Source organism: Trachurus trachurus (assembly GCF_905171665.1).
Source record: "Trachurus trachurus genome assembly, chromosome: 4".
NCBI classification, from domain to species: domain Eukaryota; kingdom Metazoa; phylum Chordata; class Actinopteri; order Carangiformes; family Carangidae; genus Trachurus; species Trachurus trachurus.
Genome location: NC_139898.1, coordinates 33128098 through 33191867, shown reverse-complemented (window position 1 = coordinate 33191867; position 63770 = coordinate 33128098). Strand labels below are relative to the sequence as shown.

The following is a 63770-nucleotide window of genomic DNA, read 5'->3' as shown; positions in this document are numbered from 1 at the left end:
GGTACAGTGGTTGTAGTTGTCGCAGCAGTGGTTGTGGTTGTTGGTGCAGTGGTTGTAGTTGTTGGTCCAGTGGTTGTGGTTGTTGGTACAGTGGTTGTAGTTGTTGGGGCGGTGGTTGTGGTTGTTGGGGCGGTGGTTGTAGTTGTTGCAGCAGTTGTTTTGGTTGTTGGGGCGGTGGTTGTAGTTGCTGCAGCAGTGGTTGTGGTTGTTGGGGCGGTGGTTGTAGTTGTTGCAGCAGTGGTTGTGGTTGTTAGGGCGGTGGTTTTAGTTGTTGCAGCAGTGGTTGTGGTTGTTGGGGCGGTGGTTGTAGTTGTTGCAGCAGTGGTTGTGGTTGTTGGTGCAGTGGTTGTAGTTGTTGCAGCAGTGGTTGTGGTTGTTGGGGCGGTGGTTGTAGGTGTTGCAGCAGTGGTTGTGGTTGTTGGGGCGGTGGTTGTAGTTGTTGCAGCAGTGGTTGTGGTTGTTGGTGCAGTGGTTGTAGTTGTTGCAGCAGTGGTTGTGGTTGTTGGTACAGTGGTTGTAGTTGTTTGGGCGGTGGTTGTAGTTGTTGCAGCAGTGGTTGTAGTTGTTGGGGCGGTGGTTGTGGTTGTTGGTACAGTGGTTGTAGTTGTCGCAGCAGTGGTTGTGGTTGTTGGAGCTGTGGTTGTAGTTGTTGGGGCGGTGGTTGTAGTTGTTGGGGCGGTGGTTGTAGTTGTTGGGGCGGTGGTTGTGGTTGTTGGTGCAGTGGTTGTAGGTGTTGCAGCAGTGGTTGTGGTTGTTGGGGCGGTGGTTGTAGTTGTTGCAGCAGTGGTTGTGGTTGTTGGAGCGGTGGTTGTAGTTGTTGGGGCGGTGGTTGTAGTTGGTGGGGCGGTGGTTGTGGTTGTTGGAGCGGTGGTTGTAGTTGTTGGTCCAGTGGTTGTGGTTGTTGGGGCGGTGGTTGTAGTTGTTGCAGCAGTGGTTGTGGTTGTGGGGGCGGTGGTTGTAGTTGTTGCAGCAGTGGTTGTGGTTGTTGGTGCAGTGGTTGTAGTTGTTGCAGCAGTGGTTGTGGTTGTTGGTACAGTGGTTGTAGTTGTCGCAGCAGTGGTTGTGGTTGTTGGTGCAGTGGTTGTAGTTGTTGGTCCAGTGGTTGTGGTTGTTGGTACAGTGGTTGTAGTTGTTGGGGCGGTAGTTGTTGGGGCGGTGGTTGTAGTTGTTGCAGCAGTGGTTGTAGTTGTTGGAGCGGTGGTTGTAGTTGTTGGGGCGGTGGTTGTAGTTGTTGGTGCAGCGGTTGTAGTTGTTGCAGCAGTGGTTGTGGTTGTTGGTGCAGTTGTTGTAGTTGTTGGTTCAGTGGTTGTAGTAGTTGAAGCAGTGGTTGTGGTTGTTGGTGCGGTGGTTGTAGTTGTTGCAGCGGTGGTTGTAGTTGTTGGGGCGGTGGTTGTAGTTGTTGTAGCAGTGGTTGTAGTTGTGGCGGTGGTTGTAATTGTTGGCGCGGTGGTTGTGGTTGTTGGAGTGGTGGTTGTAGTTGTTGGGGCGGTGGTTGTAGTTGTTGGGGCGGTGGTTGTGGTTGTTGGAGCTGTGGTTGTTGTTGTTGGAGCGGTGGTTGTAGTTGTTGCAGCAGTGTTTGTGGTTGTTGGTGCAGTGGTTGTAGTTGTTGCAGCAGTGGTTGTGGTTGTTGGGGCGGTGGTTGTAGTTGTTGCAGCAGTGGTTATGGTTGTTGGGGCGGTGGTTGTAGTTGTTGCAGCAGTGGTTGTGGTTGTTGGGGCGGTGGTTGTAGTTGTTGCAGCAGTGGTTGTAGTTGTTGGGGCAGTGGTTGTTGTTGTTGGGGCGGTGGTTGTAGTTGTTGCAGCAGTGGTTGTGGTTGTTGGGGCGGTGGTTGTAGTTGTTGCAGCAGTGGTTGTGGTTGTTGGGGCGGTGGTTGTAGTTGTTGCAGCAGTGGATGTGGTTGTTGGTGCAGTGGTTGTAGTTGTTGCAGCAGTGGTTGTGGTTGTTGGTGCAGTGGTTGTAGGTGTTGCAGCAGTGGTTGTGGTTGTTGGGGCGGTGGTTGTAGTTGTTGCAGCAGTGGTTGTGGTTGTTGGTGCAGTGGTTGTAGTTGTTGCAGCAGTGGTTGTGGTTGTTGGTGCAGTGGTTGTAGGTGTTGCAGCAGTGGTTGTGGTTGTTGGGGCGGTGGTTGTAGTTGTTGCAGCAGTGGTTGTGGTTGTTGGGGCGGTGGTTGTGGTTGTTGGGGCGGTGGTTGTAGTTGTTGCAGCAGTGGTTGTGGTTGTTGGGGCGGTAGTAGTAGTTGTTGCAGCAGTGGTTGTAGTTGTTGGGGCAGTGGTTGTTGTTGTTGGGGCGGTGGTTGTAGTTGTTGCAGCAGTGGTTGTGGTTGTTGGGGCGGTGGTTGTAGTTGTTGCAGCAGTGGATGTAGTTGCAGCAGTGGTTGTGGTTGTTGGGGCGGTGGTTGTAGTTGTTGCAGCAGTGGATGTAGTTGCAGCAGTGGTTGTGGTTGTTGGGGCGGTGGTTGTAGTTGTTGCAGCAGTGGTTGTGGTTGTTGGTTCAGTGGTTGTAGTTGTTGCAGCAGTGGTTGTAGTTGATGGGGCGGTGGTTGTCGTTGTTGCAGCAGTGGTTGTAGTTGTTGGGGCGGTGGTTGTGGTTGTTGGTATAGTGGTTGTAGTTGTCGCAACAGTGGTTGTTGTTGTTGGTGCAGTGGTTGTAGTTGTTGGTCCAGTGGTTGTGGTTGTTGGGGCGGTGGTTGTAGTTGTTGCAGCGGTGGTTGTTGGGGCGGTGGTTGTAGTTGTTGCAGCAGTGGTTGTGGTTGTTGGTGCAGTGGTTGTAGTTGTTGCAGCAGTGGTTGTGGTTGTTGGTACAGTGGTTGTAGTTGTTGGGGCGGTGGTTGTTGTTGGGGCGGTAGTTGTAGTTGTTGGGGCGGTGGTTGTAGTTGTTGCAGCAGTGGTTGTAGTTGTTGGAGCGGTGGTTGTAGTTGTTGGGGCGGTGGTTGTAGTTGTTGGGGCGGTGGTTGTGGTTGTTGGAGCGGTGGTTGTAGTTGTTGGTGCAGCGGTTGTAGTTGTTGCAGCGGTTGTAGTTGGTGCAGCAGCGTTTGTTGTTGCAGCAGTGGTTGTGGTTGTTGGTGCAGTTGTTGTAGTTATTGATGCAGTGGTTGTAGTAGTTGAAGCAGTGGTTGTGGTTGTTGGGGTGGTGGTTGTAGTTGTTGCAGCGGTGGTTGTAGTTGTTGGGGCGGTGGTTGTGGTTGTTGGGGCGGTAGTTGTAGTTGTTGGGGCGGTGGTTGTAGTTGTTGCAGCAGTGGTTGTAGTTGTGGCGGTGGTTGTAGTTGTTGGCGCGGTGGTTGTGGCTGTTGGAGCAGTGGTTGTAGTTGTTGGGGCGGTGGTTGTAGTTGTTGGGGAGGTGGTTGTGGTTGTTGGAGCGGTGGTTGTAGTTGTTGGGGCGGTGGTTGTAGTTGTTGCAGCAGTGGTTGTAGTTGTTGGGGCAGTGGTTGTGGTTGTTGGGGCGGTGGTTGTAGTTGTTGCAGCAGTGGTTGTGGTTGTTGGGGCGGTGGTTGTAGTTGTTGCAGCAGTGGTTGTTGGTGCAGTGGTTGTAGTTGTTGCAGCAGTGGTTGTGGTTGTTGGTACAGTGGTTGTAGTTGTTGGGGCGGTGGTTGTAGTTGTTGCAGCAGTGGTTGTAGTTGTTGCAGCAGTGGTTGTAGTTGTTGGGGCGGTTGTTGTGGTTGTTGGGGCGGTGGTTGTAGTTGTTGCAGCAGTGGTTGTAGTTGTTGGGGCGGTGGTTGTAGTTGTTGGGGCGGTGGTTGTAGTTGTTGCAGCAGTGGTTGTGGTTGTTGGGGCGGTGGTTGCAGCAGTGGTTGTAGTTGTTGCAGCAGTGGTTGTGGTTGTTGGGGCGGTGGTTGTAGTTGTTGCAGCAGTGGTTGTAGTTGTTGGGGCGGTGGTTGTAGTTGTTGGTGCAGTGGTTGTAGTTGTTGCAGCAGTGGGTGTGGTTGTTGGAGCGGTGGTTGTAGTTGTTGGGTCGGTGGTTGTAGTTGTTGGGGCGGTGGTTGTGGTTGTTGGAGCGGTGGTTGTAGTTGTTGCAGCAGTGGTTGTAGTTGTTGCAGCAGTGGTTGTGGTTGTTGGGGCGGTGGTTGTAGTTGTTGCAGCAGTGGTTGTGGTTGTTGGGGCGGTGGTTGTAGTTGTCGCAGCAGTGGTTGTGGTTGTTGGTGCAGTGGTTGTAGTTGTTGCAGCAGTGGTTGTGGTTGTTGGTACAGTGGTTGTAGTTGTCGTAGCAGTGGTTGTGGTTGTTGGTGCAGTGGTTGTAGTTGTTGGTCCAGTGGTTGTGGTTGTTGGTACAGTGGTTGTAGTTGTTGGGGCGGTGGTTGTTGTTGGGGCGGTAGTTGTAGTTGTTGGGGTGGTGGTTGTAGTTGTTGCAGCAGTGGTTGTAGTTGTTGGGGCGGTGGTTGTAGTTGTTGGGGCGGTGGTTGTAGTTGTTGGGGCGGTGGTTGTGGTTGTTGGAGCGGTGGTTGTAGTTGTTGGTGCAGCGGTTGTAGTTGTTGCAGCAGTGTTTGTTGTTGCAGCAGTGGTTGTGGTTGTTGGTGCAGTTGTTGTAGTTGTTGGTGCAGTGGTTGTAGTAGTTGAAGCAGTGGTTGTGGTTGTTGGGGCGGTGGTTGTAGTTGTTGCAGCGGTGGTTGTAGTTGTTGGGGCGGTGGTTGTGGTTGTTGGGGCGGTAGTTGTAGTTGTTGCAGCAGTGGTTGTAGTTGTGGCGGTGGTTGTAGTTGTTGGCGCGGTGGTTGTGGTTGTTGGAGCGGTGGTTGTAGTTGTTGGCGCGGTGGTTGTGGTTGTTGGAGCGGTGGTTGTAGTTGTTGGGGCGGTGGTTGTAGTTGTTGCAGCAGTGGTTGTGGTTGTTGGGGCGGTGGTTGAAGTTGTTGCAGCAGTGGTTGTAGTTGTTTGGTCGGTGGTTGTGGTTGTTGGGGCGGTGGTTGTAGTTGTTGCAGCAGTGGTTGTAGTTGTTGGGGCGGTGGTTGCAGCAGTGGTTGTAGTTGTTGCAGCAGTGGTTGTGGTTGTTGGGGCGGTGGTTGTAGTTGTTGAAGCAGTGGTTGTAGTTGTTGGGGCAGTGGTTGTAGTTGTTGGTGCAGTGGTTGTAGTTGTTGCAGCAGTGGTTGTGGTTGTTGGGGCGGTGGTTGTAGTTGTTGGAGCAGTGGTTGTTGTTGTTGGGGCAGTTGTTGTAGCAGTTGTAGTTGTAGTGGCAGTTGTTGTAGTTGTTGGGGCAGTTGTTGTGGTTACTCCAGTATTACACTGACTGGTTCCACAGCAGCTTGGATTGCTCACAGTACCAATACTTTCCAGGAAGGGCAGACTTCCCACCTTTGTAGCAGCATCACACATGTTTGAAGATGCACAGCCCGAGATTGGTGTGGTTGTGGACCCACTTGTCACTGCAGATGAAGGAATTATTGTTGTGTAAATGTACATATTCTCTGTTCATTCCAGCTTTATGTAACTAAACAAAAGTGACAGACATGAAAAATGTTGTGGTAAGCGGAATAGTTGCCACTTCTTAATTGAGAATAGTTCGACTCAATGTCATTTGATTTAGAGCAAAAGAAAATGATTGCTAATCATTTAAGTCTGTTTGTGAGCAAAAGCCTCAAACTAAAATAAAGTGCAGTCAGCACAAATGTCATATAGGAAGAACACTCACCACTTGCTTGAAAGCAGCGATCTTCAGATCCAGTACACTGTAATGAAGTTGTGCATTGAGATGTGAAACATGACAGGCTGTTGGCGGCCTGAGGAGTCGGGTCTGAAACAGAAAACAACATTTAAGTGAAAATATAGTTTCCAGTATTTTTGGTCATCAATAAGATCACAGCCAGCCCTCTGTACTTACAGGATAGAGTTTGTGAGTTGCAGTCATCTGTGTTGCAGCACTCAGCTGATGCCAGCGCACTTTGAACACCCAAGTTCACTGAAAACGTCTGAGCACCTGTGGCTGGACACAGGGAGGGCGCTGCACAGCCTTTGGTGATTTGCTGTGTTGGAGTTGTACCTGAAACAGCTACACAGTCCAAGTGCAGTTTGTTAATGTTGATGGAAAACACACATGTATTTTAGTGAAAAGTAATCAACAACATGAAGAGGAGACTACCTGAAATAGAGGCTGTCACACACATGGTCTCTGTGGTGCATGCCACTGATGATGTTGTTGAACATGCCTGATCTGTGCAAGTCAGACAATTCAGTGCTTGAGCTGCAGTGGAGAGAAAAATAGATGTCAAGTCAATGGTGTGGAATCTTTAGGGTTACAGTGTTTGATGTTATATTAAAGCTCAGAAATCTAATTATCATTGTTGCTGTTATCACAAACACTTCCTTCACACCTGGTGATAACATGTGTTTCAGGTGGTCTGATCACAGGTGAGTTCAGGTGTGAACACACCCAAGACTCGTTCAGGATGCATCTGAGACCTACTGACGTTCTGTAAAGGACCGCCCACTCTATAGGTTGTCCTCTGAAGGACCCCTCACTCTACTGACATCCTCGGAAGGAAGGACCACCAATTTCACCGAAGTCCTCTGAAGGACCGACCACTTCACTGATGTCTTCTTAAAGGAGAAGTGCCGTTTTTTTTTACAATTTGGACCTTATTTCTGGCATAAAATACAGTTGTTTACTCACCTGAATAACTATGGTTGCATTAAGAGTCCTTGGGCGATATTTAGATCCATTTGAGAGCCGCGTATATCCATATGGTGAGAGTGATCAGGGCACCCAAATGCAGCCTCTAAGTACCACATTATCTACCCCGAAACTTGTTCATTTCACCAATATTTTGTTTTGACTGCTCTAATGATGTCCTCTAAAGGACCGACCACTTTACTGACGTCCCGGCCGTTTTCAAATGGGTAAAACTTTCAAATGAAACTTTAGGGTTACACAAACACATTGTCAACAGATCTGTTGGTTTATTGGCTAAAAACAGCATCTGATCACAAGTGATCAATCGAGGCATTTTATATCATGTGAACAGGCACTCACAGCAGATCACTAGGGCCAAGGATTTTAAGATGTAGTGGTTGCTATGGTTACAAATGATTTAAAGGGACAACAAGGAGTTTCAGAAAGTGAAATGTTATATGCAATATACGATATATTTATCGAAAATGGACACATTAACAAGTGGTAACGTAGATTCATCCACATTAATATGAGACTCTTTTAGAACCAAAAGCAAACTTCTCTGGGTCTCTTTAAATAGTCTAATATTTACTGCTTGTTGTTTCTTGTACTGTAGTGAGTGAATTTTCTCCCTGGATTTAGATCGTTTCATATGATCAGCTCTGGTTGATTGAAATAATTAATCATCTTTTATTTAGTTCTAGTTTTTATTTATCTGTTAAATATTGGTCGTCTCGTACCTGCAGAATCTCTACAGTAAGAAGAGGTGGTCTTACCTGAGCTGGCGAGCGCCCAGACCAGAGTCAGAGAGAGGATCAGTTTCTTCATGATGAACAGGTGAGTGGATGGTGACAGTGCAGCTGATCAGCCTGCTGGACTTTATATAGCTACTGTACAGGTGCTGTAGGTTCATGTGTACCAACGTCACGGTTTGGGTGTGTTCCCATTATTTTCATTCAGACTGTCATCCCTTCTTTTGTTCAGTGGGCAATTATGTTAATACCTTTTTCACACCCTTTATAGTGCTATTAGTGTTAGTATGTTTGTTTAAATAAGAACCAAAACCAGAATGATGACGGTTAAATTCCTGAATTCCACAATTCCAGTTGTAAATATAAAGAGCCACAACAATAAAACAGTCTCCTGTGTTAATGTTGGGCCTGATCGGTGTTCAACTTAATTAACAAGTTCTCATTTTGCTAATATGTAAAGCACCTTGAGTTGTCTTGTTGCGGAAATGTGCTGTCAAATAAACTTGCCTTGCCTTGCCTTGCCTTAATAAGATCTATGATTGGAATTAACTGGAAAGAGCATTTCCTGAAGAAAATGCGTGTGAATGCTGAAAGCCATTGCTACAAATATTTCTGAAGCAGGAATCAAACCCATGACCTCATGATTGTTAACCCCTTGGCCACAGACCACCGGAAGTTCAATGAGCTCTATGCTATCATAAATCAAAGACTGTCAGGTGATCGCTGAATAGATGAAAGTCTTGTGAACAAGTTGAATCAACTGTGTAACAAAGTATATGTTAAAGTAGTAAAATTTGACATGTAACAAATATGTGCAAGGCAGGAATCAAACCCACAACTTCCTGAAGTACAGACTGATGCTTTGACCACTGAGTCTTACTGAGATATTGTGTTTATGAGAATATGACTGACATACTGAAAACCTGGACTGTAACTGACAATGACTGATGAGCTGTATATTTTATTTTTATTTATCATAAATGCCACGTCTAAAACCAGAGGATCTGTTTCTATGTGGAACTGACAAGTCTGTGTTATAATCAGTATACAGATTCTGCACTTGATGTTTGTTGCATGTGTGGAATATCAAAATGTAAAATCACTTGGGCGGGACAAAGAACAATAATAACAATGCTTCAGACCTTTGTTGTTGTTTCCACTCGGATATTGTTCCAATAAGCAACAAACGGCTTGACATACCTGCTCCTCCCTCCCTCACACATCACACGCTATACATCACACAGCATTACTCACCCATTCACTGACAGAGGACTGAAGTCTCTGAGCTCCACCCACTGTTTGACAGCCTTAATGTGTGTGTTTTTTTTATTTTATTTTCTACAGTTTGCAGTGCTCTTGAATACCACTTGAGGAGTGTTACTGTAGGTGACACAGCTGAAAAGCATGAAATAAGTAGTGTGGAGCAGGTACGGGAAAGTAAGGAATGAAGCTGCTTTTGGCATCTCTGCTCACCTTTCTTGCCTGAATGTCTTTTTGACCTTAAAATAATGTTTCTAAGCTCAAGTGGCTCTGTCAATAAATTCAAATGTTATGTCATTAAATTTGACTTTAAAACAGTATGAAACTGCCTTAATGTGTGCGTATTAAGAGGTAGATTTTTTTTCTCTACTCCAATACTATAGAAACTTTTGTACAATTAAATCCTATTGCCTGACTCCAACCACTAGCTTATTTATGACAAAAAAGCTATATAACTTTTAACTAAGTACTTAGATTTGGAAAACGTGTTTGTTTGTTTTTTGGCTTTTTTTGCCTGAGGTAGACAGGAAAGGGGGAGGCAGAGAGAGGGGGAATGACATGCAGGAAAGGTCTGCCCGATTCGGGATTCGAACTGGGGACGCCCGCTTTGAGGACTGTAGCCTCTACATGGGGCGGCCGCTTTAACCACTGCACCACGCGCCGCCCCTTTTTTACACACTTTATGTAGGCTATTAATAAATGTTCCTGTTACCATATATGGTAACTTCACTGACAGTGATTTGCAGCAAAGAAAATATTAATACTCTAATACCCTTCAACAATGGTTCAAATCTGAAAGTTTGAATTTCCAAGTATTTCAATGAGCACCCTATAACGGGTTAAACTTATTTAGACCTATACAACTGAATATTATAGCTACATTTTACTGACACGTTCATTTGACAGCACAAACACAAAATGAAGAAGGTAAACAAAGAGCTGTCGAATCATTGGCAGACTAAGAGTTGGATGTTGTTTGTTATGGTTAAATGACAACAGGTTATTTTTACTGTCGTCAAATTATCTATGTTGATTCTGGAATAAAGTCTATCTATCTATCCATCCATCCATCCATCCATCAATATACAACTTAATTCTGCATGCCAAGTAATCAATACGGCCAAAGTAAACACAGCATTGTTCTTAAGGAGGTGCTGCCTTGTTGTTGTTCATTGCCACACCTGTTGCTCAGCTGATGCCCAGCTGCTCTCTATTTATAACTTTTTCCTTTATATTTCCGGTTTTCCTTTACATGTGTTTGGAACACACCTCATTTCGTTTCAAACGTAAACATGAGAGTAACGCAAAATACAGTGGCGTCTAATTTACCTGCTCTTTGAAGAGATACACCACCAAGCAGACGGGGACCTCGCTCCCTCTCTCCACAGATTCATCCTGTGAAGAAGAAATTAATAAGGAGGATGGCTTTTTGACCATTACATCCAAAAAAAAGACAAAGAAGGATACAGTTTATGAGACCTGAACTGTACCAGTTATAGATTAATTTTGATGTGCTAATGCACACTCTTAACATAAGGTAGTTAAAACAACTGGCTTATTAATGTTCCTATGGCGTTTCTACAAATGGTGTTTGCGTCCTCCCCCGCGTTTATATTGCTGACCTCACATTCAGCCAAACTTCTTATATGCTCAGTATATATTACATTACATCTTCTATCATGGCGATAAAACGTCCTGTCATTCTGCCAACTACACATATTAGAGTGCGTGAAAGTGTCCAAATGCACATTTACCTGCCAAAGTCAGTGTTGTTGGGTTTCCTCATACTGCAGCTTCTCCTCAGCCTGGCTCACCTTAAACTCTACATGATATTAGGTATGAGGCTTTAAACTTACCATTAATACAATAACAAAGAACATCAGAGACGTGTCATTTTCTCAGCACTGCATCATTTTCTGGGGGTTGAAGCCTCATTTTTTCCTGTTAAACACAGTTATTTGACCCCTGACACAAAGACATCCGGTGGATGGTAGCAATCAACCAAGCCTAACCTCTGACCCCAACATATCTATCTTGACTATAAACATTCAAAAGTAAAACATCGATGAGATATCTCAGCATTTATCACAAACAGCTGTGTATAGAACTTAAGCCTCGTTTCCACTGTCAGTGCGGATCGGTACGGGTACGGTTCGGGTCGGATATGGTCAGCTTTGCGTTTCCATTGTATAAAGGGGACCTTCAGGGGTAGGTGGAGTGTGTGTCGAAGCATCACTATGTTGACTTACGTAGCGACACCGGCTCGCGGTCCGGTTGAACCCATTCTCTGCCATTTTTACGGCAACCAGCTGGAAAACCTTCTCATTCCGCACAGCGCCATCAAGCTCCCGCCGCACAGCCTCCTCACCAACAATAGAGAGCAGATGGCGTGTTGTTTTTTAACCTTTATTTATCCAGGAAGGATCCATTGAGATTTGACAATCTCTTTTCCAAGGATATCCTGGTCAGGAAGCATTACAAAACAATCAAATACATAGCAAGAGCAAGGTCGCAAAGAGACAATGATAATTGATACAATAAAAGAGACCCCAAAAGTGCAATACAATTTGAAAGCTAAGAGTCACAGGTGCAACTGGTGACTAATAGTTCAGAGAGAGATTGTTTCAAGCCAGAAAGAGGGATGAGAGTTCCCATCCTCATCTTGACTTGCAGGTCAAAAATGGTAACAGGTAACATGGGACCAGTAGCCTACTGTTCCATGGTAGTGGAAACGCTGAAATAAGCGTACCATTACGTACCGACCCGTACCGTACCGCATAGTGGAAACGGGGCTTTATATTTCGCTGGAGTTGATTGTTTAAACTTGCACAAATTTGCATCATGGCATTCGCATCGTGCCAATTCAGCCCGCCATTCGCACCGCCGGCTCAAATACGTGTGCTTTCTTATCTTTGCATTGACTTTATATGTAATCTCATTCCACAAAAAATTTGCTTTGCGTCTGGTGTGAACGCAACGTAAGGGTCAAGTATCTAAAGCCCTAAGTTGCAGTTTAGCTAAATAAAGTTAGCCTAGGGTTCAGGGTTAGTTCAGCAAGTCAACGTAACCAGAGCTCTAGTTTGCCAACATTATAGTAATTCATGCTGGTTTACTACAATTATCTTAATTACCTATAGCCTAGCCTGAACTGAAATCATGTGAGAAACCAACCACATTACAGTTTTTTATTGATGCAATAAAAAAAATTAAAAACTCCTCATTTGGTAACACCCTTGTTTCCTTTTTAATTTTTCCCAAAAAAACTACGTTAAGATCAACATCAACAGAGACTGTCCAGGAGCTTTGTTCAAACAGGGGTATGTGAACATCCCATAGTTCATCAGTACAAACAGACAGGTCAGTGAACGCCTCACAGTAGAGGTCTTCACAGATTGCAGAAAAAAAAGGAATGCTTTAAAGACAAATCGTAAAAATACTGTTAAGTTCTGCAAAAATCAATGAATCGATAGAGAGAAGGTCGAGTTCTAATCAAACCACACTGAAAAATTTAAAAATCAAAATAAAGCTCATCGGTTTAAACCGACGGGTCCATGAACGCCTCACAGCTCATCGGTACAAACGTACGGGTCCATGAACGCCTCCCAGCTCATCGGTTCAAACAGATGGATCCATGAACGCCTCACAGCTCATCGGTACAAACGTACGGGTCCATGAACGCCTCACAGAAACACAGGTCAGGAGGAAGACGTGGATTGAACCTGGTTGATCACACCTGCAGAGACCTTAAAGGAGCAGTTCGTCATTTTCATCCCACACGCACTTTATCTCTCACCTTTTAAATTCATTTATTTATTTAATAACTATTTGCAATGTAACCAAAATACTTAAATGGGATAATTAATGGATTCAAACATATGAAGATAATTTAATATATTCTCAGTGAAAGACCAAAAAGACTTTAAAAACTAAATTTAGGAATTCACTGCATCAGTTTAGTGCATCCATACGTGGCCAGTTTGAAAATGGCTAAACTCGTCATCACTAATTAAACCCTAACCTTAATTAACAGTATAATCCATTAATTAACCCCAATTTTGGTGTAAATTTGCTTTCGTAATAATAGTTTCATCCATTAAAACCCATTGATAATTCTTTATCTCACTCCAATTATCAGCTCGTATTAATGAACCTGCAGAAAATCCCATGAAAAAAAAAGTCCTCCATCTGCTTCTAACTAACAAACTCTGTTATTGCATCAACACATGGCGTGAACAGACCTGTTGTGTTTGTCTGAATGGTCTGAATCTCTTTTGTTTGTTTGGTGCGTTTTACTTTTTGTAGTTTATTTTTTAAAATCCTCCAGTTTATCGACGACGTTGTTGCTGAGTCCAGTTTCTTCACCAGGATCAAAAAAAAGAACCTGAATCGACGTTAAAGCAACAGTTCAAACACTGTGAGGAGGAAAAGTGTCAAAAAATCTGCTTCTATAAAGAGAATTCATCAAAGTAGCAGCAGCAGGATCAACCACCTGCTTAACGAACCTGAAACTCAACTAAGACTTCATAATTACCAAATATAAAAACGTTGGAAAAAAATATCCCTCAGGATTCTCTGAGGGCGTTTTTATTACTTCAGGTAAAACTGCTTTGTTTTATATCTTTATATTTGGCCATAAAAAGACCAACAATATGTCAAAATGAAAAATAAATAAATATTAACATGAACATTTTTTAACAAACATATTAAAAAACAAACAAATAGACCTATTAAATTAAATAAATATTGGTCATAGATGTGTTATTTGGCCCAGTTTCATTAAATCTTATATATAGTGCAATAAAATATCTTCATTTCACCCTGAACATTAATTAATCTGTAAAAGCAAAATGGCTTAAAAATTATTATTATTATTATTATTATTATTAAGTTAAATAAAAAATAAATAATCTGACTTTATTGTTATTATGATGTTATTATTGATGCTGTGAGTTTGTGTCGTTTTGTTCTTTGTTGTCCACGTTTTAAAAGAAACTCTTCATCTATCAAATCTCAGCTGATTAAAATGGCCGCTGTGTGCTGGCCTGGGGGGTCATGTGACCCGCACCGAGAGCATCACCTCCTCTGATTGGTCGCTCTGCTGTGAATGGTCCGCACTTTGGACAAGACTTTATGCGGCGGGTCCGTCATGGTCGTCACGCACTTCGTGTTGGCGGGGAGCGGCTTTACCGACGGTGCTGCGATGGTGGCGGGTAAGATGATGGTGGGCGGGGCCGCGGTCGTCATCGTCATCGTCGCTGTTGTCGTCGTCGTCGTGGTTACCGGGATCAGGTTGTTGTTGGTGTTCACCGGAGCGGCGGCGACGGCGACAGGTTTGGCCAGCGTGGTCTGGATCTCAGCTCTCCTGGCCAGCGCCGTCCTCAGCTTCTCCCTCATCTGTTCGATCTGGTCCTGCAGCTCCTGCAGCTCGCCGGGCTGTGGGGGCGGCGGTGGTGGCGCCACCTCGGTGGGCGGGGCCGTGGTGACGGGTCGCGCCGCCGACGAGACAGCAGCAGTAGTAGAGGATGACGACGACGACTTGGGGAGGGAGAGCACGAGGCTTGCGAGCGAAGCCGCCGGTCCTCCGTTCTCACACGGTCGGCCGCCGAAACCCACCTTCGCCAAAACCAATGATTGGACAAACATTAATATTTACGTGTGCACATTTTTGTAATTAGTCATGGTTATCATAGATTAGCTGGGCTAACGGTTAGCTACCTGTTTAACCCTCTAGGTGCCAAAGTCGCATTATTTTGACAGGCAGCATGCTTGGATAAAACAGCCCATATCTTTAAATCTACTGCCCTATATTGTTACTGCTTGGTACCACTAGGTGGCGAACCTGGCCGGGGGGAAGTCTGTCATACGGCGGCCGAAGCGGGCGAGGAGTCCCGCCGGCACCGCTGCTCGTCCGCGGTACTACCGTGACACGGATCGACGGGGTTGGGAGGGGGGGGGGACTGTAAATGTGCTCCAATCACATCCCTGTTCCTTTACTTTGAGGATGAGATGTCAATATAAGTTTTTTTTCCTGTGTAAATATGTTCCAAATTCAGTTATTACTGGAAGTCACGTAATCCAATGGGGCTGCCACCCGGTGACGTCACAATATGCAAATTAGATGAGTACATTTACTCCTATCACAAACTTTAGGTCATAGTGAATATTTTTCTCATTTACACCATAGATTTATTTCTGACCACTTAAAAGCTACAGCCTTGTGAAATCCTGAAATCCAAACTTAATATTTTCCTGATTAAACTCGGGCGCCTAGAGGGTTAACTTTAATAACTCAGTGACTCAATAAACGGTCCATGAAAAAATATTTTCTCCAGCGGATATCTGAGTTCCAACATGACTGAGCTAACTAGAGTAGTTTCATGTCGTGTCCGACAACGGGAGGGTTTTAACAGCTGACGTCCTGCTGTTAGCTTAGCTACCGCCGTTAGCTTAGCTACCGTTAGCTGTCCCCGTCAGCTGCAGCCACTGATGCTTTCTAGACACTGTGATTCCCCCAAACTGAATAAATACAACACATAGCAACACAAAACACACACACTGAAATAGTGATGTTTCTTCAATCATTTCAGATTTGTCTAAACGGTGATAGGGCGTGAAAAATATGATATATAGCTAAACTCTCGTTCGTTACTATTGATCTCATTCAAGTTACGTGCTGGTTTTCTACCTGCTTCGCCACCGGCTTGGGCGGCTCCTCCCCCTCCCCTTTAGCCCCGCCTCCCTTGGCTTCGGAGGCAGCGATGCGAGCGAGAAGGCGGCGAGTGTTGAGGGTCTCCAGGTTGAAGTGAACTCGTTTGAAGTCTCGGGCGTCCTTGGCGGCAGCGGCGGCGGCGGCGGCGTCATCCATGCTCGTCTCGTTGTTCCATTTGGCCGAGCCGCCGGGAGGGGGCGGGGCGGGGGGGCCGTGGGCGGTCGGAGGCTTCTGCAGGTTACAGCTGAACACAGACAGAGAAACAGGGTCGGTCACCTGACACTCTGACGGTTGACCTTCAGTTGTTACAGAGTCGTTAAAGGGATAGTTCAACATTTTGGCAAATTGGCCCATTGCCATAATCCCTATAGTCATAGCAGTAGGTTTGTTACCTTTAATTGTCGGTGCAAGCTGTTTTTAGGACGGCGGAGCAGAGCTCATAAAATACACAATCCAAAACGCTTTGGTGGACAAGTTGTTACCTGTATATTCACCACACTAGGAAATAATCATGTACAATTATGTAACATTTATTTATTTATTTATTTGTTTATTTCGGGCATGTCAATTAAATCATCATCATCACACTTCATCTTAGTTCCAATAATACAATACACATGGCCGAAAGGGAAAGCGGGAGAAGCTAAAGCTTATCTAGTCCCGCCCCCATTACCCACAGAATAAAATCTCTTAACGTTACATTACGACACATGAAGCAAATACTCGGAACTACGTTCGTTTTTGAAATCCCTCCACCCAGCAGCAGTGTCTGGAATGTAGTTCCGGCTGCATTTCCCTCTAAAACAACTCTGTCTGGTAACGTTGTGTTATTATCTCATAGCGTGGTGAATGTGCATGTCACAACTTGTCCACCAGAGCAAGTGGAGTTGTTGGATTGTGTATTTGATGAGTTTGATGAGGGACAGGTTGATCTGTACCGTTCACCTCCATTGTGTTCGCTGAGCAGCTCACGTCTCTGCCCCTGACTGCAGAAAGAACCGGTTGTCATGGTTACCTCTATGGATCTAGTGTAGTCAAAGCGGTGTTTGCTAGCGATGTTGTCAGCCTACTACAACAGTTTATCACCCACTGATGTAGTGTGTGTTTTATACATAGACGGTTTTATAACGGCAGGAAAAAAAAAAAAAACGTCAGGACGGAGGATCGAGTTTGTACCGCGGCAACGGCAACTCAGCCACGGGACAAGCCACGGACACTCACAGCACGGCGTCGGTCAGCGGTAAAAACAACACTGTCACTGTGCGTCCCTAACGTTACCTACAGCTATTTAACAGACAATAATGTTCAGGAAAATACTCACGATTACAAAACTCAGTGTCTGTGAGGACTGAGCTGCTGCCTGGTCAGAGACGAGGGAAGAGGACGGACATGTCTAAAGTCTGGAACAACTGCATAACGTAACTGTAACATTACGTGCATGGCTGAGTATGTACCGGTAATGTAAAACAATATAGCTTAACGTTAATTAATGTCAGCTTGCTTTCCATTAGTATGTGACCTCGTCTTCAGTCACTGTCGTAGTAAACATTTCACAACTCATTCGCTGCAGTTATAACGTTACAGCTGTGCCTGTGAGCATTTAGCTTTATCACCATTCAAACCAACGTATCCAACACGTTATATTGCTCGAAATGAATCACCAATGTACTATTTTCTCTCTCGTTTGCCTTGAAAGGGGTGAGAGTTGGCGCTATTCTGTAAATTTTGCGCGTTTTGTTATTTTTATCAAAACAATTAGTGCAACTAACAGCACAAAAAGACATGATCACGGCTCTTGCTGCTCTCTTTCTGCAGGCGACATGCGCAGTAGAACGTCAGTGACGTAGGCTGATAATCCCTCTATAGGGATTATGAATTTGCCAAAATGTTGAACTATCCCTTTACATTTCATCACCTTTTCTCCTTGTCCACTCCCTTACGCTTCACGTCCTCGTACGTCATGTTCAGAGCTCGATGGATTTTCTGTCAAACACACAAACAGTTTCTCAGTTTATCTGCTTAGGTTCACAATCGTCATTGTCAAGTTGAAGACAACTGGACCTCTTGTCAGATCTTTTTAAAGACGTTTCATCTGAATAAGTTTCTTCAGTTCTAAAAACCGAAATGCTCCTCTAGGTTAAAATACACAAATGGGTAACAAACAAAAGGAGATCTGATATCTTGGGGGGAAAGCAGGGTGTGGGGACATCTCAAGTGATTAAAACAAAGGAATATTCAAATTTACCACTACAACGTCATCTATATGATCTGATTTTTTTTTTTTCACTTTAACCTACTTTTGAACACATTGGGCCAAAATAAAATACACAGAAATCATCAGATCCAAAGTGGAAAAAATACCTCCCTCTGTCCTGATCCACACCAGATGTCTCTATTCATCAGCAGATTCAATCTCTTTTTCTTGACTATATGGGGGGGGGGGGGGGAAAGCAACGTCTGCCCCTCCCATCCCCCCAGATAAATATTCTTTTGTGCTATCACATCTCTGGTTTTACGTGGTCCGTAAAAATCAAATAACTGGAAGAGAGTTCCAAAACTGAAATCGAAGGCAGCGCTCCAGGTGACCTAGTTTAGTTTTTACGGCGCTTTGAAGACGCCATGTGATCTGATCATGCCGGCGTAATCATAGATCCAGAGGGTTGACAACTCTGAGGACCGGCTCCATGGTGACCACCCCACCAAAGGTTGAAGGGATAGTTCACCCAAAATTGAAATGTCCCTCATTATCTACTCACCATCATGTGGACTAAGGGCTGGGAGAAGTTTCAGAGTCCTCCGTGGCTTCTCTGAGTTACAGGGGGTCTCGGCGTAGCAGTATTTGTCCATATAACGGTTGCAAATGGATACCAACTGTCTTCGTAACAAAAAGACACACCAAAAAACATCCAAATACCTCCATGCTGCTCGTATGTAATGTCCGTCTTGTATTGAAGCCCCGAAATGCGAAATTGTCCCGAAAAATCGTTTTGCAGCGGGAGCTTCGAGAAGCTTCCGCTAAAAAACAAGCTTGAAAAATAGACTTATTTTTCGGGATAATTTCGCATTTCGGGGCATCAATACAAGACGGACATTACATACGAGCAGCATGGAGGTATTTGGATGTTTTTTGGTGTGTCTTTTTGTTACGAAGACAGTTGGTATCCATTTGCAACCGTTATATGGACATGCACTGCTACGCCGAGACCCCCTGTAACTCAGAGAAGCCACGGAGGACTCTGAAACTTCTCCCAGCCCTTAGTCCACATGAGGGGGAGGAGATAATGAGTGAAATTTCTATTTTGGGTGAACTATCCCTTTAATACCTGGGATTCCCTCATTTAGAACTAAAGGAGACTTCCGTATGAAACATCTTCATGAACTGAAAAAACCCCAGTTGCCTTCAACTTTAGCATTACATGAGTTTCTCAGTTTGTTGTTTCCACACATGAACCTCTGTGTTCCCCAACAAGAGAGAACCTCCGCTCAATTTTGCACTTTTGTTATGAAAACGACTCAAGGTTGTGGCGGCTAACAGACCCCGACCATGTCGCTGTGACCTCTGACGTCTCACCTGCGAGGTGTGCAGCCAGTACTTCAGGTTCTGTCGGCGGCGGATGTGCGGCAGGATCAGGCGGTAGAAACCATGTTCACCTGCCAGAGTCAACAAAGCGCCGCCCACTCCAAAACACAACAACACAAAGAGTCCTGAGAAGTGGCTGATGCCCATCTGGAGAGTCTGACAGACGGTAGAAGAAGAAAAGGAAGAAGAAAAGGAAGAAGGATAGGATAGGTTTTATTTGTCATTCTTATGCGTCACATAAAAACGAAATTATGTTTCACACATCCACCGTTCGAGATCAAGATCAGTGCATTAATTTCAACAATAAATAAGTAAAACATGTAGCCTATAATTAAAAACAACATATAAAATGAATGATCATAAATAAAAGAGAATAAAAATTATCATTAGATAAACACTCTAAAAAATCAGTTTATGGAATTCACAGAAGAACCGTGATGAAGAGTCTGATGTTCAGGTCATGAACTCATGTGATGTTTCAGCCTTTGAAACAGTTTTGGTGACAACATCAACACTTCAGATCATCACATTCTCCTTGTTTTGCACAGAAAGGCATGCATGGTTATTTATGAATAGTTAATAGGAAACAGACAGACCTCAGTGACGGCGAACACTCTGTTCCCACAGGGAACCACTTTGTACCACTTGTCATGCAGCAGGTCCATGTACCCTTCTGACTTATATCTGCTGATGAACTCGGAAATGTTGGACGACAGAGGAGAGTTCTGAGGCAGGCCGATACCATAACCTGTAGGCAATCATCAATAATCAATTAATAACAGGCCAATATCATAACATGTAGACATTCATCAATAATCAATGAATAACAGACCAATACTATGACCTACAGGCAGTCATCAATAACCAATTAAATAACAGGCCAATACCATAACCTGTAGAAATTCGTCAATAATCAATGAATAACAGGCTAATTCTATGACCTACAGGCAATCATCCATAACCAATTAAATAACAGGCCAATATAGCCAATCATCAATAATCATTGAATAACAGGCCAATACAATAACCTTTAGACAATCATCAATAAACAATGAATAACAGGCTAATACAATAACCTGTAGCCACTCAATGTAATTTCCAGGAATGTCCAATAATATCGGCCAACCGATAATATCGGCCCCATATTAGCATACAAATGTAATATCTGTCCATATCGTTATCGGTTTTTCTGTCGATAATGAAAACCCGATAGCGTAATGCCTGGATTTTGTTATGAATTAAGTAGCGGCGGACCGTCGCTACGTAATTATTGTCGCCGCTGCTTCAGACGCACAGTAATAGTCCACGTGTTCTCACTACACGGCTGTTCTGTTGTAAACAAACACACATGGCGATGGTGCCGCAATCGGACTACACAGCTGCTAAATGATTGGCTGTTTCACTGAGCCAGGCAGAGAGCACACGTGTTTGTTAGATGATTGGCTGTAGCAGTATCGGTTATTATTAAAAAAAAAGGAAATTATGTGCTGGACGGCGGCATATCGGATATCAGCAAATTTCCAATATCAGATATCCCCAGTAATTTCCCACTAGTTTTAGTCTTTCCGCTAAAATAAGCTCAGCCAGAAGTTTCCCTCCTACTTCCAGACTTTGTGCTAAGCTAGGCTAGCGGTCAGTGTTAACTGAAGCATTGATTAAATTCATCAAATAGCTTAAATGCTTCACTACATTGACAACTGCACCGCTAACAGACGCTGTGCTTCTGCCGCCACTAGGGGGCAGTAAACTACAGGCTGAGTGACACTGTCATTGGACGTCACTTTACCTTCTGTTTGTATCTGTGTTCACACTTGACTCATGATGATGTCATACAGGACTGATGGCGCTCAATAAATAAAACTGTTCTGGTTATTATCAGCATCATTACACCTCGTGTTGTTAAGAAAACATGTCGTACTAACACAAGACAGAACAACAAACAGGAGCCCGCCGAGGAAACAACTCAGTGTCAGTCTCTAAATTGTTTAACTAGGGGGGTGGGGGTGGGGGGAGTGGAGGGCTGTTGCTCTTTTCTGATTGGTCGAGATGATGAAACTTCTTGAAACATGTTTCTGGGAAAAATAAAACATTCAAGACTGAGAAGAAGAAGGGAACTGAAGAAAAACCCACAGACACACACAGGCAGCTGACAGCAACACCAACCCCCCAGCCTGGACCCGAACCTGAACCCAGTGGTGTAGCGGTCGTTGGACATGAGGGTGCGGCGTCCCCCCAGTCTTTTTTTTTTTTTTTTTTTTTTGAGAGGAACTAAGCTGGATTTTTCCCGTGGCTATGCTACATTTTCACCTTAATTAAAAAGCTCTGGAGTAATAGTGATTGTTAAAGGGATAGTTCAAGATTTTGGCAAATTGGCCCATTGCCATAATCGCTATAGTCATAGCAGTAGGTTCGTTACATTTATTTGTCGGTGCAAGCTATTTTTAGAACGGCGGAGCAGAGCCGTGAGCTGCTCAGAGCTACGCTACGGAGGCTAAAGGAATTTCTTGGTTTCCCTCATCAAACTCATCAAATACAAAATCCCAAAACTCCAAAACGCTTTTGTGGACAAGTTGTGACCTGCACATTCACCACGCTATGAGGTAATAATGGAACGTTACGAAACGGAGCCGTTTTCGAGGTAAATGAGTCTGCTTGCTGAAAAACTATCCCTGAACGCAACGCGCATCAGCGGTTTTGCATGAATTTCCCTCTAAAACAACTCTGTCTGGTAACGTTGTGTTATTATCTCATAGCGTGGTGAATGTGCAGCTCACAACTTGTCCACAACAGCTTTTGAGTTGTTGGGTTGTGTATTTGATGAGTTTGATGAGGGAAACCAAGAAATTCCCTTAGCCTCCATAGCATAGCCCTGAGCAGCTCACGGCTCTGCTCCGCCGTTCTAAAAATAGCTTGCACCGACAATTAAAGGTAACGAACCCACTATGACTATAGCGATTATGGCAATGGGCCAATTTGCCAAAATCTTGAACTATCCCTTTAACTACATGACTTGTAACTTGTTATGAGTGAGAACGGAGGCTCTCTGCCTTCCACCTGGTCTGAAAACCTTGCAACATGAGTGTAGTTACCTGGTCGCCGCCCCCCAGTGTCCCAGCTGTCCTCTCTGCAGCACCGCCACACAAACTCGCTCCGTAATCTGCATTCTTTTGTTTATGACTACACAAATATACACGTCTAACATCGTATATATCCACAGTTCCATCTATTGTTTTTTTTTGACCGGCTTTGTTGTAAACAAATGCACATGGCGATGTACTATTGATTTTTTGACGGCTTTGTTGTAAACAAATGCACATGGCGATGTACTATTGATTTTTTGACGGCTTCGGTTGTCAACAAATGCACATGGCCAGGCAGAGGTGTAGCAAAGTAACGGGCAATTTCCACTGGATGCTGATTCGTTTCAATTCTGTGTCAGTTTCATGCATCATGTGTTATGATTAGGTATAGGCCTACTAGGTCTGGACTAAAAGTTGCTTGTCTAGAGATCATAACACTTTGGCTTGGACTTTCAACACTTTGGAGTGAATGATTGTGACAGTGGCATTAGGCTGGATAACAATTAAACATTACAGTCTTTCAGTTCAGTGACACTAAACTTAGTGTGGCAGTGGATGGTATTTCAATGACGTCACATATTTATTTCAAACACCGCGTTTACCTTCGATGGCGAACGGCTTCCCGACCGTGGCCAGTTTGCAGTCGGCGTCGATGGAGACTTCGTAGTCCAGCAGAGCTTTGTCCATGATGAAGGCGTCGAGCTGAGGAGGATCTGTCCTTCAACACAGAGAGACACGTTACCACGGCAACCACGGCGGCAAAAGTGTCACCAGGGGTCTCAGGAACTGTTCGATTACTATGAGAAACTTAATTGGGGGGCAATGGAGACGCTAGGTCAGGGGTGTCCAAACTTCTTGCAAAGAGGGCCAGATTTGCTGAGGTGAAAATGTGTGGGGGGCCAACCGTTCAGCCTGACATCCATTGAACTAGAGCACTGGAAAAGAGAGTAACGACACGCATTGGTTCAATGGAAGCGCCTCCTGGTGGAGGAATATGGGTATTGCAAAAGCGCCCAAGAACTGACATCTCTGCATTGTTGGTGAATGAGCAAGGGTGGTATTGGACATTTATAGATCACTCACGTTAATAGCATCATTGAGGATCCTTTACAGATAAACACAAAAAAAACAGTTGTCTACATTAATGTTTCAATCTACATTTTGTAATAAACAAATTATAAGTATAATTTGATATGACCAAGACACCTAAAAACAAAAACACGGCCGTTTTCATCAATTTACAAGCAGGTGGGCAACACAAATACATTGGAGTGAATGAGTTTTCTGGGCGCTTTTGCAACACCCATATCCTGCCACTAGGGGCGCAAAACCCTTACCACGGGAGTCGATGGTGGTGTCGTTACTCTCTTTTCCAGTGCTCTACTTTGAACCATTCACAAAATTAACTATTTCATACTTTTTTTATTGCAAATGGAATTCTTTTCATTTCTTCACATAGAATACAAATAAATCTAAACAGGTTTTTACCAAAATCACCCTGCTTTTCATATTTGAAGAAAAAGTCTGTCTGAGAAAAAAAACTTTCAGGAAGCTTGATGTTCATTTGAAATATTGCATATGATATTTTATATTACATTATATTTGACAAATGGGCTGTAAAGGGTCATGGGTCGCGCAGCTAGAGTGCGGCTACAGGTCTGCTGCCGTCTTCTGATGAAAGGTGAGTCACATGTGAGCAGCCAATCAGCTTCCTGCTGCTGTCGGTCAGTGGCTCTGGCATTTCTGGAGTGACCTGGAGTCTGTTACCATAGAAACCAAATGTTGAAAGAAAAAAAAAACGACCCCCTGCCTCTGATTGGATGAGGGCTTACTCAATGTTGTGATTGGATGTAATTGAGCAGAAAGTTCAGCTCTCAGGTCAGCTGGTAACATCAATACAAACAAAAGGGAAATCACCGAAGTGAGTGTGTGTGTGTGTGTGTGTGTGTGTGTGTGTGTGTGTGTGTGTGTGTGTGTGTGTGTGTGTGTGTGTGTGTGTGTGTGTGTGTGTGTGTGTGACAGAGAGAGAGAGGATTATGGGTGATGAGTTCAGCCTGACTGAAAGCTGAAGGTCACTAAAGAACAGGTGTGTGTGTGTGTGTGTGTGTGTGTGTGTGTGTGTGTGTGTGTGTGTGTGTGTGTGTGTGTGTGTGTGTGTGTGTGTGTGTGTGTGTGTGTGTGACGTCAGAACCAGCAGGTGGCGTGTTTCCTCTTACTTGAGGGTGGCGACGCCTTCAGGTGTAGTCGGTTCGTTGAAGCGTCTCATGTACTCGTGCATCTCCGGGAAACTTTTCTTCATGTAATCCTCGGCGCTGCTCTCCCTCACCGTCCCAAAACGGAAACCCCGGGATGGGTGGTGCAACTGTCGCACCACCACCGAAGGAAGATAGATAGATAGATAGATAGATAGATAGATAGATAGATAGATAGATAGATAGATAGATAGATAGATAGATAGATAGATAGATAGATAGATAGATAGATAGATAGATAGATAGATAGATAGATAGATAGATAACTTTATTTAATCCCCAAGGGGAAATTTTAAATGTCACAAGCAGCAGCTAAGGGAAAATACATAACAACCACAAGACAAAACACAAATCACAGAAACACAAAAACAAAATAGCTACCTAAAATGCGTAAAAACATAGTGTATAAAAACACGATAAATAAATATATAGCTAAAAAAGTTAAAATGCATGAGTAGGTTCAGAATGTGAGGGTGATTCAAACTTAGGCAGTGGTGAAAAAAATGAAAAGGTCAGGCTAAATAAAGCTGGTTTGGTCACTGGTAAAACTTGTTTTTATGATTAATTTTATAAGTTTCTGCATGGACGTCAGCTCGTAACCAGGGCAACACAAACTCTGTATGAAGAGACAGAGACGTTTGTAAAGGGGAATTGGTTCTTTGAAAAGGAAAAGGTCACGTCAGTCTAAATGAAGCTGGTTTGGTCACATGGTGTCGTCTGTCGGGTAATTACCGTTTTTTACAATCTGGACCTTATTTCTAGCATAACATACGATCATTTACTCGGTAACACTTTAATTGAAGGTATCGTCATAAGAGCGACATGACACAGTCATGAACGAGCCGCTCCCGGAAATGCAATTCATTTCATTTCTGAGGGAGAGTCTGGCCTCATCCCCGTTGTAAGCGTTTGGCCTGAAACCCTCAGAAGGCCGAGCCAATCAGCGTCGCCGCTGTGATTGACACAGCACGTTGGCCAATCAGGGACCAACTGGTGCAAAGCCCCGTCACTACACCAACTTGCTGATTGGCTGAATGGGGTTGTCTGTCAACGCTACTACTCCCACCCAGCTCCCGCCCAACCCAAACGCTTACAGGGGGAATGAGGCCAGACTCTCCCTCAGAAATGAAATGAAATGCATTTCCGCGAGAGGCTGGTTTACAAGGCTAGAATAGCACTAGCATATCATAACTAAATATTGGTGAAATGAAGGAGTTTCTCTGCAGATAATGTGTTATTTAGAGGCTGCATTCTGCTGCCCTGTAGACGACGACTTGTAATGACACCAAAGTTATCTGGGGGAGTAAATGATCGGATTTTATGCTTGAAGATGCAGATTGTAAAAAACGGCAATTCCCCTTTAAGGCGACACAATGTGACCAAACCAGCTTCATTTAGACTGACGTGACCTTTTCCTTTTCAAAGAACCAATTCCCCTTAAAAAACGTCTCTGTCTCTTCATACAGAGTTTGTGTTGCCCTGGTTACGAGCTGACGTCCATGCAGAAACTTAAAAAATTAATCATAAAAACAAGTTTTACCAGTGAAAGGCATCGTTTCATCTTGTTGATGTTTTTTGTCACTATCATTTTTGGTTCATCCTGATGAAGAGCAGCTGATGCTCAGTCAGTCTCAATAAACAGACCATTGATACTGACAGATACATGTATTGATTAGTTGAAAAGGAGTCAGTGCTGGTTGGAGCAGAGAGGAGCTGCTGTAGAAGATGCTAATGACATGTTTAATGAGCAGCTGCAGTAGATCAGAGCTGCTCTCTGAGTCTGTGCACATTAAAAATAAAAAGCTAATCACACACAGATGGACATCTAGTTAACCCCCTCCTATTCCCCCAGCCCCCCACCCCACCCCACCCCCCAGCTCCCAGCAGCCTCGGCTGAATAAACACTCAAAGACCTGTTTCATGCTTCAATCAGCTGCTGAATTAAAAGTGTAATTAGGGCGAGGCAGGTGATTCACAGAGCAAATTTAATCTGCAATTATTTCCCGACAGGAAGCAGAGAGTGAATGAACAAAGAGAGTTGGTGGCCGAGAGGCTCGTCCTCAGCCGGCCTCTCTCTCTGTTCCCGCTGCCTCCTGCAAACTCTAATTAGGACAAAAAACAGCCCGGGAACATTGGAAACGATGACCATGAAGAAGCAGCTCGGACCGAACTCCTCTTCTGTGGAAACACTGCAAGACACACATTTCTACCTGGCTCCTGTAAGGAAGTTTGGTCTCTCTTACATGTAGCCCTTTTCCACCGAGCTGGTTCCGGCCAGTGCCTGCTTAGCACCGGTTCTTTGCTTTTCCACCGCCTAAGCACCGGTTCTTGGTTCTTAAAACTGGTTCCAGACCAGCACCAACTTCTTGCTGGGCCAGAGCTAATGCTGCGTTCATAACAACTCGGAGGTCGTAATTCCCAACTCGGAAATTTCCAACTTCCGACATCATTGCGTTCACGCTGCAGGAACTCTGAAGAGAAAAAACATGGATACCTGAAGGAAGTTTGGCGTATTGTGGCTCATAGCTGAATACCAAAAATCAATGCAGCAGTAAATGATGTTTATTTTGGAGGAGAGGAGACGCTGCAGATGAGTGCACATATAATGTTATGGCCTTGATAACAGTTAAACGTTATTTCCGTCACATACGAGGACCGCAATTTCACACCATACAACAATCAAAGCTTAATATAAACGTATTTCATATAGGCTACTGCACTAATACACAAAAATTAATTAAAGACAATTAAAATGTCTAAATTCTAACCGTTTAAGACGAGGGCCGCCATGTTTTGATGTTGTTGTGACGTCAAGTCGGAAAGTCGGAGCTCTGATACGATACCTGAGTTTCCGACCTGTAATTTCAGAGTTTGACGCCGTTCAATTAATTTTTTACAACTCGGAGCTCGTTTTTTTCCAACTTCCGAGTTGTCTTGAACGCAGCATAAGAACCGGTTCTTCCAGGGGCTGGCAGCAGGGTTACCTTAGCAACAAGACCAGTGCTAAGATATACAGACACGTTATCCCTTACGTATTAAGTTTGTTTATCGATGTACAGTAAACACAGTTGAAGCTAACTAGCTGAGCTACAGGCGGTGGCTAACAGCAGCTAACGCTCGTATCAAAACATATCGCCGTCAAACATAGTTGCCGGTCGCAGCGATTACGGCGAAGACGGCTGCTTTTTCCTTCTTTTTTTCAGCCGGGTTTAGAGTTATCGTTAATTAAAAGTCTGTGCTTCCACGTCACCCGCAGGTCGGACTGGGTTTTAATTTTCTGGTCCGTTTATAACTGTAGCAGGCAGCAAGGACAGGAGCAGCTCCTGGATGGGGAGCCTGGCTCTGACTTGGCTCCTAATCAGTGGAATAGCAAAGTGGTTCTTTGGAGGCACCAGAGTTGAACCAGTTAAAGGGCAACTTCGGTTTTTTTCAACCTGGGCCCTGTTTTCATATGTTTTTCTGTATATGTGAGTGATGGATAATACTTTTATTGAAGTAGCTGCAGTATTGAGCCGGGCAGGCAGCCTGCAGCCCAGCTAACGCTCTTCAACCGGGCAAGTGGCTCCCGTCAAAGTTCGCCCTATAAACGGGCATTTTTTTCACACTGACAGGCTCAGATAGTTACAATGAGTGTCCGACAACATACTAGAAAGGAGAAATTAACGTATGTCTCTACCTTTAGCACGTCTCTTCTTCTTCTGACTGGCAGTAGTCATCCCGGTCAAAGTGGTCACAGCTTTTGAAAGCTGCGCGAAGAGCAGCCCAACATTTTGTTGTTAATTTGTAAATGCTCCGGTCGTCTCTCTTCACCTCAGTCAGGTAACAGTATTCCCCACCGGTGTTTTGCCGCGAGTTATCGTGAGATTTCAGAACGAGATTTCTGGCGTGGTGAGATTTGGACACAGATCACAGCAAACAGCGACCTCCAGCTAAAGGTAGAGACATACGTTCATTTTTCCTTTCTAGTATGTTGTCGGACACTCATTGTAACTATCTGAGCCTGTCAGTTTGAAAAAAATGCCCGTTTACCGAACTTTGACGGGAGCCACTTGCCCCGTGGAAGAGCGTTAGCTGGGCTGCAGGCTGCCTGCCCGGCTCAATACTGCAGCCACCTCAATAAAAGTATTATCCATCACTCACATATACAGAAAAACATATGAAAACAGGGCCCAGGTTGAAAAAAACGAAGTTGCCCTTTAAGCACCAAACCAGCGCTGGAACCAGTTTGGAGGAAAAGAGGTATATGAAGTGTCAAACTTCGGTTCTGCTCTGGACGACTGGAAACACGAACTCACCTTGGCGTCGTGGATCCCAGAGACCTCCTCGAAGGTCTTCTCTCCCACCATGACGGCGGCCAGGTTGGCGGTGTAGCTGGACAGCACCAGCAGACAGAAGATGGCCCACAGGTTCATCAGGAACCGGCCCGTCCAGCACTTGGGCGTCTTGGAGGAGACGGTGCGTCCGAACAGGATGGCGTAGCACAGGTTCAGAGCCGACGAGTACGAGAAGACCCGCACCCTGTTGCGTCCGTGGGGCGTCATACCGAACGGACTGTTCCACTCGTACAGCGTGAGGAAGAGCGCCGTGATGTGCAGCGCCACGAAGATGCCCACCCACATGGACCAGTGCAGCGGCCACATGAAGGCTCCGATGGGCGCCGCCGTGTCCTTGCTCCTCACCAGGATGCCGAGGCTGGTGGAGAAGAAGGGCGAGGTGAAGTCGATCACCTGACTCCGCGCCGAGTTGATGCTGAAGGAGGTGACGGCCATGTCCGCCAGGCCGTTCAGCAGATCCCCCACCAGCCCGGTCCAGCGGCCGCCCTTCCACGCGCCGTACTTCCCGTCCCCGACGATGTAGAGGTCGAACTCGAAGCCCAGGTCCTCGGCCAGCTTCTCCAGCAGGTCGATGCAGTATCCGTAGCAACACTTGCTGTGGTGCGCGGGCAGGACGCTGCCGTTCCCGGCGGCCACCTCCCGGAACGACCGCTCCAGAGTCTCCGAGCTGTTGGTGCCGGCGTCCAAGCAGAACTGGCCGGCCGGGCAGCTGCCTTCGTCGTCCACATCCCGCGTGAACACAAACGGGTGTTCGACCAGAGTCACCACGCGGACTCGACTCCCCGCCACCGGCAGCCCCGCCCGCCAGCGGCCTCGCGTCCTCCCGCCCGACGCCTCCGCCCGGTGCCGGTGTTTGGGTCCCTGCCAGACTCCCTGGTCCTCCACCTCCAGCCGACCCCCCTCCCAGCTGCCCACCGTCACCCAGGTGGGCTGGCCGAGAGCGTCGCGCCGCAGGCTCCAGATGTGGAACCGCTTCGAGGTCAACACCTGAGACTGGTTCTGCTGGACCTGGACCGGACCCGTCAGACCAGAGAACGACGTGTTGAACAGGAACCTGCAGCACAGGAGACAAACAACAGGTCAGACTGGTTCTAAAAGACGGTTCTGCCTGAGGAAGACTCTGAGGTTCAGCCTCTTAACCCAGTGTTTTTTTACTTAAAGCAGAAGTAAGCGGAATATTTGTGTTAATATAAGTCTTAAATAGTTATATCTTCCGACAGCAATCACTTACATAGAGTGTTTGGTCTGAAACACGGGTCCGTCAGTCACTCTGCTCTGCTGTCAGCCGAGGAGAAAACTTTCCTTGTATCCTACAACCTTTATCCAATGAGGAGAGAGAACGGCATAAAGGGGCGGTCCTCTCTGTGTGTGCAGCCAAGGGATGCGCGTGAATGTGGTGACGTAGGGACGAGGGCGGGGACTGCTAACTCCATTGGCTGACAGGAAGTTAGCCAAAACCACCGGATCGCTTACTTCTGCTTTAACCCAGTGTTTTTCAACCACTGTGCCGTGAGAGTTCATCAGGTGTGCCGTGGAAAATGGTCAAATTTAACTTAATTGATCCAAACTAGGGATGCATATTTAGAATTTTTTTTTAGACCGATAACCGACGCTCGTAAACGATTGTAAAGGCTTGACAGCTCGGTGTAGCTGTCACGGTATAACAGATACTCTATAGCTCACCTGGTAGAGCAGCTTGCACCGTGAACAAGGACTATATTCCAGTCTGGGATCGAATCCCAGTGTGCAGTTTTACGCTAAACGCGCTGAATCGGTCAGAGGGGTGGCTGGGCGGGGCAGCGCAGTCTCCGCCCACCCTCCAGAGGCGCATTGCTAATGAGCTGCTGGTGCTGTGCAGAAGAAGAGCCCTGGGAAATGGCACAGGTTTTGTGATTTTGGCTAAAAACTTCATAATCACAATTTAAAGACCACAGAGAATGTTTTATAATAACCAAAAAGGGTCGCGGGAGGGGGACTTTAAGAGGATATTCGACGATGTGTTGTTTTTTTTCTTCTTTTTTGCCGATAATAAAATGAAAATCCACACCAGAACAGCAGAGCGCTCCTCTAGCTCGTCTGTGCAGCTGCAGGTGAGCGACTCTTTTATGTCAATGGGTGTAGAGGGCAGAGGCCTGCACAATGACCTTGCTTAGCAATGTCCATTACTGAGTCAGAACAAACTAACTACACTGTAAAAGACAAAATTTGTATTATATTTACTGTATTAGGCTGCATTGTGTCATTTTGTAACACTGAACAAAATGTGCCGTGGCTCAAAAAAGGTTGAAAAACACTGTCCTAACCAGTTTCCTTTGGATCACGTAGATCAGATCTGTGCTAAACTGTGTAGGACACATTAAGCCTGTGCTGTGTACCTGCTGAGGCTTTACAGTCAACAACCATCAGGTGATCTTTGTTCTTCTAATACACAGATCAGACGTGGATTTTAGAGTCAGAGAAGCGAATAGAAAAAAAAAAAACCTGATCCGTCACAAACAGTGTAAATACTGATTATGGACTGTGATGAGCGTCTGAGACCTTCTTATTAAATCTCCTACATTCCTGTTTCTCTTTCTTTTCTTCTCCTTTCTCTCTTTGGAGCGTTTAATCCGTCCTCAGAGGTTTTTATCTCTTAGCCTGAAATTTCATTTACTGTGAATGTGTTTGATCTTTTTCTGTCAGGAAACGTGATGCAGCAGTTAAACCTGTTCTCGCCTCGGCTGCAGCTCGGCGCTTCAGCTCACTTCACTTCACTTCACTTCCCGTCTCCTGCTTTTTTTTTTTTTTTTGCCTGTTTTGACCTTTCAGTCTGTTTATCACACATTGGATTTCTGCCTGTTCCTGGATCTGTTTGCACTGAACAACCATCCCATAATCCCTGGACCTACGGTATGTGTGAAGTGACTGAACTATGAGCTTTGCCTCTGGTGTCTGTGTTTGAGACCCGTCCCCCGAGCAGCAGCTGTGACCGGACGATCTGGACCGAGATGAACCAACAGACGTTTTATTTGTCCTCCGTCCTCCTGTGGGTTCTCACTGACTGGCTTCGGTCTGACGGTGGCGTCCTTCAGGCCTCAACTCTGGGATTATTTACCTCCCGAACATCCATTTATTCACGTCCCGTCTTGCCCGTCGGCTCGACAACATGTCACTGAAGCACTCGCTGGCTGACTGAAACGGCTGAAACACTGAAACTCATTTGTGCAAAAATTAAACGAGCAAACGTCAACATTTCGCAATTAAATCTGATAATGAACCCTGATTATGAATCTAGCACATTATTATCTATATCAGCAGCAGCAGCAGCAGCAGCAAACATGAATACTAATCCTCTGTGGCCACTTAGTTTATCTTGGTTTGATAACAGAAGTTATTAAAATAAGCAAACTGCATCTCTGACGTCGTGAGCCTGAAAAAACCCAGAAAAAACTCAAAACATATAATATAAAAAGTGACAAAATATCAATGAAACTGATCAGTGAACAGGTTTCTGGTTCATGAATGTGAAGAACAGATTGACCTTACACTTATCAGACCTCGCCTCCACAACTTATTTATCTATCTATTTATTTTACTGATACAACTAACATGACAATGCAATCTAAAAAACTGTATTCTCATTTACATATTCAATTGTTTCTTATATAAGAACATATTGTTTCTTATAGTCTATATTTATCTTGTATATTTATTCACAATACATTTATCTTTATTTTATCCTCTTCACATTCTCTTTTGTTGCAGCAGCTGTGGCAGGAGTATCCCTGGGAATGGATCAATAATAAATAATAACGATACACGTGCAGTATGACACTTTAAATGTTAGTTAGTGCAGTAGACATGACTCATCAGTGTTTGCTTCATCAGGATGTAAATGTGACACATTTACATCCTGATGAAGCACTCATTATCTCCTCCCCCTCATGTGGACTAAGGGCTGGGAGAAGTTTCAGAGTCCTCCGTGGCTTCTCTGAGTTACAGGGGGTCTCGGCGTAGCAGTGCATGTCCATATAACGGTTGCAAATGGATACCAACTGTCTTCGTAGCAAAAAGACACCAAAAAACATCCAAATGCCTCCATGCTGCTCGTATGTGGAAGCTTCTCGAAGCTCTTCTTCCCGGTTCGTCAAATTTGGACGAACTGGGAAGAGGAGCTTCGAGAAGCTTCCGCTACAAAACAAGCTTGAAATATAGACTTATTTAATTTTTCCGGGACAATTTCGCATTTCAGGGCTTCAATACAAGACGGACATTACATACAAGAGCATGGATGGACATGCAGCGCTGCACGGAGCCCCGCTGTAACTCAGAGAAGCCACGGAGGACTCTGAAACTTCTCCCAGCCCTTAGTCCACATGAGGGTGAGTAGATAATGAGTGAAATTTCAATTGTGGGTGAACTATCCCTTTAATAATCATCATCAATCACAATAAAAGGTAATGAACCTACTGCTATGACTATAGAGGTTATGGTGATAGGAGAATTTGCCAAAATGTTGAACTGTCCCTTTAATGTGCTGGTTAGGGCCAGTTCCTCTAATATCATGAGCCCTGAGTTCCACCGTCTAATGACGACATGAGATGACGTAATGAGTTACCTGGACAGGTAGTGTCCCGACGACGGCGCCTCGTGTTTGTCGGGTTTGTCGTAGCAGTTCACCACGTTCTGAATCAGGGCCAGGTCCGGTCTCACGGCGGTTGCCGCGGCGACGGCCCTGCTGATGAGCCGCAGGGCGTCTCGGACGTAGAACTCCAGCGGCTTGCGGTCCACCTGCCCGTAGGCCAGCAGGCCGAGCGGCAGCCCGATGGTGTGCAGCGCGTCGGGGTTGAGCGGCAGGCCCAGCACCCAGTGCACCGTGGGTAACGTGAGGCCGAGGTCCTGGGCGCTGCGCAGCACCGCCGCCGCGCACTGCAGGTCGGTGCCGAACAGCAGCACGGTGGCCGGCGCCGGCAGCGGCTTCTGTCTGAAGTGTCGGGACAGGAAGTCGTGGATCTGCGTGTCGTCGTGGGCCGAACGCGTCAGGTTGAGAAGCGCCCGCGGCTGCCAGGAGAGACCGCCGCCTCCACCGCCGCCACCGCCGCCGTCCCACAATGCACCGCTCCGACCCTCCAGCAGCCGCAAGAGGCCGCGAGCTTCCTCCCAGCCCTGGCACAGAACCACGGTCCCCTCCCGCCAGCCGGACCGCTGCAGAACCGTCAGGAGGAGGTCAGACAGACTCGACTCTGGAACGCCGGCCGTCATCTGGAGATGGAACTGGTTCTACACAGGAACAGGAGGACCAGCAGGAGGAGGAGAACCAGCAGGAGGAGGAGGACCAGCAGGAGGAGGAGAACCAGCAGGAGGAGGAGAACCAGGAGAACAGAGTTCAAACATGTTAGAGAGGATCAAAGGATAAACAGAACAGAATAAATTATCCATAAAAAGCCCAGATAACCTAGCCTAGAAATTGTTGTTACATAATGCACCAAATGATTACATTTTCTTCGTAAAAGAAACCCCGCATTTTGTAATAACTGATGCAATATGTTAGCCTAGAAATCTAGCTGCACCCTAGCGGCAGCAAATCTCTTTGCTCCGTAGGTGGGTCTAGAAACGAGCCATAGGAACTTTTTGAGTCTCGAACACCGTTTGTGTTGACCAATCACAGCGCTCTATCTGTTTAGAGAGTCGTTGGGCGGGCTTAACACGATGACAGCGACAGACTTGCAACGGTGAAAAACATGACAAGATGGAAAGGAATCGTTTGAATCGGCGTTGGCATCAACTTTGAAAGAATTAAACTTTGTCATTTTCTTTAAAAGTTGAGCAAGAAACTGCACTGAAGTCATTCATTTCACCGACAGAGAACCACAGAAGAACAGAGAACCACTGAAGAACCAACAAAAGAACCAACAGATGGATCAACGGGGAACCACTGGAGAACAGAGAACCAGTGAGGAACAAAGAACCAACAGAGAACCAGTGAGGAACCAACAGAGAACCACTGAAGAACAAACATAGCAGTTTCACACTGGCAGGGCTCCGGCACGGTTCTGGTTCCCGAACACAACTTTGAACCGGCCGACGCGTTTTTTCCTTGTGAACCGTGACATCATCAGTGGGCAAGTCACTTAAGACTGTGGTGTATCTGATTGATCACTCTGTGCTCGACTATGACTGTGATTCCAGGTGCTCGGTGATTGATTGGCTGTTTGTTGTGGTTGAGTTAAAGTGAAGCACGAGTAAGGCCGCGTTCAGACTGCAGGCAAATCTGATTCAAATCTGATTCCTTCTCATATCCGATTTTTAGGGCTGACTGTCCACACTGTTTTTAGCAAGTGTCCAAATCGCATTTGGCTCTGTTCAGACTGGGCCACATTATTGACCCATCTGACAGGTTGCTGTAGCAACAACGTCGGAGCGGAGGCTACGCCGTATGTGACAGGCGATGCCTCCCGGACGCAGCGGCTGCAGCACCGGGCAGATCAGCTGCAGTACGGTGATCTGCCCGGTGCTGCAGCCGTACTACCCCGCTAGTTTCAACCTCAGCCCGCCTGGTGTGTGTGTACATGTACGTTTAGCCTACCAGAGAGACTGGTGTGCATGTGTGTGTGTGTGTAGCCACAGAGACGGGAAACTCCAGCACCCCAGAGCTGGGAGCGCGCCGTCGCCGTCATTCCTGTCACCGACAACACGGTAGTTTGCATAAAAGAAAAGTAACAAGGAGGAAATTGATATTTAACTGGAGCTCACGGGACCTGTAACACAGTGACAGCGCCGCGGAGAGTGACGTCACGGACAGTCAAAACCGATTTGAGTGTTTGGAGCTGTTCAGACTGAGACGCATCTGTCCAAATGCGATCTGAAACTACCTCCCGGAGGTGGTTTCGATCCGTTTTGCAAAAATCGGATTTCATGTGATTTGGGACTGTTCAGACTTAAAAAGAGCCATCCAGTTCCAATCTGGATGGGCAAAAAATCGGATTTTGGCTGGCAGTCTGAACGCGGCCTAACAGCCTCGCCTCCGAGAGTGTCATTTACTAGAGCGACCCACAGTTCACACTTTAATAAGAAACATACAATAACAAAACTACAACAAAGACGAGCAGGAAAGCAGCAGGAAACCGTCACCATGTTCTATACAGTAGCTTAGTAAAATAAAACTTAATGTACCACAGCTTTAACAGAACCATCTACCAGAGGAACTGATAGAACTCGTCTCTGCACCTCAGGTGGGTTCAGGTGAGTTCAGTCCTGTCACCATGGCGACCAATTTTTTGTCCCTATTGAGAGCGACACTGTGACGGTTTGATCTCAGGCTGCGTTCGTCAGGTGTCGCAGGTTCGATTCCCTGCAGGTGGACGTCCAGAATGAATCAGCTGGCGACAATAAACTACAGGAGAAGAAAAGAAACGGCAGAGAGCAGGAGAGAGATATTACAGATCAAAGAGATGCCCTCTCTCTCGCTCTATGTTGTTATGGCGATGCGGGACACGTCCTCCGTCACCGTGGCGATGCTCTGACAGGCGGATCTTTAAGGATTTAAAGTGTCAAACCTGCGAAAAGAAAAGAACGTCTGTCTGAGGATAAATTAACCCTGCTGCATGATGGGAAATCTGACGGCGCTCGTTCACCTCGACTCACCTCACCCATTTCTTATTTTTCCTACTTAAAGGGATAGTTCACCCAAAATTCAAATTTCACTCATTATCTCCTCCCCCTCATGTGGACTAAGGGCTGGGAGAAGTTTCAGAGTCCTCCGTGGCTTCTCTGAGTTACAGCGGGTCTCGGCGTAGCAGTGCATGTCCATAATGGATAAATGGATACCACTTTTCGTTGTAACAAAAAGACACACCAAATAACGACCAAATTTGACGAACCGGGAAGAGGAGCTTCTGCTACAAACAAGCTTGAAATATAGACTTATTTAATTTTTTTCTGAACAATTTCGCATTTCGGGGCTTCAATACAAGACGGACATTACATACGAGCAGCATGGAGGTATTTGGATGTTTTTTGGTGTGTCTTTTTGGACGAAGAAAAGTGAGCTCCGTTCTCAACCGTCATATGGACATGCAGTGCTGCACGGAGCCCCGCTGTAACTCAGAGAAGCCACGGAGGACTCTGAAACTTCTCCCAGCCCTTAGTCCACATGAGGGTGAGTAGATGATGAGTGAAATTTCAATTTTGAGTGAACTATCCCTTTAATCAGGTCAGTGATCAGGTTGTTGGTCTGTATTGAACATTGTGTTGCGATGAGTTCACTCAGGAACTTGTTCCAACAGTTTGTGTGTTTTGCCGACTGAGGCAGGAAACGTTTCCTCAGGAGAAATAAAATCGGCTGAGTCCTCGCTACTGTTTCTGCTTTTATACTATTTCTCTAAACAGCTGAATACAACCGGTCCACACCCCTAGGGCTCGTCTGTCCCAGGGCATCCTGGGTAATGTAGGAAATCACTGACTGAAGCAGAACTGGTGTTTAAAACACGCGCTCACCCACTGCTACCAAAGAATAACAATCAAAGAATCAATATCCAGGTCAGTGGAGGAACCAGACCTCGGATCAGTACGTCCTCTCACAACCACCAGAACAGCCTGGTCAGTGACCACTGCAGCTCAAATCCACCAGACACACCGTCTGTCACATGATCCTGTATCAGAAATACTAAAGATTATACAACAGCATCAACTACTGAAGATCAGAGTCTCTACAGAGCAGATCAACAGATCTAGACTGGAACATACAGACAAACCAACAGACCAAAAAACCAACAGACCCAGGATGGGACAGACCAACCAAAAGACCGGGGGCCTCATTTATAAACCTGGTGTACACAAAACGGGGCCTGAAAGTGGCGTACGTCACTTTCCCGATGCAAAGAAAAACAACTTGACGGGAAGATGTGCGCACCCCTAAGCAAACTCTGACTCATGCGTACTCATAGTTTGGAAGAAAAGGGGAACTGGCGACACAGGCGGTGGTGAATTGAAGTCAGATTGAAGAAATGTAGAATGAGAATAACAATCATGTTTTTATTTTCGCCCGTCACACAGTTAATTTCAACCCGTATCGTGCGTTAAAGCCATGATTTAATTCAACAGTGTTATTTTGCATTGGACTGAGTCATTGTTTCAGAAACATCTACTTGGAATCGAACTAGAACTTCAAAATCAAGAAATTACGTCATGGTCTCAAGCATCGAAGTCAAAGAGAGGATCGACGATCACCCCGACGATTTGACCATAGTGCCTAATGTGATACATTATGGAAAATGCATCACTTATATGTAGCCCATCTTTTGAAATAAGATTTTCTGTATAAAATTTGATGAATAAAACCAATGATTGTAGACTTGACTAGTCTGAAAATGGAATATAGGCGTCTGTGCTGTAAGAAAAAGAAAAAGAATCGAGAATCGAATCGAATCGTGACCCTAAAATCGAAAATCAAATAGAATCGAGGATTTGGAGAATCGTGACACCCCTAATCACCACCGTCTCTCCGTCATGTTGTCCACTCCCAGAGCACAGGGGAAGGAGAGAACGGAATAAAGCATCCAGTCCTAACGTGCTGTCAATAACTAGATATTTTCCTCAGATACTGTGAACATATGATTGAGAGTCAATTAAATCTCAAAGCCAGGGGGGGAAAAAAGCCAGTAATTGTTCACACAATCATTACGTTCTGTTTCCTTGTTATCAATTCTACTTCATGCTGTTCATCACAAAAACCAACATAAAGAAAAGTGTCACGTTTGTTCATTCTTCACTGAATGAATGTTGTGTGTGTGCCGAGGGTATTTATCTGTCTATTTATATGTATATTGTGTTTTTGCCTTCTATTGTTATGTGGTGCTGGGACAAACAAATTTCCCTCCTCGGGGGATCAATAAAGTTAATTCAATTCAATTCAGAATGTATTTCAGGATTGAGGATACCACTAACTGATTCAGCTAATTATTCAAAGTTTTATCGATCAGTCTAATTACTGTAAATGTATAAATACAGCGGTGAGCCCCGTGCGTATTTCTGCACCTGCAGCCAATATTCCAAACAACAACAGAACAAGATCACGTCAGGCTCATTTATATGCAGAACACATTCCCGAGGTGGTTTGCATTGACCATCTACAGTTAAAAAAGAGCGTGCAGGGCGACGTGAAGCCGATTCAGCTGCACACACCTGTAGACACTCTGTGATTTATGATTACAAGCATGCGAACGCAGGGTTTTTAAAATCTGAATATATTTTGGCGCACGCACCTTGGCTTTTGGGCGTACGTACACTTCTAGTAATGATCCTATGCACAATTTTATAAATGAAGCCTCTGGACTGGACCAGACCAACAGAACCAGACTGGAACTGGTCTCTGCACCTTGAACCATTTGGCTGTGGGTGTTTTTCCCAACATGGCACTGAGAGTCAAAGCTGAATATCAAACTCCTCTAACCTTTATTATGCTTGATGGTTGAGAGGTTAGAGTACATGTTGGCATATGATTGCTGGTTCAATTCCCGACTGAGACGACCTTTACTGCAAATCATTCCCCCAGTCTCTCTCCTGTCTCTCCTGTCTCTCTTCACTGTTTCTATTTAAAGCAGTACTAAAGAACTTTCAGTTTTGGTTGAGTTTGGCGGCGCCAGTGGACCAAAGCGGTAGTGTTTTGCCTGAAGGAAGACTCCATTGCCCATGAGCACTAGTGCGTAGCGCCGTAAACATCCTGATCTCCCGGTGCATGGAAATTAACAGAAGACGTCCAAATTGCGTTTCTGTTACCAGCGGATCATTTCACAGTAAACACACATACACAATCCGACAGAAAGGTGCAGCATTGCTGCTCCCTCCTCGTCGTGACTCGCTAAAGTGAAAGTGAAACTTAAGTGAGAGCAGGGTTCCTACCATGCTCCTCAAAGTTGCTTAGTGCCAGTGAAAGCGATACAGACCCCCTCAGGCCACGACAGAGGTGTCATTCAACCTGTTGTAAGTCGATGTACCATCACAAAAGTTATGAAAATATTTTATGAAGGTTGAAAAGTTCCTTAGTGTTGGTTTAACAAAGGTATAAAAGAAATATCTTTAAAAAACATCTATAAGCTTGAAGACATGAAAAGAAAAAGTATCTGAACTATTTCACCTGAACAAATAAGTTTCAGGCTTGTGACAAATGACTGCACAGCAAACCAATAAAAACATGAAGCTTCAAATGACCAGAGGTAGAGAAACACTCGCCACCACAGACAGAAACCGTGTCAGGAGAGATTACGCTCACAAAACTGGCTGAACAGCGGTCGGGAGCATTAATACCAAATAAGTTTCCAAAGTGTTGTAGGTCTGTTGAAACTCTATGTGGGTCTGTTGTCGACTCTCAGGAACAAAGTGAATCAATAAAACAGAGAAACAGAAATGAGATCAAAGCTCGGAATCAGAGTGAAAGAAAGAAGGTGATTCAATAAAGTCTGAATAAAATATTAAGAGAAGGAGATGAAACGCCAGAAGAGATGAAAGGATCCTCGGCTGAAACACAAACCTGGTTTCATTCACACAGAAGAAACCGAACAAACAGCTGACGGTGAAGATGAGACCGAACAGGTGACGATGTACCAAGGAGGAGGGAGGAGGAGGCAAGGCAATTTTATTTGTATAGCTCGTTTTTACAAACAGTTTGTCTCAAAGGGCTTTACATGGCATCGTAACAACATCCTCTGTCCTTAGACCCTCACATCCACTGAGGAAAAACTCTAGGAAAACCCTTTTAACAGGGAAATATTGGAGAAACCTCAGGGTGAGCAACAGAGGAGGGATCCCTCACCCAGGACGGACGGGTGCAATAGATGTTGTTACAGACAAGAGGGAGGAGGATACAGCTGAGAAGAAGAAGCTTGAGTGACAGATGGGTCTCTGATTATGTGACGTTTTCAAAGCGGCGCAACAAAAATATAGTTGTTGTTTTTTGTTTGTTTGACATTGATATAAAAAGCAGAGATTTGATCGTTTTAATTTGATAGTACACAAATATTTATCTGAGCGTATAAGTGAGATGAGATGGGCAGGCGACTTTCTTTTGTTGTTCTTCATTGTCATAGTTGCCTTTTTGTGTTGTCTACATTATTATGTGTAATGTGTACTGTTATTGAACTGTTTTTATGTCTATGGGACTCTGGACGGAAATTAGCATCCTGCTATAATCCGGCACATTTACATGTTTTTGTCCATTAATGTGCACTGTCATATCCAAATAAACAAATAAAGTAAAGTATTTGTCGTCATTTTACAAAAACAGAAAAAAAGGGTGGAATCAGCTGATTCTACTGAATTGTTTTGGCCCAATATGTTAATGAAGTAGATTAAAATGAAAAAGATATTGGGAAATCATAAAGGTGAATTTGTGCTGGAGAAAAAAAAGATACCAAACATGGGTGAACATTCTTTTATGTGGTGTAATATAAAGGTAAAAATGAAAAGTATTCAAAGACGGCCCTAAAGGATTAATGTCTGTGGCCCAGATGTTTCCTCGGGCGTGTGTGATACTGGAACAGATGTGAGAGTCGTCTGCATAGAAACAGATGTGAGAACTGGAGAATAAAGTAAAGGAATAAACATCGGGCTTCCTGTCACTCACACATTTATTTCTATCATATAATCAACTGATGTGTTCTGATGCGTCACTAACCATGTTTCCATCCACTTGTCGATCGAATTATCTGAAGATTGATAAAAATATTAATGTGTGTAACGCCGGTTCAAGTACTTAGACCTTTAAATCGAATAAAAAGCTGTGTGTAATGACGTAATGTGCTGTTTTGTGATCATGTTGGTTTATCATCGAATTGTTTTCTTGCAATTTAAGTGTTCATTTTTGTACTAAATTTGTACTAAAGGACGTCCATCCTTCGTCTTTAACCGATTATCGGAGGTGCTAGAATCGTTGCCTGGAAACCACTGAGCCACACGCACGCCAGCCAAGTTAAGTTGGTAAATAGGCTGTTGCTTATAATGCAAAAAAAAAAAAGAACAATAAGTCCTTCTGATATCTTTAATTCCTCACTGGTACAGGCTACTCACACAAACCGGTTTCGACGGTCAGTTTTCCTCAGTGTGTGAAGTGTCAAAATGCTGTGTGGGAAATAAATACCCAGCATTCCCAGCTGCACAGCTGTCCGCCATCAGGCAATTAGGAGCAACAAGCAGGATAGCCATAGAATTACAACACAAAACACAATCTGTAGGCATCACGAGGCCAATATAAAGACATATTTACAATAAATATACTATAACCATCCACAAATATACAAGATACTGATAGAACGTGGGTGGTACAGTAAAGTATATAAAGCACCACTGGTCGTCAGAGCATCTTATTGATTCCTTATCCTATATTTATTCCTTCTTCTTTGTCTTTGTTGCTTATAATGCAACATGCCTGTCATCAGGAGACAGTGGTGTGTAAACAGCGTTTTGATGTAGATGGTGTTAAATCTTCACACACCAGAGGAACCTGTCACCTGTTGGTTTGTGAACGTCAGCGCTTCAAACTGTTTCTGGGAAATGGTGACACTTCACATGACGCCAGTCTGTCGCCTGTTCACCTCCATCTTTCTTTGTTTACTCCAGCGTGTCTTTGAACAGCTGGATACGCAGCAGAACTGACATAAAACATGATCGCAACTCACACTGATCCAGCAAAGAACTGGTTCCATCAGAATTTGTCGCATAAACTTTGTATCTATCAAGAGAAAATCCGATGAGATCGACCGTATTAACTTTTTATCAATTTAATTGAATTTTACTGTTTCAATGAGGCATTTTTAATTAGATTTTGCTTAATGCGAATAAAAACCTGTGGATGGAGATGTCGTTGTCTCAGCAAAACAAAGTTCTCAGGTAACTAATTCCTTTATCTCTGGAAAACAGAGCAAACAAAACTTATGGATGCTTCCATATAGTATATCCATATGTTATATACTATAAGGATGATGACTGTGTTCCTGTGACAGTGAATGACTCGACAGAATATCTAAAAAGAGTAAAAATAAATCAATAAATCAATACTGTAGGATTATACAGACTGAAAATGTTATTTACATCTACATCACATTCCTGCTGAATATGCAAATAAATGTGTTTTATTGAGGTGAGTTGTGGCTCTGGTGTGTCGTTGGTGTGGAGATGTGTGTGTGTGTGTGTGTTGCTGTAGCCTCTCAGTGTGTGTGTGTGTGTGTGTGTGTGTGTGTGTGTGTGTGTGTGTGTGTGTGTGTGTGTGTGTGTGTGTGTGTGTGCAGGTCTGAGGCTGCAGGAGTTTCTCCTCCGTCGTTAATGTGAAGTCGACTCACGACACAAACACAGAGCGATGATGAGAGCTGACAGCTGAGCCGCCGGCTGCTCCGTCTCTTTAAATATTAACAGCTCGTTTGTCCTGCTGTAATAAGCACTCATTACTGTGAACCACACGCACACACACACACACACACACACACACACACACACACACACACACACACACACACACACACACACACACTAACATGACCACAGTAGGTGTGTCTTTGTGTGTGTTATAAAATGTCCAGTCTCCTCAGGTCTGTTGTGTTACAGCTGATAATGAGGTGGAAGAGGAGGAGGAAGAGAAAAAAGAGGAGGAAGAGGACGAGGAAGAGGGGGAGAAGGAGGAAAAAGAGGAGGAGGTGGAAGAAGAGGTGAAAGAGGAGTAGGACAAAGAAAAGGTGGTGGAGGAGGAAGAGTAGGATGAAGAGGAGGGAGAGGAAGAGGAGGACAAAGAAGATGAAGAGGAGGTGAAAGAAGAGGAGGAAGGGGAGAAGGAGGAAAGAGAACAGGAAGAGGAAAGGAGGAAGAAGAGGAGGAGGAGGATAAAGAATAGGAGGGGATGAGAGAGGAGGAAGAGAAGGAGGAGAGAATAGGAGGAGGAGGGAGAGGAGCAGGAAGAAGAGGAGGAGAAGGAGAGATAGGAGAAAGAAGAGAAGGAATAAGAAGAGGAGGGGAGGAGGAAGAGAAGAGGAGGAGGAGGGGGAGGAGGACTACAAAGAAAAGGTGGAGGAGGAGGAAGAGGAGGAAGAAGAAGAGGAGGAGGAAGGAGGAAGAGGAGGAGGAGGAAGAAGAAAATTGAGAAAAAGAGGAGAAGGACTACAAATAAAAGGAGTAGGAAGGAGAGGAGGAAGTGAAGGAGGAGGAAGAGGAGGAAGAAGAAGAACAGGAAGAAGAAGAGGAGGAAGAATAGGAGAAGGAGAGATAGGAGAAATAAGAGAAGGAAGAAGAAGAAGAGGGGAGGAGGAAGAGAAGAAGAGGAGGAAGGAGAGTAGGAAGTGAAGGAGGAGGAGGAGGAAGAGGAAGAAGAAGAAGAGGAGGAGGAGGAGTGAGAGGAAGAAGACAGATGAAGTATCGATCAGGGTTCAGTGGTGGTGCTCTGATCCGACCCCCCAGGGGACCGGGACCGGGACCGGGACCGGTGGGGCCGCGGGCGGCTCGGATTAAAAAAACAGGCCGAGGACAAAGACCTTCCGTCTCCGTGGCGACGTGCCGGGGCTCAGAGGCTCGGCCCCCGACAACACGAGAGCCGTGGTGAGTTTTATCAGCAGCTCTCAGCAGCTCGCCGCTTTGTCCCACGGAGCCTGAACGCATCACGGCCGACAACCAGAAACACTCCCAGACGGAGACGACACACACACACACACACACACACACACACACACACACACACACACACACACACACACACTCCTCCGACTGATGGGGGCCAAGCACCGGCCACCGCCTCCCCCCATCCCCATCCCATCCAACACGAACACAAATACTGGTTCCCATGGTGACAGCTGAGGTCACCTTCAGACGAAACACAATGAGCACAAATGTGAAACATCCAGTACAGTCTGATCACACACACATACACACACACACACACACGTACAGATGTGTGTGTGTGTGTGTGTGTGAGAGGTAATGGAGTCACAGTCACAGATCTCTCTCTCTCTCTCTCTCTGCAGCTCCACCGAGGCTGAGCAGGCGGGCGAGCGAGCGAGCGCGGGGGGAGGAGCGGTGACATCACGGCGGCGCTGTGACAGCTGCATCAACAGTTGCAGCATCAACTCACTTGATGAAGAGGAAACGAGATCAAAGAGGAAAAACATCTGCAGGCTGAAGGTTTAACTCTCAGGCAGGAACATGAAAACCAGCAGCAGCCCCAGGGGAGGGGTGGGGGTGGGGGGGGGGGTGGGGGGCAGTGTGGTTACCAGGGCAACAGGCCAGGGTTGGGGGGTGCGGGTTGGAGGGGTTGGGGAGGTTATCATAGTAACCCTCAGTAAAAAAGCTAATCGGTGATGAAATAAGAACAGAGAAGTTTCTTCGAATGTAAAAACCACGTGACATCATCACGACATGACATCATCACATGGAGAAACAAAAAATGGAGGGTCTTGTTGGAAATATTATGGTCTGTCCAGCCTGAGACATAAAGTCACTGGTGTTGCTGCCATAACTTGACCTGCTGCTCTTCTTCTGGTATCTTCCAATTGATTATTAGGTGAAACGAAAGAGCATGATGATGATGATGATGATGATGATGATGATGATGATGATGATGATGTATAATACTAAGCAGTATAATGCCGGGGTATAATAGGATGGGGTTAGATGACGGGGCAGTCCTGCCTCTGTGCTGTGGAGCTCCGTCTGCCAAACGAGCTCCGAGCTCCTGATTTATTCTGTCAGAGAAAATCTAATAAGTGAGGAAACAGTTTGAGTTTCAGTGTTTCACATCATCATTTAGTAAAGTGCAGCCTCACTGAGTCCAGACTGAGCTGAGGAGGAGGAGGAGCTGCATGCAGCTGCATGGAGATACTGAGACACTGTGGTGTGGAGACCCCATCAGACCCCCATCAGAGACCTCCAACAACACCAGAGACTGAAAACACCAGAGACCCCCAACAACACCAAAGACTCCCAAGTTACACTAGAGACCCCCAACACCAAAGCCCCTTCAACAACACCAGAGATGCCCCAACAACACAAAAAAATCCCAACAACACCAGAGATCCCCAACAACACCAAATACCCCCAACAATGCCAGAGATCCCCAACAAGACCAGAGATCCCCAACAACACCAAATACCCCCCAACAATGCCAGAGACCCCCAACAACACCGAATACCCCCAACAATGCCAGAGATCCCCAACAAGACCAGAGATCCCCAACAACACCAAATACCCCCAACAATGCCAGAGATCCCCAACAAGACCAGAGATCCCCAACAACACCAAATACCCCCAACAATGCCAGAAATCCCCAACAACACCAGACACCCCCAACAACACCAGAGACCCCCAACAACACCAGAAATCCCCAACAATGCCAGAGATCCCCAACAACACCAGAGACCCCCAACAATGCCAGAGACCCCCAACAACACCAGAAATCCCCAACAATGCCAGAGATCCCCAACAACACCAGAGACCCCCAACAATGCCAGAGACCCCCAACAACACCAGAAATCCCCAACAATGCCAGAGATCCCCAACAACACCAGAGACCCCCAACAACACCAGAAATCCCCAACAATGCCAGAGATCCCCAACAACACCAGAGACCCCCAACAACACCAGAAATCCCCAACAATGCCAGAGATCCCCAACAACACCAGAGACCCCCAACAATGCCAGAGACCCCCAACAACACCAGAAATCCCCAACAATGCCAGAGATCCCCAACAACACCAGAGACCCCCAACAACACCAGAAATCCCCAACAATGCCAGAGATCCCCAACAACACCAGAGACCCCCAACAATGCCAGAGATCCCCAACAACACCAGAGATCCCCAACAACACCAGAAATCCCCAACAATGCCAGAGATCCCCAACAACACCAGAGATCCCCAACAACACCAGAGATCCCCAACAACACCAGAAATCCCCAACAACACCAGAAATCCCCAACAACACCAGAAATCCCCAACAATGCCAGAGATCCCCAACAACACCAGAGATCCCCAACAACACCAAATACCCCCCAAAACACCAGACACTCCCAACAACACCAAATACCCCAACAACACCAGAAATCCCTAACAACACCAAATACCCCCAAAAACACCAGACACCCCCAACAACATCAAATACCCCCAAAAACACCAGACACCCCCAACAACACCAGACACCCCCAACAACACCAGAGACCCCCAACAATGCCAGAGACCCCCAACAACACCAGAAATCCCCAACAACACCAGAGATCCCCAACAACACCAGAGATCCCCAACAACACCAAATACCCCCAACAACACCAGAGATCCCCAACAACACCAGAGATCCCCAACAACACCAAATACCCCCAACAATGCCAGAGATCCCCAACAACACCAAAAAAAAACCCAACAACACCAGAAATCCCCAACAACACCAAAAAAAAACCCAACAACACCAGAAACCCCCAACAACACCAAAAACCCCAACAACTCCAGAGATCATCAACAACACCAGAGATCCCCAACAACACCAAAAACCCCAACAATGCCAGAGATCATCAACAACACCAGAGATCCCCAACAACACCAAAAACCCCCAACAACTCCAGAGATCATCAACAACACCAGAGATCCCCAACAACACCAAAAAAAAAACCCAACAACACCAAAAAAAAACCAACAACACCAGAAACCCCTAACAACACCAAAAACCCCCAACAACACCAGAGATCATCAACAACACCAGAGATCATCAACAACACCAAAACCCCAACAACACCAAAAAACCCCAACAACACCAGAGATCATCAACAACACCAGAAACCCCCAACAACACCAGAGATCATCAACAACACCAGAGATCATCAACAACACCAGAAACCCCCAACAACACCAGAGATCATCAACAACACCAAAACCCCAAACAACACCAAAAAAAACAACAACACCAGAGACTCTCCACCCCATCAGAGGAAGGAGGTATAGAGGAGGAAGACCAACAGAAGCCCGAAACTCTTTTGATGACATTTTGAACAGCAAGGCATCATGGGAGTTGTTGTCACCATCACAGTTAATAAAAACTGACTGAAACAACACACCAACAGATCTTTGACAGACTACAGAATCACACACCCCGCCCAACATGTCTCATGCCCCCCCCCCGAACCCAAAGCCCCCAAAGTCAAGCTGAAAAATAATTTTCTGTTGAGTGTCGTACTGTCATTTATTTTCTGCTCCTCATCCAATCAGACGCGCTGAATTAACTCACTGTTTGTGTGTGTGTATGTGTGTGTGGAGATAATGACATTTGTCACACTCTGTAACGTCTGGAGAAACTGACCTGGCAAGCAGCCATACAGTATTTACCCAGCATGCATCAGCACTGTAATGACTGTGACCTTCGTTTTAATTTGATCAACAATTACAAGTGTTGCATCACTCGACCTTTGACCTCTGCTCCATCTCTCCGACCTCTGTTTACGTGACATCATCCAGAGTGGGCGGGGCTTAGACCCTTCACATGGCCCACCTGGTCCACCCTCTCCTCCAATGGGATCAATGCTGCAGGACCTAAGGGAGGAGGAGGAGGAGGAGGAGGGGGAGGAGTCCAGCTGGCCGTGGGCCCGTGTGATTGGACGGAGCAGTGATGACCTCATGTAAACAGCGGTTGTAATGGATTCGGCTCATTGATCCGTCTCTGCTCTTTAATCAGCGTCTGGACTCGACTCAGCTTTTAGTGAGATGAAGCTTCAGACTGAGACCGGGCTCCGTCTACGCTAACTACACTGTCACATGTTGGCCCCGTCGCCACGGTAACAGACGTGACCCCCCCTCCCCGTATGTAACGCCACACGCATCGGAGCACACACACACACACACACACACACAAAAACATGAGCCTGTCACATGAGTCAGGTGTGTTTGTGTCACAGGTTCTGACATCAGGACTGTAGTAACGTTTCCATCAGCGTATTGAGATGTGAATCTAGATGTATCACATCGGAAAATGATGATGGAAACGCCGTAATTCGAATTAAAATCCCCTGATTCGCACAAACTGAAATATGCTCGCTTGGGCCGGGTTTTGGTTGATTCCAATGGGATGGAAACAGCTGTATGCGAATTAAGTGTGACATTATAGTGCACTATCACCCCATCTGCTCCCGTGTTTGCAGTTCACTCACACGACAACGGGCGCATGACGTCCATCTGACTACCCATTTCTCCGACCGTACATTTCTTTATTTTTGCGTCCATTAGTCCGACCTCCCATTTCTCCGACTTAAGTAGCCCTAACCCTTAACCTTACCCTAAACCTAACCTTAACACTGTAGAATGGGTAGTCGGAGAAATGAGCCGTCGGACTTATGTGCAGTCGGACTGATGTATGCTCCCCCAAGACAACATCAGGGTTTCCGCTACATGCCTTTTTAATTAATTGTGGCGCACCACCACGGCAAAATAAAAGCCCCCACACATCTTCATAATGTTACTGCACAGTTCTTCATAGTTCCTCCTCAGTAAAAACGAAACTTATCAACTAGCGCATCCAGCGTTTACCATTAATAAAGTCTGTGGCGGCCGCGACTCTCTCTCAAAGTCCGTAGATGGAAACACACATGATTCGAATTTCTTTTAATGCGCATTTCCCAGTAATTCGAATCACTTTGGATGGAAACATGGCTTGTGACTCCATCGACTCCAACACCGTCAGGTCGCTGCAACACGTAAAGTTTGTTGGTCGCCTGTCACCTGTCACCTGTTACCTGTCGCCTTTTATCTGTCATCTGTTACCTGTCACCTGTCAGCCATCACCTGTTACCAGTCGCTTTTCATCTGTCACCTGCAGCGTTCCCACTCTTTTCTTGAAACCCTTTTCCAGGACATTTTCAGCTGCTCCAGTCTGACAGACATGTCATTAAGCCACACACTAACACATCCCCCGTCCCATTCAGGCGTTGGAGAAGTGTTCTTTTCGACAGGTGTACCCTATTTTGTGCAGTTTGTTTCTATGTTTATTCCTCTCTCATTCACTCTCCCAGAACATCAACATTTTGGCAAATTGGCCCATTGCCATAATCCCTACAGTCATAGCAGTAGGTTTGTTACCTTTAATTGTCGGTGCAAGCTATTTTAAGAACGGCGGAGCAGAGACGTGAGCTGCTCAGAGCTAGGGCTAGGCTCATGGGATTTCTTGGTTTCCCTCATCAAACTCATCAAATACACAATCCAACAACTCCACAACGCTCTGGTGGACAAGTTGTGACCTGCACATTCACCACGCTATGAGATAATAACACAACGTTACCACACAGAGTTGTTTTAGAGGGAAATACATGCAAAACCGCTGATGCACGTTGCCTTCAGGGACAGTTTTTCAGCAAAAGGTCTCTGCATTTCCCTCTAAAACAACTCTGTTGCCAATACTAAATACTCATCTACTCAAAGTCTCTAGTTTTCTTTGAAAAAGAAATCCTTGGGGGGGTCTGAAAAAGTCCAGCTGAGCCTTGGAAGCTGATGTCACAATGCGATAAATAATTTTCCAGGACAACTCAAGCTTTTCCAGGACATTTTACATTTTTTTCTAATTTTCCATGTGTTTTCCATGACTGAAAATTTAGTCAACCATTTTCCAGGTTTTCCAGGACATGTGGGAACCCTGGTGTGTTACCTGTCCAGCACGGTGACTGACAGATACGACCAAAACAACGTTTACATTGCAACTGTGTGACATCATCTTACTTCAGCTGACCAGGCTTCACTTCCTGTTTGAAGCTCGTTACATTGTTAAAACTTCCCGTGTGTTTCCCTCTGAAATAACGAGGATGATCCTGGTTTTCACTCTCTGATCTGATGAAATGCTGCTGCTTCACCTGTAAAGCAGCGGTGATGTCATCGTTTCACCTGTAAAGCGGAGACGTAACGAGCTAAAAGGACGCGTCATGTTAATGTAATGAAACGAGGGTTTTTGTCTTGAGTTGAAAGTTTCTGCAGATTTTTTTTTTTTTTTTTTTGAGGAAAAGTGAGAAAACGACTGAACAGAATCTGGAACATGAGTCTGAGGCTTCAGACATTTTACTGTTAAAGTTACAGACGGAGGAAAATCTGTTCTGCTCCCTGATTGGACGACACTATCAGCCACTACCCCCCCCTTCCCCCCCATCCTCCCCCTTTAATCATACTCACTCTCACACACACTCTCTCACTCACACACACACACACAGACATTTCTTCTTCTATTAAAGTTCAGCAGCAGCTGAAGAGGTCGATAATGAAATCTGGTCTGTTCTCTGCTGAACCTCTGATCACCTCCTCTTCATCTCCCTTCTCCTCCTCTTCCTCCTCCTCCTCCTCCTCCCTCCACGTCTTCCTCCTCTTCACCTCCCTCCTCCTCCTCCTCCTCCTCCTCCTCCTCCTCCTCCTCATCTTCCTCAGCCTCCTTTCCTTCCTCCTCCTCCTCCTCCCTCTGTGTTGAACATTAATCTTTTCATTAACAGAATTTAATTGGCAGCCGACGGAGACGAGCGACACAGAAACTTCAAACACACTGATGGAAAAATTAAACGAGATTTTTCTCTTTTGTTTTTTCTTTTTTTTTTCCCACTGATTCAAAGTTTTTCTGGAGAAAGTGAAAAAAAATCAACATGATGTATATGTGTGTGTGTGTGTGTGTGTGTGTGTGTGTGTGTGTGTGTGTGTGTGTGTGTGTGTGTGTGTGTGTGTGTGTGTGTGTGTGTGTGTGTGTGTGTGTGTGTGTGTGTGTGTGTGTGTGTGTGTGTGAATGAGTGATGATGCTTCACCCCTCCCAACCCCCCCAAGACTGATCTGGTGTCACGACGTGGACGTGAATTAACTAAATGAGCAGCTGTTAGCCTGACGACGCTAGCTGAGAAGGAGGTCTCACTCTTCTGTTTATTTGCGAACCAAAGTTGTCGGCACACAGACAAACTTCCTGCTGCTGCGAGAAGCAAAGCCTGCTGGGAAAACAGCTGCCGCCAGTCTGAGCTTTAAACAGAAAAATTAAACAGGAGAAGAAACGATGGATGTACAGGGCTGCTCGCTTCGCTCTGTGTGTGTGTGTGTGTGTGTGTGTGTGTGTGTGTGTGTGTGTGTGTGTGTGTGTGTGTGTGTGTGTGTGTGTGTGTGTGTGTGTGTGTGTGTGTGACCTCTGGATGCTCAGCTGCAGGTTTTCAGCTTCATGTCGTTTATCTTCGTCCTTCCATCATGTCAAACGACACGCAGCTGGTGTTACCGTGGAGATGGACAGGAAGTGACAGAGGAGACTTCAGGATAATCCTCTGATCAAAGAGTTTCTACAGGAGAGACGTCTCACTTCATCACCCTGGATTTATTTACACAACAACAACAACAACAACAACAGCTTCACAGTGACACACAAACGATGCAGGTCTACAGATCTCAGCCTGCAGGTCTACAAGTCTTAGGGCGTATTCACACCAGGAAAGTCCGATAGTTCACTTGCTTTGGTGCGGACAACATTTTTTTTTACTTGGTGCGGTTGTATTTTTTCACAAGCGGATCAACTTCGTAAACAAAAGCACGTGTGTCCCACAGTCGCTCAATCGTTGGATAAAAATGATCAGCGGGATCTTCCACGAAAAGTAGCTACACAATGGAGGTCATGAATGCGTTTCTTGCTGCCCTTTCAATTTGGTAGTATTTCCTGTTGCACCTGTCCTGTGCTTATTCATCACTTGGAGGCTACAGTATGTAGCCGTTATGCAGCCGGTCAGACAACAAACACACAGACGTCTCTGCATGTGCGTCTGAAGGATGGTGCGCTAAAAAAAAGAAAAAAAGGACGGCACAGCAAAAAACAAAACAAAAAACATCATTCTCTCAGGATGCCGCGTTGCCGATCGGCATAAAGTCACATTTATTTCCGTTAACGGTTATTAATCGGATAACGACTTTCTGTTATCAGTTAAAAAAATATTAAGAATGGCGACGGGTGCGTCCTCTCCAGCATCTGATAAATGTTTTCCACTGACCAGATATCAAGGAGGCAGCGTATCTATCTGTGCTCCATGTTGACTCATGGCTCATTGTTGATAATTTCCACATTTTCTGACAACAACGGAAGCCTGTTGAATCCAAAAAGGCGCTTGGATTTTGCATTTGGTTGGGGAAAGGTTCGGTTTGCATTCACACCGGACGCGAATCGCATCAGGGTTTGTTTGGGACTCTGGTCCGGACCAAACAAGTGAACCGAGTCCCAGCTGCAGAGGTGGTCTCGGTTCACTTGTTTCGTCCGCACCAGAGTCCGCTGGTTTGTATTCACACCTCCCCAAAAAGTCCGCACCAGAGGAAAAGTCAGTTTCAAGCGGACCAAACGAGCCTGGTGTGAATACGCCCTAAGTCTGCAGGTCTACAGATTCTACAGGTCTACAGGTCTGAGTACAGGTCCTGGTCCTGGTCCTGGTTCTCATTTGTGATGAAGCAGCTGAAGTCATTCAGGGAGTTGATGTTCAACAGACTTCATTTATATCATATATGTTGTTCGTGTGTGTGTGTGTGTGTGTGTGTGTGTGTGTGTGTGTGTGTGTGTGTGTGTGTGTGTGTGTGTGTGTGTGTGTGTGTGTGTGTGTGTGTGTGTGTGTGTGTGTGTGTGTGTGTTATCAGCAGTCTGTTTATCAGAGTGGAGGCTGAAGTGTCAGCAGCTAATTATCAGCTCGTTAAGTCTCCTAACGAGGGTCTTAATGAGATTCTGGGCTCAGTCTGACGTCTCCCACGGCAACATGTTTCTGTCACTGATAAAAGGTTCAAACCTCAACACTTCACATCAGCTACAACTCCCAGAATGCACTGCAGGTCACTCCGTGCTTGGAGAAGAAGAAGAAGAACAGAGACATTTGAAGCGACTGATTAAAGTCCCACAATTAGTGTACAAATGTAAAACAAGTTGGACCTGACACCACAACATTCACTTTTAATGAGAGACACTCCATTCTTTTGATCCAGTGGATCCAAGATGGAGACAGAGGCGGAGACGGAGGCAGAGGCCTGTCCATAACACCGGATCGTCTCGACCGTAGCCTATAATGCCGGGGCGGAAGCACCGAGAAGCGGGGGTATTTTCATTCGCTGCCGGATCGCGTCAATCTTGGCAAGAAGTCACACAAAGAAAGAATCCGGTCAATTTTCAAAATAAAATACCAGGATTGACAAATACATGAGGCCAATGTGTGTACATTTGTAGCCTATTTGTGTTTATTAATCTAGCCAGAGCGCGAGAGATGAACAAACACACACACACACACACACACACACATACAGTCTATTTCTTATTTGTGATGTTTTATTCTTGAAAAGGGGGGTTATGATAGCATCAGCCTACCACTAGTTGTGGTTTTAATTGCAGTTATATAAGCAAAATGTTGTCTGGGAGAGGGATACTTGTATTAAATGTGGGAAAGGGTAGCCTACTCACTAGCAAACAAATACGGTGTCTATTGTATGATTATAAATATTTCTTAGATAGAAAATCGGTATCGGAAAAAACGGTTTTGGCAGGTCAGACCTCCTTAAAAAACGGAAATCGGTATCAGCCAAGAATTTAGCAATCGGTGCATCTCTACCAGAGACCCCCAACACCACCAGAGACCCAATCAGGAGGAAAGTGGAGAGAGAGGCATGATGGGAAACCAACCAGCTGCTACTTGTCTCACTCATCTGACCTGATCAATCAGCTGATTGACAGGTGATGTCATCGACAGGTGATGTCATCACCTGTCAGGCCACACCAACAGACGGTTCATCCAACCAGCAGCAGCAGCAGCTTCGTCTCTGATCAGTTCCCCTCCATCCTCCATCAGGTCGTGGATCATCGGTTCAGTCCAAACTCTGCAACAACACAGCTGCCTGTGTAACTCCGTGTTATGTAACCACCAGGAAACCAAACCTCATTCATATTTTCAAAGGTTTTATCAGCTCGTTCCACAGTGAACGACAGGCGGCTTCGCACCGAACCTCATTTACATGTTTTACAGAGTAAACACAGAACACAGCAGCTAAACAACCAGGGGCCAAATTCATATTTACATTCATATTCACTCTTCTATTCGCGCAAACGCCTGAGCAGGTACAACGACAACAACATCACGTGACCTCATCCTGTCAGCGTCACCTCTGACAAACGTCACTCAGATTCTGTCATGATAATAAGTGTGTGTGAGTGTGTGTATGTGTCTGGCTATGAGTGTGGTTATTAGAGGAGGATGATTGTTATCTGTGTATTGTATGTGTATGTCTTTGAATGTGTGATGAGAGTGAGAGAGAGTGTATGTGCTGTTAGTCCCTATTGTGCACTTTATGATTTGGCGCTCCTGTTTCCCTGCTTTCATTAGTGCATTCTGTCAATATTTTTAAATATTATGGTTATTATGTCCTATTTCAATTAATCTTAATATTGTATCTGTTTAGCACTTTACCTGCCCAGGGACTGCAGGTGGAAATTAGCAATTGTTGCTATAACCTGGCTCAAAGCATCTCTTCTTGTTTTACAAGATTAATGTTTTTTGTGCATTGTCCCTGTTTTAAATAAATATATTCATTCATTCATTCATTCATTCATTCATAATACAGGAATTATAGCAAACAAATAAATTTAAAAAAGCAAACAGACACAGATTCAGAGGAGTCATGTGATCTCCACTCACAGTCACAGACGATTTAGCAGCTGGAATAAAAACCTGTCATTGACCTGATGTGAGAAATCTGCTGAGTAAACATCAAACAGCAGCGAATCTCTGAGTCTCCGAGCAGATGTTGGAGAATCTCCACCTGAGAATCTCTGAAGTCATCGTCAACAACAACAACCACAACAACACCAGCAGCACAATCAGCTGTTTATTTGTTGTTAACACGTAGTATAAACTATGTAGATTCTGTTTGGATAAAAAAAACACAGGAGGGCGAAATGAGCCGATAAAATATGAATTAAATAAAGAGAAGCAGGAAGCAGAACAAATGATAATCAGACCGTTAGAGGGAAAATACACAAACACCAACAACAGAGGGAAAGGATGTTTATCTCTTCATCATCATCATCATCATCATCATCATCACCATCCTGCGTCTTCCTCTCGTCTCTGTGTTTTTGTGTCTTCTAAAATGTGGCTGCAGCTATGGAATTGTGGGATGGCATTAAACATTATCTGCCTGCCGTCCGTTGAGCTTCCAGCGCTGGAGGAGATAAGTGAAGACGAAGAGGAGAGAAGAGGAAGCACTGAAGCACTGAAGCCCCCCCGACCCCCCCCTCACCCCCCTCACCCCCCACCCTGACTCGCTCTGAGCCTCACATACACACAAAACCGACTCAGGTTCACAGTTTCGAAAGCTGTGTTGTAAATCTCCCCCTATCACGGATGTAGGATGTAGTGCACTAACTATGTAGTGTGTTCGCCATTTTGTAGTGTTGTTTGAATTCTCCGTGATTAATTTCATCCACAATGTAGCCTAGCCTACTGGACGACAAAACACCCACAATGCACCGCAAAATTGAGTGAACAAGCGACGTACACTACTTACTCCCATAAAGAAAAACACAAACTACCTCCTGGACTTAGGAGGTAGTTTGTGTTTTTCTTTAAATGTGACGTTTGATGGTAACATTTATGCTTTCTGTAAATGTATGCTTTTGGTATTTTGTTATTATTTGTGTGAAACTTTGGACTTAATTGGACGCAAGACAAATTTCAGAGTGATCTGACAATAAAGTGTAATCTTATCTTATCTTATATCCCACAATGTGATTTGGTCGTGTTTTGAGCAAGCTAATTAGCATGTTAGCTATGATTTCGTTAGCTTATTTACCAGTAAACTCCTCAGACGTATTTGCCTTCGCTCCGTTTGCCCAAGGAGCAGGAGTTGGGCAGCAGCATCCCAACAATAACAGGCAGCATTAAATCAATCTAATAAAGAAACTGTAGTAGAATATGGAGTAGGCTATGAGCTAACAAGCTAAGCTAATAGCCACAGTTAACGGTCGGGACTCGGGACACACTAGACTGACAAGCCGGACTATCTCATTAACATGTCTAGTCTGGAAACGAGCGGTAGACCTCGGCTCAATCCAGGGGGCGGGATGAAGTCTGTCTTTCAAACTGCCTCTGCACACAATAGGGTAGCGCTACGACCAATCAGAGCAAAGAGCAGGATGACGTTAGCCTGACAAGCCAATTAAAATGTAGGCCTATGTCGTCATGGCGTTAAGCCCACCCAACGACTCTCTAAACAGATAGAGCGCTGTGATTGGTGAACACAATCGGTGTTCGAGACTCAAAAAGTTCCTATGGCTCGTTTCTAGACCCACCTACGGAGCAAAGAGATTTGCTGCCGCTAGGGTGCAGCTAGATTTATAGGCTAGGGACACACAACAGTAGGGGAGAGCCGGGTCGATTGATACACTTTTCATTAAAACGTCTTTTTCAAAGATGACGTTATGTACACAAACATTTTTATCATGTGATCAACAACTCACATGTGTATTCTCTTAGTTACAAGTGTAATTTAACACATATGTTGGATGATCGCGCTGTTTTATAACTTTGAACGTAAGTTGACATTTGTCTCAAACGCCCCACCTATGCGGGTGGTTTGAGACACAGAGGAGGGACGGTTGAAACAGCATGTTTTAAACAGAAACTACTGACATTACTCTCGTTTTTATGCAGCATATTGGACAACATACTAGTGTACTAGTTATTGCCAAAATGTCACATAATTTCTCACAATATTTAAATAGGTCAAATAAATATTTTTGTCCCGTGCGTCATTGTCAAGATCCGCATTTCGATTAAACTCGCCTTTCTTCTTTTGTACGAGTTGTTGGATCACTGCATTTTCATTTCATTGACTTATTTCCCTGCCCTAAGTCATGTTTATGGAGACACAGTTGAACATATTGACATTTTACCCTCGGCATTTTCCCCTCACTTTGCTGAATATCTGTTGATTCACGTCATGAACATGAACATTAAAAATATGTGGTGTTTATTAAAAATACATGTTGTTCATTCAAATCGGTTGTTGTTCATTGCAAAACAGTTAGGCTATTAATTTGGTGATTTATATACAGATATTGATCGTGCAGTGTGACCACAATCACTACGCACGGTGGCGTGAGGGACATTTGAAACAGCTGTATCAATCGTCCCTCCAGCGACTACTGACAATAAAACCTGTTTTGCCTCTAAACTTCAAAACTATGACATTGCATACATTATGACCTGTTTATGTACGAATTCATCTGTTGTTAGGTCATATTATTATTGCATGAAACACACAATACAACTTTTGATCACAAAAAAACTACCGCACGTAACATTTTACTTTCCGTAGTAAAAAACACCTTCAGAAAATGACCGTGTAGGCTAGTGTCTGAATTCTCCTCCCGTAGCCTGAAGCACCTCCACCTGCCGCCTCAGACCCCCCCCCCACCTCCCACCTCCACCTTCAGTTTAATCTGCTGCAGCCTGAAGCCTCTGCCGCCCTGCAACTGAAACTGGGCCACAAGGAGAAAAGACCCCCCCCAACCCCACACACACCCTCCATCCTTTGTGTGTGTGTGTGTGTGTGTGTGTGTGTGTGTGTGTGTGTGTGTGTGTGTGTGTGTGTGTGTGTGTGTGTGTGTGTGTGTGTGTGTGTGTGTGTGCTGAGCAGCTGAAGTTGCTGCCGACAGCAGACTGAGGATCGACTGTGACTCTGCTGCTTCATCCTGTGACACAGTGATAATCCTCCTCTGATCTGTGACTGAGTGTCGCCCAACCTCGACCTGAACACACACACACACACACACACACACACACACACACACACACACACAACCGCTGTTTATCATCACACTTCCTGTTCCATGCAACCGACTGCGACCTCCTGCAAGGAGACATGGAAACAGAAACTTAAAAAACTGTGTGTGTCCGTCCATTAGGAAGCAGCTGATTGATCCGTTGTGTAAAGTAGCTCCTGATGCCAACGACAACTCACTGCTGCATCGCCACCGACATGATGACATCATCAGACAGCTTCAACTGTCACCTGAGTGTGTGTGTGTGTGTGTGTGTGTGTGTGCATATCGCCTGTGCATATTCTCATTTGTCCAGGTCGTAGTATCTCAAAGGAATTCTAAATGGAAAGCAACTGGACTTGGTTATTTGTCCAGGAAGACGTTGCACCTCTCATCCTTGATGAAGCCTCTTGGATGAGAGGTGAAACCTTAGAACCCAATATTGTTGTACCTCTCAATCACAGTTCTGTATACTTTATCGTGGACCAAGAATATGGAATTTATTACCTGTACATTTTTTTGATTTATCTTTACAACAGTTTAGGAGAGCACTAAAGTCTCTCCTGCTAACCAGTCAATACTTTCCACATGGTCTGCTAAAAATGGGATTATTTTATATTTCTTATCATATATCATATATCAAGCTTTTGTATTGCATTGTACAATGTTAAATCATGTTAAACCATGTTTGTATTTATTATGTATGAACGACTTTTGTACCTCACAAATGTCTATGCTCATTAGCTTAGAACTGTAGTCGGAGAATGCCACCCTACAAGCCCCTGGAGGGTTTTTTGGCATTTCCCCTTCACATTGTTTTGGATTTTATACGTTATATCTTTTTTAACTTTGATATGTGAAAATAAACAAACAAACAAACGTCTTCCTAGACAAATAACCAAGTCCAGTTGCTTTCGATTTAGAATTCCTTTGAGATGTGTGCATATCAGTTCACTCATCAACAAAGGCTTTTACTCTTGAGCGAGTGTGAGTGTGAGCTCTTCCTGTGGGACACTTTCAAAGAGTGTGGTCAAAGATGTGACAAGAACTAAATAAACCAAAAATATGCTGATCATCAGGTTTGATTAGAGATCATGAAACTGAAGAAGAGGAGCTTTTACTAGGTAGATTGTTATGTAAGTTGTGTTTTGAAAGTACTTAATTGTTGCCCCTTTTTTTGGCTTTTAGGTTGCCTTTAACATCTGGCCAGGGACAACGGACGAAAACTAGCCTTGTTGGCTAACTCTGGCCCACTTACAGTTTTTCTCTTAACTCTGTTGATTAGTGGTGCACTGTCCCTATGAAATAAACTAATAAATGAAATGAAATGAAAAGGAGTAGAAGGAAGAAGAAGAGGGGGAGAAAGATGAGAAAGAGGAAGAGGAGGAGAAGGAAAAGGAAGAAGAAGAAGAAAAAGAAAAAGAAAACGAGGAAGTGGAAGGGGAGGACTTGTTTAAATTGATTTAACGAGAAAAGATCATTTTAAGCAGCAGAGTTTTACAGTGTAGTTACAGTGAAGTTTCACAGTTTTACAGTGTGAAGTCTAAAGTCCAGGTTTGACGTCATGACCAGATGTTGATTAATGATCAGTTTTAGTTATTTAACAACAAAAAGACCCCAAAATCAACCTAATTATCAACAGTCAGCTGTCAGTGAAACCTCAGAACAGCTGATCTGATCATCTAAGATCATCTAATCAATAACTGTCTGTCAGCCAATAACAAGTCTTTCATCTCCCGGAGGCTTTCATGCATTTTTCTTACTGTATAATAATAACAACCCTCACTCACACACGCACACACACGCACAGCCTCGGTATAAACACAAACGCGGCGGGAAACCGGAGTTACGGGGTTTCCTCTTGGCTGCGTTTGATTTGCTGCAGCTGAGAGAGAAAGCTCGTATCTGCGGAGGGAACTGGGTTTGTAACATTTCTACAGACAGACGGAGATACGAGGGTTTCATCCCACTCTGACCTCATTGTGGTGGTGGAGGGTTTTCTTCCTTTTCTTTTCCTGATCTGGACCAGAACCAGAACCAGAACCAGAACCACAGAGGTCAAACAGCAACAGAGCTCGACACAAGTTAGAACCACACGAACCAGATCCAGAACCAGAACCAGAACCAGATCCAGATCCAGAACCAGAACCAGAACCAGAACCAGATCCAGAACCACAGAGGAGGTTACTTAAAGCAGAAGTAAGCGATCCGGTCGTTTTGGCTAATGCTGCGTTCCAGGCAGGCTTTTGAAACCGTAAATTACAGCTTCAAGTCACGACTTACGACTTTGTAGCGTTCCAGGCAACCCACTCGTGTTTCTCCGACCTGTTTTACCTGTGAAAGTCACTATAACGGCCACTCGTAACTTCTGACCCGTGAACTCGTACCAGATCGAACTGGTATGACTTCACAGGAAGGAAAAACACGAGTTACGAGTTTCCTTGAACGCACCATAACGTCTTGTCAGCCGACGGAGTTAGCAGCCCCCGCCCTCGTCATGGATCTATTGGTCCTCGTCCCTACGTCGCCACATTCACGGCGTCCCTTGGCTGCACACACAGCCCTGCATGCCGTTCTCTCTGCTCATTGGATAAAAACTGTAGGATACGATAAATGTTTTCTCCTCGCCTCAGAGCAGAGCAGAGTGACTGACAGACCCGTGATTCAGACCAAACACTCTATAGAAGTGATTGCTGTCGGAAGATATAACTATTTAAGACTTATATTAACACAAAAATATCGCTTACTTCTGCTTTAAGCAATATCACGACAGGCCGTGGTATATGCTCAATATACCACAGCTAACAACCAATCAGATCGCCGGATTTCACCTTTCCGTTTTATAAACAATAAGAACCAGAACCAGAACCAAGAACCAAGGACTCAGAACCATGACTGCAGAATCCCAGGAATCAAGAACTGAAGACCCAGAACCAGAACCTTTCATCCAGAATAAATAATAAGCCAGAGCTACAGGAACCAGAACCAGAACCAGAACCCTGAAACCTGCAGAAATCAGAGCAACGCAACACAAAATGCCCAAAAACCCAAAAATGCACAAACCGAAAATAAATAAAAACCCCAGAGCTGCAGGAACCCAAACTACACAAACCCAGAACCAGACACAAGCACAATCAGGACCCAGAACACGAACCAAGAACCAAGCACCAGACTGCAGACAATACAATCCCAGGAATCAAGAACTCAAGACCCAGAAAACTGAATTATAAGAACCCAGAACCAGAACCTTTCATCCAGAATAAATAATAAACCAGAGCTACAGGAACCAGAACCAGAACCAGAGGACACAGCCAGAAACAACACTGTTGCATGTGCACTGTTCCAATTCAATAAATAAAGAAAGAGACCGTCATCTACACAGAATCCAGAACCAGAACCAGAACCAGGACCAGAACCAGAAACCAGAAACCTGCACTTAGAAATCAGAGCAACACATCACAGAACCCAAAATGCACAACCAAAAATACATTTTTTTTTTAAAGCCTTAGGAAGACAAACTACACAAACCCAGAACCAGACACAAGCACAATCAGGACCCAAACCCAGAACCAGAACCAGAACCAGAGGACACAACAGACCTTCATCTACACAGAACCAGAACCAGAACCCTGAAACCTGCAGAAATCAGAGCAACACAACACACAACCTGCACCTAGAACCCAAAATGCACAACCGAAAATACATAAAAAAAAAAAAAAAAGACACAGAGCCTTAGGAAGACAAACTACACAGAACCAGAACCAGGACCCCAGGAAGAGTAGCTGTTGCAGTAGTAACAGGGGATCCAAATAAACAAATAAACAAATAAACCAGACACAAGCACTCAGGACCAGAACCAAGAACCAAGGACTCAGAACCAGACTGCAGAATCCCAGGAATCAGGAACTGAAGACCCAGAAAACTGAACTAAGAATAACCAGAACCAGAACCCTGAAACCTGCACTCAGAAATCAGAGCAACACAACACAGAACTCAAAATGCACAACCGAAAAACAAAACCCCCATAGCCGCAGGAACCCAAACAACACAAACCAGAACCAGAACCAGACACAAGCACCAAATGACTCCCAGGAATCAAGAACTGAAGACCCAGAAAACAGAAACCTACACTAAGAGCAACACAACACAGAACCCAAAATGCACAACCGAAAATAAATTTAAAAAAAAGACACAGAGTCTTAAGAAGACAAACTACACAAAACCCAGAACCAGAACCAGACACAAGCAGCACTCAGGACCCAGAACCAGAACCACAACACTACCGAACCGGTCTGAGCCGCTTCCTCTCTCTCTCCGTTGTCTCACAGAACTCCAGACTCCACAACCAGGTCAAGGTCAAACCACCAACCTCTGCCCCAGACCGGGTCAGACCGGGTCAGACCGGTGCTTCTGAACCGTGCGTCGTCGTTGCTCTGGTAACGCATGCACGTGCAGTTTCTTGGAGTTACTGGAGGGGTAAAGATGTGACCAGTACCGTACCTGCACGCGCAGCGGCTCCCCGCGCTGGATGACGCTGAGCACCGGGATCTCCAGCACCGAGGCCAGGAGGTCCACCTGCAGCAGCTCCTCGCGGCTCTGCGGGAAGGCCAGCCACGCGGACACTCCCCGCGCCACCACGCCCTGCTGGCACGCGCACCGGAACACCGACTCTGGGTCCGCGGCGGCCGGCTGCCTAGCAACCAGCTCCAAGCTCAGGTTGTACGGGAGGAAATTGTCCCGCTCCAAATCCACATCCTGGTCCAGGTCCAGGTCTAGATCCCGGTCTCGGTCCCGGTCCCGGTTCAGAGCTGCGGCCGCGCGGGTCAGCGCCGCTTGGACCTGCGCTCGCGCCGCCCGCTGCGCCGGCACGAGCGCACCGACGCGCACCGTGTGTCCGATCTGCGCCAGGACGCGGCACGGCTGCGGGTGGAGGAGGCACGGCGGCGCGAGGAGGAGCTGCAGCTGCACGAGGAGGAAGAGTCGGAGCAGGAGCAGAGTCCGGGACCAGGAGGAGGAAGAGGAGGAGGAGGGAGAGGAGGAAGAAGAGGAGGTGAAAGACATCTTGCTGCTGCCGCGCGCTCAGCATCGCTCTGCTCCGCTCCTCCGCTGCTGCTGACTCCTGCTGCTGCTGCTGCTCCGCCGAAACACCGAGAAGCTGCTGCTGCTGCCGCGGAGAGGAGGAGGAGGAGGCTGCCGCTGCTCCTCCTGCTGCTGCTGCTGCTGCTGAGGAGGGACTGAGGGGGGAGGAGGAGGAGGAGGAGGAGGAGGAGGAGGAGGAGGAGGCGGCGTCCCAAATACAGGAGGTGGAAGAAGAGGGGAAGACTTTGAAATGAGGAGGGAGGGGGGAGGGAGGGGAGCAGGGTGGAAGGAGAGGAGGTGCTAAAAGGAGGAGGAGGAGGAGGAGGAGGGGTGAGGAGGTGTAGAGAGAAAGGGGATGAGGAGCAGAGCAGGAGGAGGG

At 45.5% G+C, this 63770-nt stretch overlaps 1 protein-coding gene across 1 annotated transcript; it reads right to left on the bottom strand.

The window, feature by feature from the left end:
• Nucleotides 1–13673: 13673 nt before the first annotated feature.
• Nucleotides 13674–63373, bottom strand: grin3bb (glutamate receptor, ionotropic, N-methyl-D-aspartate 3Bb; the record flags this gene model as incomplete). The annotated part of the gene is made up of 10 exons (XM_083970951.1): nucleotides 13674–14213; nucleotides 15286–15553; nucleotides 17225–17292; nucleotides 18881–19045; nucleotides 19486–19637; nucleotides 22572–22687; nucleotides 24186–24331; nucleotides 28517–29609; nucleotides 33153–33814; nucleotides 62813–63373. The coding sequence occupies 10 exons, from the start codon at nucleotides 63371–63373 to the stop codon at nucleotides 13674–13676; spliced, it is 3771 nt and encodes a 1256-aa protein (XP_083827077.1).
• Nucleotides 63374–63770: the final 397 nt, after the last annotated feature.